Here is a 67,984-nt window from a genome sequence, read left to right as displayed (position 1 = left end):
ATATCGGCACGTGCCGTTTTCCATGTATTAAACAAAACGGGGTTAATTTTATAGATGTTGGTGTTATATACATATATATATATATATCTTGCTTGTCCGTCGAAGTCGACGATGACCAAGTTATCAATCAGTTTGGGGTCGGGGGTTGGTGGGTGCTGAGATGGCTGATGAGGCAAATCCGTGCTCAGCAGACTCTTCCACACTCTGGATACGTGAAAGCGGTATCGGCAGGCTGTGAACCTGCCGCTCTCACCTTCCTCCTCTTGCGCTTCTGCTGGTCGTGTGTCATGCGATGATCCTCTGCCCTGTCGGCTCCTAGGCTGATGGCGCAACGCCAGGCAGAACGTTCCGCAGCGCGAGTCTCCCAAGACTGGGGGCTGATGTCATAGTCTTTGAGGGAGGTTATCAGGCAGTCTTTATATCGTTTCTTTTGGCCTCCTGCAGTCCGCTTTCCCTGGCTGAGTTCCCCATAGAAAAGTTGTTTGGGGATTCGGCTGTCATGCATGCGATAGACATGGCCTGCCCACCGGAGCTGGGTTTTGCAGATTATCGTGGTGATGGTATGGAGCCCCGCGCGCTTCAAGACTTCTGTTTCAGGAATTCTGTCTTGCTAGCGGATGTTGAGAAGATTACGGAGGCATCTGAGGTGGAAGCCATTCAGCTGTTTTTCATGTCTTTTATATGGCGTCCAAGTTTAACAGGCGAAGGGTAGGTTGTCAGGATGACTGCTCGGTATACTTTCAATTTGGTTGCGACTCTAATGGCTCTCCTCTTCCACACATTGTCTCTAAGTCTTCCAAATGCACTGCTCGCTGTGAAGGTCCTATGGTTAACTTCGATGTCAATATTGGCGGTGCGGGAGAGGGTGCTACCAAGGTAGGTGAATTGCTCTACAGAATGGATCTTCTGCCCTTTGACAGTGATGCCGGGCTCATGGTATGCATCTCCTGGGGCGGGTTGGTACATAACTTCTGTCTTCTTTGTACTGATGGTGAGACGAAAGTTGTCACAACTGGTGGAGAATCCGTCCATTTGACGTTGCATCTCTATCTCATTTGGGGAATTAAGAGCTCAGTCATCGGAAAAGAGAAGGTCTCTGATGATGGTTTCCCTCACTCTCGTGACTGCCTGCATTCGCCTGATGTTAAACAATTTCCCGTCACATCTGTACTTGATGTCAATGCCAGAGTGACTGTCTTTGAAAGCGTCCTGGAGCATGGCAGAGAAAACCATGCTGAAGAGCGTCGGGGTTAAGACACATCCCTGCTTTACTCCTTTGGTCACAGGGAAGGGCTCTGAGGGGTCGCTGTCATCCAGGACACAAGCGGACGTGCACTCGTGGAACTGCCTGACGATGGCGATGAACCTGTCTAAACAACCAAATTTTTCCATGATCCGCCAGAGGCCATTTCGGCAAACAGTGTACAAGACCTTGGTCAGGTCGACGAACGTGGTGTAGAGGCCCCGGTGCTGCTGGATACACTTCTCCTGCAGTTGGCGTGCAGTAAAGATTATATCAGTCGTTCCGCGGCCCGCTCGAAAGCCACACTGACTCTCGGCAAGACGACCATCTTCAAGGTGCACCAGCAGGCGGTTGAGAAGGACGCGGGCCAGGATTTTCCCCGCGATGTACAGAAGGGATATCCCGCGGTGGTTGTCACATGACTGACGATTTCCCTTGCGTTTGTAAATGTGAACAATAGTAGCATCACGAAAATCTTGGGGTAGTTCTTCACTCCCACATGGATTGGAAGAGTTCTGTCAGTCTTACAAGCAGTGTAGATTTGTATACTTCTGCTGGAATTGAGTCGGGTCCAGGGGCCTTCCCAGAGGAAAATTGCTTGATGGCTTTGCTTACTTCCTCTGACGAGTGCGGGATGTCGAGCTCCTTGTTGATAGGCTCCTGGCGTAGTCGGTCGATGGCTTCATCGTTGATGGAAAATGGCCGGTTTAGGGGACCGTAGACAGCCCTCAGCGCATCGTAAAACTTCCTCATATCATGGCTATCGGCATGCTTCTGGATCTCATCTGCTTTGGCGCTGAGCCAGGCATCCTGCATGGAGCGGAGTCTGACCTGCACCTTGCTGTGGATGTTGATGAAGGCAGCTATCTTTGCGAAGCACTTGGGGTCACTCTGATGTGCACAGAGAAGTTGGCGTTTCTCCTCCAGGAGGGGTTGAATCTCAGAGTCATTTTCATATAACCAGTCCTGGTGCTTCTTTTTCTTGGGTCCAATGATTTCGAGAGCGATGGAGTAGGTGGAGTCTCTGAAGTGTGCCATTGATCTTCAATAGTGTCCGAGATGGTAAGGGGGACATATAGCTTGTCGTTGATTGCTTACTGTAGCTCATGGATGACATCTGGACTTTTCAGTTTCTCCACGTCAAGGCGCTTTGTGATTTTCTGGCCCTGAGGCCGACTCTTGGGTTGGATGTAGAGGCACATTTTGGATATGATCAGGCGGTGGTCTGTCCAACAGTCGGCACCACACACAACCTGAGTCAACCTTACATCTCTCCTGTCCCTTGCCCTGATGATGACGTAGGCGATCAGATGCCAGTGGTGGAGGCGTGGGTGCATTCACGATGTCTTGCTACGGGTGGGTAGGCGGAACATGGTGTTGGTGATGGAAAGGTCGTGTGCAGCGCAGAGGCTGAGCAGCCGTAGCCCGTTGCTATTGCACTTGCCCACTCCATGGTGGCCAAGGACCCGGTCCCAAGTGGAATGGTTCGTGCCAACGCGGGCATTGAAGTCGCCGAGGACGATGAGCTTCTCTCTCTGCGGAGCAGCGGAGATGAGGCTTTCCAGATCTTCATAGAACTGGTCCTTGGTATCTTTGGGGTTAGTCATGGTTGGTCCGTAGGCGCTGATCAGTGTGGCGGTTCTTCCCTTGCTGAGCGGGAGTTGCATCTTCATCAGCCGGTCATTGATGCCGCCCGGGATGTTGATCAGCTTCCGCACGTGTTCAGTCTTCAGGGGTGATGGTGAAGCAGCTATTTTTAGGGCTCCTTTTATCACCCCGTCCTCATGTCATAGAGGCGAGGTGAGTGATCCTGAAAAGGACTGCTCGGTCGGTCAGCCAGTTGCATGCACCCCCTCGCTGCTTCGGTCGAGTGGAGTACGACCAGTTTCTGGGCCGCCTGTGTGCAGGTTTGCAGCTACAGCTCCCAGTGATTTCCACACCTGCTGCTTTGCCTCTCGCCCATCGCCACAGGGCTTGGTGTTGACGCAATGTTTGACACCCTGACTTGCGCTGGATTAGGATTATAGTAAGGGGCACTTGCGCTGCATCGGCCTCTCTCTCTCGTCCTGGTCCGCCCAATTCCAACGGCAAGACATAGTCGAGGTGGCTGGGGACGAACAAGGGTGCAGGAGGTAGGCAAGTATGCCGTCCAACCGCCTAAGGTGTTCCACTCCGTCGTTTTTGTCGGGGTTGCTCCCCTAGCCTTATCCATTTCAATAGCTTTCAAAAGGCAGTGAAGCCATTTGACCCATGGCTCGGATAGGGATTGGTAATGTGTCAGGGCATGTCCACGTCGGTGGGCCGTAGCACAGTCCCTCTGAGACTCCCTACTGTTCCGAGATCCCCTACTGATTCAGCCTGGAGTCGCATGACAACAAGTTACCGTGTGTGACCACGAGGAGGCAGAGCAGAGGTCTGTGTACTGGCAGGAGAAGACTTACGCACTAGGCTTCTCGTTTCGCGCAAGGCCACCCAGTGGTTGTTGCTGAGAGCGAGATGGTGAGTAAGCCAAGACGCTACATTATAGCTAACACACTTGCGCGTCACATCATCCTGTGTGCATTGCATACACACACATACACACACACACACACATATATATATGTATATATATATATATCTATATATATCTATATATATATATATATATATATATATATCCCTAAAACAGCTGGCCTTATTGGAGAAGAGACTAAAATTGCTGCTATGATTTCAAATAATCCACAATGACAGCAAGTGAGGACTTGATTCCAAATTTTTCTCATGTGTTCCATCTCCCCATTTTTAAATATGGCACGATTATGAATAGCTTCAGTATCAAATAAAGTTTATACACTTTGAAGTTTATTTTATGTATAAAAAATCAAAGAGGGGAGATTAAACATATGAGAAGTATTATGCAAAATTGAAATAAGCAGAACCTTTCTTAACTAGTATCTCATATCTCATATTAATTTGAAAATGATCCTGCTTTTGATCTCTTGATTCCGAATCAGGTTATTTAAATTTGAATAGAACATAGTTCCTTGATTAAATGATATTTCAGGTAAATGGTGTTTTTGATTTGTACTTTAAAATCGGATGATATTCAAGATCATGACATATTTTAGTTTATGTAATTTTAATTTGAACTATATTTTATATGAAGAAACTTTTTTTCGTACTAACAGATTGTGATCATACCGATACATAATTTCGTCTTAAAAGTGTGTTCTTTTTTTCAGGGAACTAAAAAGCCGTTTCTTTCCGCTCAGCGCTTTTTAGTGGTAGGAATGCCTAAGGACCTACGTTTTAAGATTGGAAAGGAATACATTGTTTTTGGTAAATTTCCTCTTACAAAACGCCTTTTCGTTAAAGCCCGGTCGTAAAGTACGGTTCTATAAGATTTTTTTAATTTTTGCAGATTTCGTATATATTATCATAGAGTTCATGTTCTATCGATATTGATATGCTATTAAGTTGCAATTTCAATATATATATATATATATATATATATATATATATATATATATATATATATATATATCCATATGACTTGGGTGCATTAGCTTGAATCGAAACTAAAATAAAAACTTATGAAAAAATGCGTATATATATAACTTAAATAAAAGTATAAAATACAGACGATTACAATGCAATCAGCTATAGTCGAAACCGAAAAAAAAATTTATTAAGAATTCTGGGTAAAATTATGTATAACCAGAAAAAGAACATGACAAGTAAACAACGCGGATGTAAGCGTGACAAAAAAAAGAACACACACGCTATCGTATTAATCTGTAGATGTGATATGGGGGCAGTTTTACGAATGAATGTTATATAGAGCGTGTCTTAATTATATAGGATGAACGGTATATGAGGAGAGGATACGATTTGCTGCAGGATTAAATAAGTTAGGGTTTTACTGGAAAAGGTTATATAGAGAGACAGCAATGTCATGTACGCGATATATTACAGGGGTTACACAATTAAAGTGTAATCATATGTGGGTATTGTGGTATAGAGTTACTGTAGGGTTAGAGTAGCTATTGGAATCAAATAATAGATTGTACAGATCTAGTAAATATATACGGAAGTCAATATGATGTAGGGGAATGTCTACAAGATTGAAATAATACAGAAACATAGCTATTGTATCAAAGCTGAAGTGAGTCTAAAACAAAAATAAACACTCAAATTAATTGTCTAAAGGCATTTTAACCATACTCATATTTTAAAATATGTTTTTAGGACACTATGGAGTGGGACAGCTCTTTACTGATGAATGTACTGGAAATGTACTGTATGCGAATACGACAGAAACCTTTAAAAATCTTATTATATACTATATGGACAATTGTTACTGCATGGTAAGTATTTCTCTATATATTATAAAATTTAATAATTATTATTGCGATGTAACCATTGCATTATCTACATATTGTTAAATTTAATAATTGTTATTGCGAGGTAAGTATTTGATTATATATGATTAAATTTAATAATTGCTATGGCAAGGTAACCATTTAATTATCTATATATCATTAAATTTGATAATTGTTATTGCGAGGTAAGTATTTAATTATATATATACTATTTAATTTAATAGTTGCTACTGCGAAGTAACCATTTAATCATCTTTATATTATTAGATTTAATAATAGGTATTGCAAGGTAAGTATTTATTTATATATATTATTAAATGAAATCATTGTTATAAAGTGGTAACCATTTAAATATCTATATAATATTAGATTTAATAATTGTTATTGCGAGGTAAGTATTTAATTATATATATTATTAAATTTAATAATAATATTGCGTTGTAAACATATAAATATCTATATATTATTAAATTTAATAATTGTTATTACGAGGTAAACATTTAAATATCCATATATTATTAAATTTAATAATTGTTATTACGAGGTAAGTATTTAATTATATATATGCTATTTAATTTAATTATTGGTATTGCGTGGTAGCCATTAAAGTATTTGTATATTATTAATTTAATAATTGTCATTGCGACGTAACCATTTAAATATCTATATATTATTAAATTTGATAATTTTTAGTTCGAGGTAAGTATTTAAATATATATATATTATTAAATGTATTAATTGGTATTGCGCGGTAACCATTTAAATATCTTTCTATTATAAAATTTATTAATTGTTATTGCGAAGTAAACATTTAAATGTCTATATATTATAAAATTTGATAATTTTTATTGCGATGTAAATATTTAATTATATATATTATTAAATCTAATAATACTTATTGCGTGGTAAATATTTAAATATCTATATATTATTAAATTTAATAATTGTTATTGCGAGGTAAGCTTTTAAATATCTATATACTATTAAATTTTATAATTTTTATCGCGAGGTAAGTATTTAATTATATATATATTATTAAATTTAATCATTGGTTTTTCAAGGAAAGTATTTAATTACATTTATTATTAAATTAACATTTAAATATCTATATATTATTACATAAGCAATGTAACATGCCCCAGAGGTTATATGAGGTACGATATAAGAATCGGACTCGGCATTTTGCGAGTGCATGTATTCATATAAATGCATTGTTTCATGCATATTTCATTGTACCAGGCTGTCTTGGGTCATTCAACATTTTTGTTTATTCTGAACTCAAGAACGCTTTTATGGCTTCCATACATAAAAAAAAATTCACAGTGTATATGGCTGTTTATACCCGATATATTTATAATTTTACTCTATTATCAAAATATGGGAGATATAACATATGAGAAATATATGGAATCAAGTCTCTCCTTACTGTACTTGCAGACCATTGAAAACCATAGCAAAGTTTTAGTTTCACCTCTAAAAGGTATGACGATTTTGTATATATATATATATATATATATATATATATATATATATATATATATATATATATATATATTATATATATATAATTTAACTAAATTTCTTGGATTCTGCATCTTTCGATTTTACCGTCATTGGATATTTTACCCTTCGGCAGACTGTCCATTCACGTTAAATCACCTTTTTATTCTCTCCATTATCTCTGCTTCACTTTTTGTTACCAAGGAAAATCTATGACTTACTTGTAGTTTCATTTAATACTTTTGCAAGCAAACTCCGATCCCGCATTTGGCTAAATCTAAACCTCTGATGAGAAAAAAGTATTTCTTCGAAACTTCGCAGATTAAGAACTATCCACGTATTTAGCATTCCCTTTTTAAAATGAAATAGGTTTTTAACACGTTTTCAAAGTGTTTCTAACATGTTTTATTTACTACTCGTTCTTATATATATATATATATATATATATATATATATATATATATATATGTATGTATGTATGTATGTATGTATGGATATCGTATAAAATTCGTACTTATTTCAAATTAGTAAAATTTTAAGTATAACTTGAAAAACGAAATTATAAGATAAAGCACACATATCTGTGCGTTGTATATATACGTGGTACGTGCATATGTTACATACAAAGTGTACATCGCATGCTATACATCATTAAGTAGATAGTTGCCGTATACAGATAAGATTATTCCGAACAGTTAGCCAACATATTGTTTTTTGTATACATTTTTACAAGATTCGTAAATATTTTATAAGTACTTAAATAATGCATGAAATCTTGTTTTACAGTGGAAAATTAGAAAGTTTTCACCGGAGAAGACTTGCTATTGGAAATATAGTTTCATGCTGAATGACGTTGACATCGGTATGTGTCACTGGTACAAAAGCAGGGAATTCAAAAAATGTGAAAGAGACAGAATCCACTGATGTATTTTCATCCGGACCAATGCTTACAACCGAAACACGGATATGTTTACTACCGAATCATGGTCCTGGATATGACCTTAAACTATATCCGATGGTGAGGCCCAAGCTTGCGGGCTTTGGGGAGTGTGGAGCCACCCTTTAATTGCCATTGCTCCCAGGTCCACTCTGACCAAAAAAATTCTTAGAAATCACCGGATTTGGCATTGAATAACATGGAAAGCGTTGATATGCCGTAAAACAAAAACAACAAACCAACTACCGAATCATAATCTATTTGTTACTGTTAATAATTTTGCTCTTTTTTTTTCTCTTTTTTTTCTAGCGCAGAAATTGGAAATATTGAATACTTATTAAATTAGATCAGATTCCCAAACACACGTTCTTCTCTTTATCTTTCATTTTGCATATTCTTATGTTTTCAACCAGGTTATTTTAGATTATACGTTTATATAATTTTGATAATATGATCAATGACTTTGATTGCAAACTGGAAAAAGGTATCTCTGTAACCGTGATTTATATAAACATTTAATCTGGTCCATTCATGGTGTAATTATTGTATCACCTTGCTGATTAAGAAGCATTCTATGGTTAATACAAACCTTATAGTTGTGTTTAGACTTATCTGCAGCCTTTTTTAGATGCACGTAACGTATGTAAAGCAAATTCATCTTTAGCAACAGCAAAATAATTATCGCACCTCGTAGTTTGCTGCTTATATCAACAACTTTAAAATAAATATTACAATTAATAAAAAAAACTGGTTTTTTTCTGTACATTTTTGTCACTTCAAATATTTTTTTATATAAATAAATATGCTTTTCTTTATAAATGTATGAATTCATATATCCATCAGACATGCGAATATGTATGGAGTATCGTTGCCATATCTGGGTTTGAGAATTTCTGTTACATATGAGGATGATTTCAAACTTTATATATAGAGTAGTTTTAATGCGTTTAATTTTGTTTTTAGCTTATAAAAATGCTAAATAATCAAATCTAGGCACCGCCAAAAATGGCCGAAAAATCAAGTTGTTGTTGTTTTTTAAAACGATATTACATTTATTAAAATCCATTATTTCTGAGTAACTTTTTTTCCAGAAAGATAAATCTCTGAATTTTATCATATAGTAAACAGAATGATATAAAACTTTTTCTACTATTTTTAATTAAATTTTAAATGTTAAATTTTCCCAAAAAGTTAACAATTGACATTTTTTGTCTTTCACAAAAAAACGTACATAAATGTTTTAAAAAAAAAGGTTTCTGAAATAATTAATTTATTTATTTGTTGTCTAACTAAGATTTAGGATGATTTTCTATGAGAATATGCAAAAATATTATAATATAAGTACCTGGATTTCAAATAATTCCACTTATTCATATAGACAACCGGTTACTTCGCGTCGATCTAGAGTCTAGATCGACAATGTTTACGTTTGTAGTTGATAAACAGCAAACTATGAAAGACCAAACAGGCCAAAAAAACTTATTTTTCAGTGACGAAAATTTCAATGTATTATTAACGCTGAGGCTCACCAGTACCAGATGGGTGACCATTTTTATGAGTTTGGTTTTTAATGTGTATGTGTGTGGGGGCCAGGCTCCCCAAAATGGTGGGGGGCAATTTAAAACAGAATAAAAAAAATTATTTCAGCGCGTTTGGTCCACCGTAGTCGAAAGGCGGCAAACGTTTTAAAACGGGATCGAAAAAAAAATGATGCTATTTTTAACACAAAGGGCACAATATTTATCGAATTTTCTTTTTTTTTTGTATCGATTCTTCAAAGGATGCCCTGTTTAATAATGGCCATACATTATTCGGCTCGCTAAAAAGAAATTGTTAATTAATTTATCAAAGATTTTTTTCGTATAAATATTAATTTTTTTTTTTTTTTGCTAAACTTAAATTAATTATTTTACTTAACATATTCACTGAATTCCACACTTCAAAACTCAAAAGCGGGATAATTAAACACAATCGAAGTTCTGATATTCAGACGTCAAAATAAGGTATTCAAACAATTTTTTATCTATAATTCTGTCCCTTACAACAAATGTTGTGTTCGGTTTCAGATGATTATTTTAAGCATATTTGTACCCCCTCAAAACAAGGGGGGGTTGTAAGAAAATATATATAATATCGTTTATGAAAAATAAGTACACTGTTAGAAAGTTCATTCTTCTCTTAATAATCGCTGAAAATTTCGTATTGATCGGATAATAATATGATTTTTGGTAGATTTTTAAAAAGACGGTCCGTCAAAAAGTACTTACCTGCCCCCCCCCCCAGTTTGGCGGTGCCTAGTCAAATCTGAAAACATAGTAGACATTGGCTGAAATAAAGCGTAATAAATAATTGTTACTTATTCTGTTACGTAAAATATTCATAGTTTAAAACGCGTAATTTTTCAGCTTTCGTATCCAACTTTCGGTAGCTTAAACGACTAAGGCTGAAACGATAAAATCTTTTGGTTCAATTTAATTTAAAATTGTTTATTATATATTAATTAAGTTTTCAAACCAAAAAGTTCAGTAGACCTCAGAAAAATGCATATTAATATTAACTAGCCGGACCTGTGGAAATTCCACAGCAGCATTTTTCCTATGTAATACATTGTTGCTGCGCATGCTGTGAGCGTTCTGTTCAGCATGAATGAAGGCACAATCATATTATTCTAGTTTTTCATTAAAACTGTACTCCGCCCTTACTAAAATAATAACTTTGATATATTTCCTGGGCTGATTATTTCATTACAAACACATATATCAATTAACTCACATTTTATAATTTCTCATAATTATTGAATAATTTACTATGTTCGACAATAATTTTTCATAATTTCAACCCACATTATCGCCCCTCCCTTTACAAAAATAATAAATTGGATATATTGTATTGGCTGATTATTTTATAAAAAAAAAACACAACTATCAATTAACTCACATTTCATAATTTTTAATAATTCTTGGATATGGTACTAATTTTGACAATAATTTTTAATCATTTAAACTCACCATATCGCATACCTTACTAAAATAATAACTTTTATATATTGTCTAGGCTGATTATTTCATTCCAAATTTCGACAATACTTTTTTATAATTAAAAAAAACGTTGTCGTCCAACTTACTAAAACAATAAATTTGATACATTTTCTGGGCTGATTATTTTGTTACAAACACACTAATACAATTAACCTCCATTTCATCATTTTTTCATAATTCTTGGGTATGTTACTAATTTCGACAATCATTTTTCATAATTTATACCCACATTATAACCCTCTCTTAATAAAATAATAACTTCGAAATATTGTCTGGGATTATTATTTTATTACAAACACACTAATGCATGAAATCACATTTAATCATTTTTCATAATTCTTGGATATGTTAATTATTTCGACAATCATTTTTCATAATTTAAACCCACACTTTCGCCCTTGCCTCTTTACTAAATAATAAATTTGATATATTGTCTAGGCTGATTATTTCCTTACAAACACACCAATCAATTAACTAATATTTATTCATTTTTTCGTAATTCTTGGATATGTTATTAATTTCGACAATATTTTTTCATAATTTAAGCTCTCCTTATCTCCTTCCCCTTTTTTTATATAATAACTTTGATATATTGTCTAAGCTGATTATTAAATTATAAACACACCACTCAATTAAATCACATTTCGCCATTTTTCATAATTATTTAATATATTACTAATTTCGACAATATTTTTTATAATTTAAACCATCCTCGTCACCTTCTCTTACTAAAAAATTGCTTTGATATATATTTTCTGAGCTGATTATTTCATAAAAAAACACAATTATCAATTAACTCACACTTCATCATTTTTCTAAATTCTTGGATATGTTACTCATTTCGACACTTATTTTTGATATTTTTAACCCACATTATACAACCCTTCACTCTAACATAATAACTTTGATATATTATCTGGGATGAGTATTTCATTTCAAATACACCAATCAATTAACTGGATATGTTACTAATGTCGACGATCATTTTTCATCGTTTTAACCCACATCATCGCCCCACTCACTAAAATAATAACTTTGATATATTGCCTGGTCTGATTATTTCATTGCAAACACACTAATGCATTAAATAATATATTATTATTTTTCATAATTCTTGGATATGTTACTAATCTCGACAATTATATTTCATAATTTAAACCATTCTTATCGCCGTCTCTTACTAATATAATTACTTTGATATATGTCATGGGCTGATTATTTTATTATAAACACACAATCGATTAACTCACATTTAATCTGTGTTCATAATCCTGGATATGTTACTAATTTCGACAATAATTTTTATAATTAAAACCCCACATTATGCCTCCCTCTCCTACCTATATAATATATTTGATATATTGTCTGGGCTTATTATATCATTACAAACACACCAATCAAGTAACACACATTTTATCATTTTTCATATTTCTTGGATATGTTACTAATTTCGACAATAATTTTCAGAACTTTAACTCACTATGTCACCCCCCCCTTACTGAAATAATAACTTTGATATATTGCCTGGGCTGATTATTTCATTACAAACAAATCAATCAATTCTGGGTATTCTCATAGTATATATGTTTCACCTATCTTATCCAATCCCGGGTGACACCGCATATGCTGCTAATATATATCGTTCACCTATCTCATTCGATCCCGGGAGACGCTGGGTATTTTGCTACTATATGTTTTCCATCTATCTCATTCAATACTGGGCGACGCTTTCTGATAGTATATATTTGCACATCTCATTCATTCCCGAGACAGAGTTCATGTCCGCCACCCCACTGTTGAAAATATACATTAAATAATGTAATGTTTTAATCGTAAACTGTTTGAGCCATTTCCGGGACTGACTTTATATCCCCAACCCACTGCTAAAAACAAATATGAAATAATGTAATGTCTAAATATTAAACTGTTTCAGCCATTTCCGGGACCGACTTTATATCCCAAACCCACTGGTAAAAATATACATGAAATAATGTAATGTCTATATAGTTAACTGTTTAAGCCATTTCTGGAACTGACTTATAATCCCTACTCCACTGTTGAAATATACATGAAATAAAGTAATCTATGAATCGTAAAGATTTTCAGCCATTTCCGGCACCGACTTCTTATCTCCCATACTACTGTTAAAAATATACATTAAATAAAGTAATGTGTAACGCGTAAATGGTTTAACCCAGTTCCGGGACTGATTTAATATCCCCAACACACTGTTAAAAATATACATGAAATAAAGTAATGTTTAAATCGTAAACGGTTTGAGTAATTTCCGGGACTGACTTCATATCCCGTGACCCACTGCTTAAAATATACTTGAAATAAAGTAATGTTTACATCATAAACTGTTTCAGCAGCTTATCGAAAGTAATACATAAAAACATTAACATGGTTAGAGATTAGGCAACCATTGCTTCAACATGAATTTCTGAGTGTAGTATCAGTTTCAGCATTCCAGTGACTTAAATCCCCCCTTTTTTGGTCTTGGTTAATGGAGAAGAAATCTTTCATTACTGATATAATGTATATTTTTGTTATTGACTAGAGTGCACCTTTTGAGGCGCTAGTTTCCCCCTAAATTTTTAACCGACATCATGTCCAATTCCACCCTTGTTGGGAGGCAAGTACAAAAAAAAAAAAGAATCAGAACAGACATTTTCCATGGTATTTTATAATTAAATCAGAAATAACTTTTTCTTGTTACTGTTTTAATATTAAAACTTAGTTTCATTAAACAGGGCGCCTATTCACAATGCCTCCACACGAGACAGATTTAGACACCAGAGTCGTTTTTTAACGTGGAGAAAAAAACTGTCTTAGTCTTAAAGGCTTTCTCTTCCACTGAGAGAGAAGAAATTGAAATGCAGCACCTCAAGAACAGATACTACACTTTGATCTTAACCAAAGACAAATAAAAAAAATTGTATTAGCTTTGCCTCAACAGCGACAACAATTTTTTTTTCTATTTCAATTTTCCTTTTCAAGGGTTACAAGGTTGATTTGGAATATTCCACTTTCCTTTTTCAGGGATGCACAGTAACGGACAGAGCGTAATAATATAATGATGATTAATATTTATTAATATAATATTTATTAATATTAATATTAAGAAACTGCAACAAAATAAAAAAGTTCAATACAGCCACGATAGGAAATGAAGCTTGTTATAGAAGAATGCAAAAGATATATTGAAATTTCCTTAATCCTTATCATTGTTTAATATCTTGCGTCTGATGAGAGGAACATATTTGTTTGAAACTCCGTGGATTAATGAAATTGCAATGTATGTTATTTGATTATCATGGAGAGCAATATAGCAATGTAAAAGACATACACACGCACACACGCACACACACACATATATATGCGTGTGTAGGTATTTATATGTGTATGAATAGAGGAATATATTCAGCTTACAGAACTACTGTCACTGAACACACTCTGTGTATATTTTACTAGTAGACTGATGTATATCTGTCTACTGATGACTTTAAAAAATATGCGATCACTTGGAAGACTGCAGGGAATAACCAATTAAGCCTGCAATCCATGTATTTAAATTCTTACGCAACAAATAAATCTAAAGCAGAATCACCTCTTGATCAGCAACGGGAATGTACGGTCACAAATGATAAATGTTTTACTCAATATCTTAACATATACGCGAAGGAAAATGCTGTCGAAATACTTTAAAAACTCTGTACTGGCAATTTTAAATTGGAGGAATTTTTATCGTTTCTTCGGAAAACTGCACAAGAACAGGACTATGCTCAGAACAAAATTTATAAATAATGCACACACTCTTCGATAAGTTATTTATTATACAAAGTTTGAACAAAAACGTTATCCGAATTTCGAATTTCACGGTAACAAGTTTTTTCCTTAAGCGTAGCAAGGTGCCCAGATTTTTTTCTGCAAATAGTTATTACTAGAATGACGAGTCAATAATAAACTATGAGTCATTAAGTAATTGATGACTTCCCTATCTGGTATAATGGTTATCCAAACTTGTATATAATTAAAATGTTGTTCCTGGATGTGTACACAGAAATAGATTTATTTTAATAATAAATTTCTATCTTTTTACAGTTTATACTTGTTGCGGATTATTGCTTGTATATATTAATCGATAAAGCCTGGGTATTTGTATTTTTTTAATTTTGTGTTGTGTATATCGAGATAAATATTGAGAAAACATTTTGCAGTCCACTAACATTTTCAATCCAATAGACAACTGCAATCTAACTGGGTTTGAGTCCTTGCTCGAAAAAAAAAAACAATAATATTGTCTTATACTACAACGTTCTGTATGAAATGTATAGAAATGTGTTTTATGTACGTTTATCATCTAGTGGTAATAAACTTACAATAACGGATGAGTTTTAACAACGGACATGCAACAAAAAAGATAAACAAGAGTTTTCTAAGTTGTGACATCAGACCAATCTTATCTTGTTCTATGGATCCTCTGGAAAGCTTCAAAGATAATTCATTTCTAGGAATCAACAAGTTACGGATGGTCTTTTCAGCAACTTTTATTACAAATGTTTCCTATTGGAAAACTGCCGCTGGTCTTTAACTAACGCATTTTGATACCCTCTACATGGCTCCAGCATTGTCTGACTCAATCCGCTATCCTTCTCTCTCTCTCTCTCTCTCTATCTCTCTCTCCCTCTCTAAATTCCGCATCTTAACAAATCAAATCATCGAACGCTTTCCTAAAACTGTACCTAAAGTCGACATCACTTAAAAATGACCTCCACATAAAACTAAATCAAACTCAAATCTATATTTATGTTCCACCTTCTATTAAAGCATCTTAACAAGAATAATTTTCTGCTATGATAACATTTTATTTTGCATGACAACTTTCTATTTTTACAAATATTATAACGATCATAAAATAGTCGACTAGCATATATTTCGCATTGCCCTGCTATATCTAAAAGTTGTATATTATGCTTAACTGCTATATCTAACAGTATTATACACTTGTGTGATTAACTGTAACATAAACACTCAATATTACATGAATTTTTAAATACTATACTGCTATATCCAACAGTATAATACCATTTTATGATTAACTGCTATATCTAACAGTATTATACACTTTTATGATTAATTGGGGCTGTCCAAGATACTGTAAAATGAACACCCAATATCACATGAATTGCAAAATACTATACTGCTATGTATAACAGTATTATACACCTTTATCATTAACTTAAGTTGTACAAGACGGTGTAAAATGAATACTCAATATCACATGAATTATAAAATACTATACTGCTAAATCTAACAGTATTCTACGCTTGTATGTTTAACTGACAACACACTGTAAAATCAATATCACATAAATTATAAATACATTTTAAACTGCATTTGCAATACACGTAGCTGTCATCCAAAAATTACTTGCTCAGTTAATACGGAAAACTTTAAATAGCAAAAACATATTCATGTGATACTAAGTTGTCTATAGCTCGTTAAAAATGCTATTACGGAGACGAAGTATTGTTTGGGTAGAGGTGAAATGGAACTCGCTCTAAAAATACCCTATTTATGGTCCCAAGTGATTTTGGTTTGTCATATAGCGGTTGATGATACTTTTTTATTTGAACATAAGATCTGAGGACAACTTTGTTATAGTCTATAGAGAAATAAACTCACAGTAATGAACTTCACAGATGGGACAGGCTCTCAAAACACCTCATTTCTGGAAATTGAGCTAGACACTGGAATAAAAAAGTATTTTCCATTGTGAACATCTCTGATTATATATATATATATATATATATATATATATATATATATATATATATATATATAACACGGAAATTACATAATTGTCGATGCAATAATTTATTTCAACCTTATGGTATTTTCAAGCATCTAAACTAAACAATTACATTTTTGATACTCAAAAAGTATCAAAAATGTAATTGTCTGATTTAGATGCTTGAAAATACCATAAGGTTGAAATAAATTATTGCATCGACAATTATGTAATTTCCGTGTTATATTTTTATGTTATTGCTCTGTTTACCACATTGAGCTCTCATACCCGGATTTCCTCCAGGAATGATTCCATTATAACACTATATATATATATATATATATATATATATATATATATATATATATATATATATAGTCTGTATGTCGATGACTAAAATATATTTTATAAAGCTCCCCTCTTTGGTAGAGCACTCTCGAAAATTATCTTACTCGCTACTTAATTTAGCTGAAATAATGCGAAGCTCGCGATTTGTTTACAAACAAACGTTTGAGCCCTCTACGAGTAGCGTACCGATGTTTATTTAAATAATCGTTCGGACAGGTTAATTTCGGCCACCGATTCCGTAGTCAAGGGGTAGGACTGCCGACTGTCATCACGACGGTTCTAGGTTCGATCCTCGGCTTGGGAGAGGTGTTAGTCTAGCGGCACTGATGAGTTGTGAAACAACGAAACAGGTCTGTATGTCGATGACTAAAATATATTTTATAAAGCTCCCCTCTTTGGTAGAGCACTCTCGAAAATTATCTTACTCGCTACTTAATTTAGCTGAAATAATGCGAAGCTCGCGATTTGTTTACAAACAAACGTTTGAGCCCTCTACGAGTAGCGTACCGATGTTTATTTAAATAATCGTTCGGACAGGTTAATTTCGGCCACCGATTCCGTAGTCAAGGGGTAGGACTGCCGACTGTCATCACGACGGTTCTAGGTTCGATCCTCGGCTTGGGAGAGGTGTTAGTCTAGCGGCACTGATGAGTTGTGAAACAACGAAACAGGTCTGTATGTCGATGACTAAAATATATTTTATAAAGCTCCCCTCTTTGGTAGAGCACTCTCGAAAATTATCTTACTCGCTACTTAATTTAGCTGAAATAATGCGAAGCTCGCGATTTGTTTACAAACAAACGTTTGAGCCCTCTACGAGTAGCGGACCGATGTTTATTTAAATAATCGTTCGGACAGGTTAATTTCGGCCACCGATTCCGTAGTCAAGGGGTAGGACTGCCGACTGTCATCACGACGGTTCTAGGTTCGATCCTCGGCTTGGGAGAGGTGTTAGTCTAGCGGCACTGATGAGTTGTGAAACAACGAAACAGGTCTGTATGTCGATGACTAAAATATATTTTATAAAGCTCCCCTCTTTGGTAGAGCACTCTCGAAAATTATCTTACTCGCTACTTAATTTAGCTGAAATAATGCGAAGCTCGCGATTTGTTTACAAACAAACGTTTGAGCCCTCTACGAGTAGCGTACCGATGTTTATTTAAATAATCGTTCGGACAGGTTAATTTCGGCCACCGATTCCGTAGTCAAGGGGTAGGACTGCCGACTGTCATCACGACGGTTCTAGGTTCGATCCTCGGCTTGGGAGAGGTGTTAGTCTAGCGGCACTGATGAGTTGTGAAACAACGAAACAGGTCTGTATGTCGATGACTAAAATATATTTTATAAAGCTCCCCTCTTTGGTAGAGCACTCTCGAAAATGATCTTACTCGCTACTTAATTTAGCTGAAATAATGCGAAGCTCGCGATTTGTTTACAAACAAACGTTTGAGCCCTCTACGAGTAGCGTACCGATGTTTATTTAAATAATCGTTCGGACAGGTTAATTTCGGCCACCGATTCCGTAGTCAAGGGGTAGGACTGCCGACTGTCATCACGACGGTTCTAGGTTCGATCCTCGGCTTGGGAGAGGTGTTAGTCTAGCGGCACTGATGAGTTGTGAAACAACGAAACAGGTCTGTATGTCGATGACTAAAATATATTTTATAAAGCTCCCCTCTTTGGTAGAGCACTCTCGAAAATTATCTTACTCGCTACTTAATTTAGCTGAAATAATGCGAAGCTCGCGATTTGTTTACAAACAAACGTTTGAGCCCTCTACGAGTAGCGGACCGATGTTTATTTAAATAATCGTTCGGACAGGTTAATTTCGGCCACCGATTCCGTAGTCAAGGGGTAGGACTGCCGACTGTCATCACGACGGTTCTAGGTTCGATCCTCGGCTTGGGAGAGGTGTTAGTCTAGCGGCACTGATGAGTTGTGAAACAACGAAACATGTCTGTATGTCGATGACTAAAATATATTATATATATATATATATATATATATATATATATATATATAAATGAAACGAGGTAAATTACAAACTTAAAATTAATTTTTTACGTCTGGTATTCCTTCCACAAAGTAAAATCCCATATATTTGCGACTTGTTTGTGATTTGAACGTAAGATAGTTTTTTTCAGGAAAAAAGTAGATTGCACTTGTTAACATAGAAGGTTATATCGGAGTTTGATTATAAAATGTAGCACATACTTACCTTGTATATAGTTCTTAATAACATACGTTGTCGACCTGTTTCTTTTAGTGGCCTCATAATTTCTGCTCTTAATACTGAAAAACAGTAATAGATAAAATGTATTGCATGATATATTAGGATGTAAAAATCGTGTAGCAATTACAGTTGCCGACTGCTATAATTTTCTGCGATTCTCGTCAATTTTGATTCGGAATGTCAAGAACGTATGAACGCTTACTTCTTTTTGAATTGAATAGTGAAACAGACTAGTTTTCTGACTAGAAAAAGACTACGGAATAAAAATAGATTCACTGGTAGCCATATCGGAATTTCCCTTGTTCTAGTTTTCCTGTAGTCCTCATATTCATTTTTACATTACAAAGGTAGAAAAACTTCCATTTTCTGCGTCTAAAATTTTTCGTGATAAAATTATAGGTTGCTATTTTTTTTTACATGGCTGTAGTATTTTGTTGTTAATAATTTGTTCACAGCGACTTTCATGAAATTCGCGTCTAAGTGGTTTTCTCTGTTGCGTAACAAACATTAGATTTGTAGAAATTGATGCTAACATTTAAGAGTTATGGTTGTCTAAAATCTGTACCTCTAATTTATCCATATTTCAATTGAAGCGATACAGTCCCATGAACATACTATTACAAATAAAAGAAAGGCAGACAACAAACGAAGTAAAAAATTTATAGACATAATTAGTTTAGTTTACTTGCCTATGTCGCTCATGCAGTATTATGTCTGCATATGGTTATTTATACATTTTTCATATACTACTTTTATTAATAATAACTCAAGCATTAACAACCTTCAAGCCACTTTAATAAACATTGAGTCGACAAAATATACGCAATGTTTAATAAAACTGGTTATTATTCTGAAAATATATATTTTCTCAATAAGGCAACACGAAACAAGGCGACATCTGTCCTGTTTTATTTTTCTGGATGTGTTTAGCTCATAAACTCGATGTGTATATAATATATGCAAGAAAGGTCGAAATAAATCAATTTAAACTATATATTATTCATAAGACGGGGGGGAATTGCTGATTTGTAAATTAATATAAATATGAATGGGACGTGCGTAAATTTTTTAAATACGTCAAGTGATTAACATTTATGTTTGTCTCAACTTTTATTGATCGTTAATGTAAAAATTATGATTAATTCATGTAAGTGTCAAGATTTGAAGACACTTCTTAGATGTGAACCATATTACAGTATGAGTTTCTATTCCATTTATTACTCTTTTTCATTTTCTTTTTCTCTAATTCTCTAAAATAGTCTCCCTCTCTGTCTCTCTCTCTGTCTCTCTCTCTCTCTCTCTCTATATATATATATATATATATATATATATATATATATATATATATATATATATATATATATATATATATATATATATATATACTAGCCCTGGTTTTTGGAGGAGTGTGTGGAAAAAAAAAGTTAGTAGGCTCCAACCTGTACCCCGACCGAGGAAAATACGTTAAAAAAAACGTGACATATTTGCTGTAGCATCAATATCCAACAAACCTGAACTGATGTAGGTTTAAATTAAGTCCAGTCAATCGAAATGAGCAGGGACTTTCGAAAATATCGGCGAAAAAAGCGACCCGTCCCTGTAAAAAGGTGCCTGATTGAGGGTGAAGAAATTAATGTTTTTAGCCAATTTTTTTATACTAGGCGTTTGAAAAAATATTCTTCTTAATTATACCGATCGCGTGAAAATACGTCGCCTCTGCCGAAAGTTATAGGCAGACATACATACAAACATACATTAAAACAGATAGATGAGATTTATATTATACTAGCCTGGATACCTTGCGGTGCCTGGGTGTTAGGAGGTGTGTGCTGAGCAAAAAATAAAGTGGTAATAGGCAGGCAGGCAGGGACGAACCAGTACGGTGAAGGAGAAAAAGAACGGAAATAAAAAAAACATGACGTTTTTGCTGTTGATATTATAATAATTACGATAATTATTTTGTTATTGCTATTGTTATTGGATATATTAATGTTTTGTGTCTGTTGTCTTGCAAATGGTAAGCTTGTTTCCGATTTCATTCTTGTTTTAATAAATTTTCGTTGCTTTAAAGTTTCAGAATGCTAATTGCTCATTCAACATTTCCTCTCTTAATGTTAGCGATCGTCTACTTTTTCTTTATTTCTTGGTTCGCAAATATTGTTCAGTGTTTGTACTTATTTTTACGAGCACTTCTGTTGTCGAAAACCTGATCATTTTAAAAACATTATTTTGGTATTTTTTCTTTTTATTGTTTTCATTATTTAATATTTCATTATTATGTGTTTTAATTATCATCTCTCAATTGTCACAGCAGCAATATAGCAATTTTGGGGTGTTTTTATTTCGGATCTCTGTAATGAGCATTATTCAGAAAAATATACTCATACAGAATTATTCTATTAGATTTCAGATTTTTTTTTGCAGCGCGTGTTTTTACCATTATGTTATTGGGCAGCGTATTTCAAATTGTATTTAAATTTCACCAGTGTTTACTATTTTTGTATATATCAGCATATTGTATGTATTTTAATGGAACTCGCTTAGGATCCGGCATGGAACCACTTGCTGTTAGGAGATAGGAAGAACGGAAATTGCTCATCTCAATACACGCAGAGGCATATTGACGTTAGTCTTGAAAAAGGTTGTAGGTAAACTCCGGCAGTACTTGCAAAAAAAGAATAGAGAGCTGCATTACAACGAAGTATTAAAACATACTCGATTCAAAAAGCTAGAACAAAGAAAGAGAAGAATACATTAGATAAATAAATAGTATTGACAGAAAATATTGACACTAGAAACATCATGTTTGTTAAAGAAAGGTTCCGGTAAATGAGAAAGTGGCAATCAAATTACAAATAAGTTTCTGCAATTTATTATGAATATTCACGAGCCCAAATGTGAAAACACTATTCCATGCATGTTCTTATAGTAAATTTGCAGAGATTAATGTTATTTATATATATATATATATATATATATATATATATATATATATATATATATATATATATATATATATATATATACTAATAGGACCGTTAACTCTCCCTTTACTCGCCAAAAAGTAAACTACAGTTGTAGATAACCTGCAGTTACCGTTTGAATCTGAAAAAAAAAAAACAAATAAGGGAATGCGTAAATCCGTACGAAATAATAAAATTAGGAATATTTGTCCATGAGAATAAGAATAGAAAGTATATATCGATTTTTTTAGAATGTATGAATTTTCCCTGTATATCGGCAACTATTATGTAAGATTGGCTTTCAGCATAGACACACCCAGAATAGACGTCCCCGACACTCCCATGTAAAGAACGTAGAAGAGCACTCCCCTTTTAGTTCGCAGTGGTAGATAAAAAAAATCCCCCAGATGTAACTGAAAATCGTAGGCAGCATACAAACCGCAAATAATATGGTTGGTAACATGTCGATATGAGAGAAGTGGATGTATGTATCGCTCGCGAGTACACATCAGGTAGGCTTTGAATTACAGTGCAGAATGAATAGATCTATATCCGAAGAAGCACTTGTCGAATGATATTTTCGTAATCAGGATAGAGGAAAACCTGAAAATATGGCTATTGTAATGCAAAATGTGGAGGTGGATGTAAAATAAAAATTTACCAAGCCACCTCCTCCAAAATTAAAACGTGTGCGCGTGTAAAGAAACAAAAATAAGCAAAAGTGAACATGTTTTGGTGATTGTGCAGTTTTGCTACCTCGCCCTTTTTAAATAGTTTAATCAGGTTAAATGTAAGCCTCACTATCTATTTTTTTCATTAAATTGTTAGGTGGAAGGGCGCTGTTTTACAATTGGCCATTATTCTTAGGGTAACAACTCTTTTTTACAAAGTGATCCTTTCATATTTTCATCTCATAATTTAGGACGCTAATACGCTGTCAGTAAGTTTGGTACTTGTGCACTTTTGCCACCGTGTTGAAATAACATTATTATTTGGAAGGCCATTTTTAAAATGCAGGGTGTTATTTTAAATAATCCGTGCTTCCACTTAATAATTTAATAAGAAAAGATGTCGTGAAGCTTGAATTTAACCTGTAAACTAATTTGAAATAACGCGGTGGTAAAAGTGTTCAAACACCGAAAGTTTTTACAACGGGATTACAAAAAACATACTTTTGTTTATCGTTTTTGTTTTTGTTTTTATGGTGGGAGGGTAATCAATTATAGTACTTCTATAGTTTATAACAGGTGCTTATGAAATATAATTAACCGTTTTTACGTAAGTAACACGCCGTCATTTAGCTAGCAGAATGATCGTTTCATATTTGCCAAAAATTCTTTTTACATTGGGGTGGCAACACAACACCCTTCCCTTCTGAGAGAGTGTTTTGTAACTATTATTTTGAAGGCCATTTGTAACATGGGAACTGGAGGGTATTTTGTTATGATTCTGTGCTTTCACCTAACAATTTCATAAAAATGGTAATTCGTGACTCATTTGCCTCCCAATTTTTCATCTGCTAAAATTAAATCACGTGATTACTGTGTAGCATCAATAAAATAAACCCTTCATTCAAGTGATGCTCGTTATGGACTTAGCTGAATACGATATTAAAAAACATTTTCTTGGTACTTATGCACCTATGTTACTAAGCCGGCGGATATTTTCTAACTATTTTGTACTTTTACGTAATAAATTATTAAACAAAAAAGATATCGCAAAACTTGAAGTTTATATATATATATATATATATATATATATATATATATATATATATATATATATATATATATATATATATATAAATGTAACTATTGGTTCGTTCGCAATTAATAGTCTAAATAACCACTGGACGGATGGCTTCCCTGTTTTGGTATAATATATTTACTATACCCATGTGTGTTTTGATATATTTCTTTTTAATTATTACATTATACTTAATTTTTCTTTAATAAATAGGTTGTTTTCTGTGTACCGATAGGCCATTTTTTATTTAGGGACACTTATTTATTACCGCTTCCCGTCACGTGACCAGTGTCTCCAATTTAGCGGTTTTCTTGCTAGATCTGAAGATTTCGTTTGCAATCTCGCGGGAATTCTAGAAAATCTGGAGATATTTGGCACCCACACACCCGCAATTTTAGATTAAAAATAAATGAAAAGCGCTTGAAAAAACTTTAAAACATAAAATAAACTCATTCATATAAGTATAAAAACTAGCATTTATTGCCTTTGGTAACAATTATTTATTGATTATTTTTTTTGTTTTTCACCTTTTATTTTGCTAACCATTCTTAAATCTCGCTATAAAATCGATTTTTCCAAGTACATATTAGGTGGGGGGCATCACAACCTCCAAAGTTTAGTTTAAAATACGGCCTAAGCAACCCCGCTTAATTTAAAAGTATTTAGTCGAAAATTGTATAAAGCAAGAAACAACAGCAAAAAATAAACTTATACCAATACAGTAGAATTTGATTATCTACCAATCTAAATACTTTTAACATGCTAAAACAAAGTTTTTCTGTTTGTTTATTTTTTAATTTCCAAATATGTTGCACCATTATTGTGATCTTTAATTGGAAGTTTATTCTAATTTAACTTTTATTATAAAAAGTTTGAGTTTATGATTTGTTTCTTGCAAAAAAACACCCTCTCTTAAAAAAAAAACAGGAAAAAAATAGCTGATCAAATATGTAAGTCTTCTGGGGAGCTAACCGCTTCAATATAATTCCAGAAACATATAGTGAGAAAACACGGAACATTTTATATATTGAATATACTATATTTATAATATTTTTATGGTAGGAAGTTAAAATATGGAGTTTGGGGGTGGGCGAATTAGCGATTTTTTAAAAATTACAGCCGATAAAAGTTAAAAATCTAGCGATTTTCTGGAGATGTCTTCCTCCTGATCTCGGGGGGTCTTAAATCTCAGTTGTCAACACTGCATGTGATATCACTAAAAGGATATTTTGGTTTCACAGGCTTAATGTAAACAGAATGTGTTTACAATATCTCTAGAAGTGTAAGCCATTTTGAGTTTCAGAACAGTTTCAGATGGTTCGCTGTTACACACAAGTCCTGAGAGGTGACTTGTTTTATTTGTAGCAGACAGTTCCACAGAACAAAATATTCTTACCGTGTCGAAACCCGGGAAAAGAACATGTGAAATTGCTCCAGAAAAGGTTTAATATTTATGAAGCAATTCTGGTTTCTGATTGGGTGGTAGCAGAACGTGAATTAATTTGATTCGTCAGTTCTTAGCAGCATCGTTTATAAATAGAATCGTCCGACTGTGTGGGATCATACCCCATTAAAACACTCTTTTGATGGGATGTGTCTCCTAGCGGCTTCGGCTGCAGGGAGACAGGGTAGTACACGTCAAGGATTCGTCACTTGACACTCAGCCCAACAGGTGAGGGGCCGGGAACCGGCCCAGCACCTGTTGGACTGAGGTACACCGCCTGGGTAATACCTAGGAGGTCGAACCTTCCAGGCCTTGCAACCGGGCTTTCCGGTGGGGCAAGTTTATTGCTGAGGCGCCCCGACCGGGGAATGCCGACGGGGTTACTCAGGCAATTTTTAAAATTGCAGGAGTGCCCCTTCTTTAGGGGAGCCTGCGGGGTCCCCACTTTCCGGCCTTGTGCCACATTTTGCTGATGTGGGCAGCAAATAAATATCTACCCCATTATAAATCTTTTATGATGGGATGTCTCCTAGCGGCTTCGGCTGCATGGAGACAGGGTAGTATATGTCAAGGATTCGTCACTTGACACTCAGCCCAACAGGTGAGGGGCCGGGAACCGGCCCAGCACCTGTTGGGTTGAGGTACACCGCCTGGGTAATACCTAGGAGGTCCACCCTCCCAGGCCATGCCACCGGGCTTTCCGGTGGGGCAAGTTTATTGCTTGCTGCCTGAGGCGCCCCGACCGGGGAATGCCGACGGGGTTACTCAGGCAATTTTTAAAATTGCAGGAGTGCCCCTCCTTTAGGGGAGCCTGCGGGGTTCCCACTTTACAGGCCTTGTGCCAAATATTGCCGATGTGGGCGGCAATATAATATACACCCCATTATAAGCCTCTTATGATGGGATGTGTCTCCTAGCGGCCTTGGCTGCAGAGAGACAGGGTGGTACCAGTCAAGGATTCGTCACTTGACACTCAGCCCAACAGGTGAGGGGCCAGGAACCGGTCCAGCACCTGTTGGACTGAGGTACACCGCCTGGGTAATACCTAGGAGGTCCACCCTCCCAGGCCTTGCCACCGGGCTTTCCGGTGGGGCAAGTTTATTGCTTGCTGCCTGAGGCGCCCCGACCGCGGAATGCCTACGGGGTTACTCAGGCAATTTTTAAAATTGCTGGAGTGCCCCTTCTTTAGGGGAGCCTGCAGGGTTCCCACTTTCAGGCCTTGTGCCACATTTTGCTGAGGTGGGCAGTAAATAAATATCTACCCCATTATAAGCCTCTTATGATGGGATGTGTCTCCTAGCGGCTTCGGCTGCAGAGAGACAGGGTAGTATATGTCAAGGATTCGTCACTTGACACTCAGCCCAATAGGTGAGAGGCCGGGAACCGGCCCAGCACCTGTTGGACTGAGGTACACCGCCTGGGTAATACCTAGAAGGTCCACCCTCCCAGGCCATGCCACCGGGCTTTCTGGTGGGGCAAGTTTATTGCTTGCTGCCTGAGGCGCCCCGACCGGGGAATGCCGACGGGGTTACTCAGGCAATTTTTAAAATTGCAGGAGTGCCCCTCCTTTAAGGGAGCCTGCGCGTATCCCACTTTCAAGGCCTTGTGCCAAATATTGCCGATGTGGGCGGCAATATAATATATACCCCATTATAAGCCTCTTATGATGGGATGTGTCTTCTAGCGGCTTCGTCTGCAGAGAGACAGGGTAGTATATGTCAAGGATTCGTCACTTGACACTCAGCCCAACAGGTGAGGGGCCGGGAACCATCCAGCACCTGTTTGACTGAGGTACACCGCCTGGGTAATACCTAGGAAGTCCACCCTCCCAGGCCTTGCCACCGGGCTTTCCGGTAGGGCAAGTTTATTGCTTGCTGCCTGAGGCGCCCCGACCGGGGAATGCCGACGGGGTTACTCAGGCAATTTTTAAAATTGCAGGAGTGCTCCTCCTTTAGGGGAGCCTGCGGGGTTCCCACTTTACAGGCCTTGTGCCAAATAATGCTGATGTGGGCAGCATTTAAATAAATACCCCATTATAAACCTTTTATGATGGGATGTGTCTCCTAACGGCTTCGACTGCAGGGAGACAGGGAATATAAATTTCACAGTCTTTTGGGGCATTCAAATAAGCATTTTATACGTCCATTTGATGGATGTTTAGGTCATATTGTGATGCGACTTGCAGTAAAATTATGATTGTCGTTACGTTTGTGATCGGCGAAAACGTAGAAAAGTTTATTGCTTGCTGCCTGAGGCGCCCCGACCGGGGAATGCCGACTGGGTTACTCAGGCAATTTGTAGATTTGCAGGAGTACCCCTCCTTTTGGGGAGTCTGCGGGGTTCCCACTTTCCAGGCCTTGTGCCAAATATTGCCGATGTGGGCGGCAATTTAATAACTACCCCATTATAGAACCAAAATATTGCAAAATCCACCCTTTTTTTTTAATGGGGAAGTCCCTTGTGTTTGTTCTGCTCAAAAATAAATATATATTTTTATATTTACTTAGACATAACAAAAATTAGAAATCATTTGGATCTTAGAATTTTAGCATTTAAAAAGACGCCATTTTTAATTGTGTTCAAATGTCAAAAAGGAAAATTACAAAGATTTTTTTTTCTTTTTTTTAAGCAAAAGTATTAATTACGCATTAGTAGGTTAACGTGTTAATACAAATAAAATGGATACATTTTAACGTCTTGTCCAGGACTATTTTTTTTTTTTTTTGATATATAGAAATCTATATATATATTTTTTTTTTAATTACATTTTCACCCCAAACAAGGCACATTGCCACTTTAGTGTAGGGGGCTACTATCAGGGGAAACATCTACTGGGGTAATATGTAGGGATTAGGGCAGCGAGATGTTGGTTCACGTTGCACTTGAACTTATGCATGTCAGTACAGTTGGGGAAGCAGTGACCTGGAATGGAATTCCAAAGTCTAGCAGTTCTGGGGAAGAAACTACTGGAGTAGAAAGATCTTTTACATCTAGGGATCTCTACAGTGTGGGGGTGGGATTTTGCAGCTTGTCGGGTCTGTCGAGGGTGTTCACGTCGTGGGGGCACAAGTGCTCGCAGTTCTTCAGAGAATTCACCATTATAATACTTGTAGAATAGGCAGAGGGATGCAACGTTTCGACGATGGGACAGAGGCTGAAGTTTAGATGCAGTTTAGGGCCTATCAGATTTGCGACTCTCTTTTGAACCCTGTCAAGGAGCGAGAGACTAGTAGCCGATGCACCGGCCCAAATATGACAGCAATACTCCATACATGGGCGAATAGTGGCCTTATAGAGGTACAGGATACTTTCGGGTGTTAGAAGTTTTCTAGCACGGTAGAGAGAGCCCACCTTCCTTGCAGCGGCCTTGGCAATGCATTCGATGTAATTGTTCCAACTCATGTTTCCTGTGAACGTTAGGCCAAGGAGCTTGAGAGACGTACTCTCAGATAAAGAGTCGTTGGCCATTGCTATAGGTGGTAGAGAAGGTTTCTTGTAATTATTGAATGAAACCAGTTTTGTCTTGGTGGCATTGAACGTTACCATCCATTTTTGTCCCCATTCCACTACTGATTGGAGGTCATCCTCTAGTGTTTCTGCCATTACTTTAGATATATGTTAATTTGTTTTCCTGTCGTGCCTGCTATAGAGTGTGGTGTCATCAGCATATATACCCATCTCAGAGGCAATTTTGTCGGGAAGGTAATTTATGATTATCAGGAACAGCAGAGGTCCAAGGATAGATCCCTGGGGCACTCCCGCATTTATATCATATTGTTTAGATGTACGACCGTCGAGGACAACCTGGATTTTTCTCTTATCTAAGAAGGATTTAATTATGTTAAGTATTCTACCAGTGATACCGTAAGATCTAATCTTCCTGAGGAGACCCTCATGCCATACCCTGTCAAAAGCCTTAGATATATCTAGAGCTGCCGCTCTGCCCTCTCCCGCTTTGTCCAGTGAATGGTATATGCGTTCAGAGATTACAGTGAGGATGTCTGCCGTGGAACGGGCTTGTCTAAATTCATATTGATGATCGGTCAGAAGTTTAGCATCTGTAAGGTACTGGACTAGAGCATGGTTTATTAAGGTCTCAAATATTTTGGCAAAAAGTGGGAGGAGGCTAATAGGGCGATAATTTAATGGGTCAGTTCTTTCGCCAGAATTCTTGAATACTGGTACCACAGAAGCAGTTTTCCAACAGCTCGGAAGGCAAGATTCATTAAGGCATTTGTTGTAGAGTTTGGAGAGAACTGGAGCTACTTCGGCTGAGCACTTTTTTAATAGCACAGCTGGGATGAGGTCGGGTCCACATGCTTTGGAAGTGTCAAGGTTTTTTATAATAGCATGCACCTGAGCAGGGGTGATTATCAGATCGTATAGCGTGGCGTTTGTCCGCATAGGAAATTGAGGTAGGGGGTAGTTAAGAGGGTCCAGTGTGGAGTTTGAGGCAAACCGACTGGCAAGCATGTTAGCCTTCTCGGTTGCTGAGCAAAGAACCTCGTGATTGTTGGTTAGTGGGGGAATTGTTGATTGCCCATTATTTACTACACTGTTGTAGATTTTCCATACTCTGAGCATTACCCCTAGGGGTTTCCGCTGATATTCATGCAAAAAAGTAAGAGCCTTCTCATAAGTGGAACTTCGCTGGTCTGTATTTTTAATATATAGAAATCTATATACATACACGGCAGTGAAAGAAAAAAAAATATTCAGGCGAATTCACCAACAAGTTTGGAGAAAAACGTTGTAGCTCTATCCGTGTATATTTTTATTAATATCATTTTCGACCGGTGTAGAGCGTTTCTTGCACTCTCCCATTCCAAATTTTGATAGTATTTTGTCGATGTATCTCGATTGAGTCATCGTAACAAGTCCTTTGCTTTGAGTAAATTCTATCCCCAGAAACCAGGATATTTTGCCAAGATCGGTCAGTTAGAATGTTTTACTTAATTTGTTCTTAACATCAGTAAACATTATGTCACAATTTGATGCGATTAAAATATCATCGACACACAAAACCAAAATCAGTAGTTTATCGTCTTTGTGTTGGGTATATAAACAGGGGTCTACAGCGCATTGTCTAAATTGTTGTTTAATAATATAATCATGGAATGCTGTGTTCCAACACTGAGCACTCTGCTTTAGACCATATAAAGACTTGTTAAGTCGCCACACGCTATTTTTATTTTTCATTATAAATCCCTCTGGAGGGATAATATAAATTTCACAGTCTTTTGGGGCATTCAAATAAGCATTTTTTTACGTCCATTTGATGGATGTTTAGGTCATATTGTGATGCGACTTGCAGTAAAATTATTATTGCCGTTACGTTTGTGGTCGGCGAAAACGTAGAAAAGTATTCTTTACCGTAAATCTGAGAGCACCCCTTAGCAACAAATCTTGCTTTGTACTGTTCTACGCCTGATGCTGTACAATTTTTTGTAAAGACCCATCTGGTAGAAATAACATGTTTATCTCTTGGGAGAGGCACTACCGTATAGGTATCATTTTCGGTTAAGGCATCTATTTCTTTTTTCATGGCAATTTTCCATTCATCACAATGTTCTGAATTAATTGCTTCGTTGAAGCTTTTTGGCGCATCGTCCATTGAATAGTAATAGTCGATTTGATAATCTTTTATATTGTCGACCACAAAAAAATCGGGTCGTCTTCTATTTCTTTTGGAATATCTTTCGACTTTATCATCATCATCATCATCATCATCATGGACACTCTCGTCTCCGTCATTTTTATTGTTTTCGTTTGTTCTAATTATTTGAGGTAATATAATTTCATCCTCTTCATATGACGGGTTTTCGTCTGTAAAATTAAACGTGTCTGTGAATTTTACACACCGGATTCTTTTTATTTTATTTTTTTCGGGAAAAAATACAAAATTGGCTGGACTGTTTTTATCGTATCCAAGAAATATACCTTTGTCGGCTTTGATGGTCAATTTACTCTTTTTCTCTATATATGCGAAACAAGTTGAACCAAATACATGCATTCTGCTTAAATTTGGTTTTCTACCGCAGAAAGATTCATATGGAGTTTTAGATATTGTTTTGTTAAAGCACCTGTTGCGTATATAGGCTGCCGCCATAAGTGCATACGTCCAGAGGTTTTTAGGTAGTTTTGATTCAATAATAGGCATCTTGCCATTTCAAAAAGTGTCCGCCACCCACGTTCAGTAGTCCCGTTTTGGTGTGGCGATCTAGGAGTGATGTTTCATGCCGGATATGATGGTTAATTAGTAAAAGTTCAAAGTCTTTATTGGTAAATTCCGTACGTTGTCAGAGCGAATACACTTGATTTCACAGTAGGGGGCCATGTCGGCTAGATATTTCTTAGTTGCTAGCAGGGTATCAGATTTGTTCTTTAAAAAGTAAACCATTATTAAACCTGAATGGTCATCTACGAAATTCAACACATATCTATAATGTTCTCTGGCCATCGGTTCTACGGGACCGTTCAAGTCACAATGCACCATTGATAGGATTTTTTTGGCCTTTTCGTCTGGTATCTTGTTTTGATCGTTTGCCATTTCCCCTTGCGTACAGACGTCGCAGTTGAAGGTTTTTTATGTTTGTATTTGCATTCGATCAACTACAGTCGGCAACTTTTTGATATCAGGAATATTGCAGTGTCCAAGAATTTTATGCCATGTCTGTAGATCATGGCAGGCGGTTTTTGATGGGACTACGCTATTTAAATAATATAGTCTTCCATTTTCTTTAATGTCGAATACAGTTCCATTCGGGTATACCAGTTTTGATTTATTGGGGCTAAAGTTTATATTTGCACCTTGTTTTGTGGCAGCTTGTACAGAAAATATATTTTGTTTAAATTTTGGGATTAGAAGAGCGTTTTCTAGAATAAAGAAACCCAGTTCACCTTTATTGTTCTTTAGCGAGATTTTCGCATTGCCTCTTTTCAAAACGATATCATTGACTCGACTCCCATCAGCTAGTTCTACAAAATGATTTTGTGGCTTAAAGTTGGGATCAAAATTGATAAAATCAGATTCCTTTGTAATCACATGTGCCGTGGCTCCACAATCGACAAGAAAATTATTATTGTTTCTTGAAGCATCAAATGTACACGAAAATAAAAATGTATGTTCGCTAACAGAGCTCTCTACATTTTTAATGTAGTCGGCATTTTGAGTCCTGTATCTACATTGGAAACTCTTGTGATGAGCTCGTCCAAAATTATAGCAAATAATTTTTGTACTTTTCTTAGGAAAAAAACCTGCTTTTGGCAAAGTTGCGTTTTTTATTCCTGACATGGTTATAATTCGATTTTGGTGTTTTTATGTGTGTATTTTTAAATTTCATGATAATTGTGGATTCGTTTTTTTCTGTGATCATTTTTCAGTTTCTTCGTAACTTCTGAGTGCTACCTTGAATTGGCTAAAAGTCATGGGTTTTCTTTCTGGGTTATCACGGTGGTAAATGGCTTGAAATCACTCGGTAATCCCTTAAGGACCATGGAAATTAAGAGACTGTCACTTATAACTTCACCAGACATTTTTAAAGAATTTGCAGTTGTCTCGGCTCTTATAATATAATCAGTAATAGTTTCGGCTTCCATTCGTTTTAGAGAGGTCAGTTCAGTGTATAAAGAAATAATTTTGGGTTTTCCTTTCGATAAATAATTCTCTCTCAATATGTTTAATGCTTTGCAGCCGTCGTCCAGGGCTTCTCTCATTACCAGTGATAGACTTCGGTCATCTAAACACTGTATTAATTCCGCAAAGACAGTTGCGTTCTTTTCAATGAAGTCGGGGTCGTTTCTGTTTTCAGGTTGTGTTTGTAGTACTTTGTGTAGCTTTTGGATTCGTAGATATCCCAGAAATTTAACTTGCCACAATTCAAATTTTGATTCGGATCCATCGAAATAAAGACACACACTGGGCCCATAACCTCTAGAAGTGTAAGCCATTTTGAGTTTCAGAACAGTTTCAGATGGTTCGCTGTTACACACAAGTCCTGGGAGGTGACTTGTTTGTAGTAGACAGTTCCACAGAACAAAATATTCTTACTGTATCGAAACCCGGGAAAAGAACATGTGAAATTGCTCCAGAAAAGGTTTAATATTTATGAAGCAATTCTGGTTTCTGATTAGTTGGTAGCAGAACGTGAATTAATTTGATTCGTCAGTTCTTAGCAGCATCGTTTATAAATAGAATCGTTCGACTGTGTGGGATCATACCCCATTATAGAACCAAAATATTGCAACAATATCGGTAAATTTTCAATGGGTTTAATCACATGATTATTGATAATGTAACCAGGTGATTGAAATTTAATTTAAATTAACCCCACGTGGTCGCTTTCCTATCAAATATTCATCGAAAAATGGTAGGTACAGACAAAATGAATGCCAACGCTAAAAGTGTATAAACATTTTGAGCCCTTCCTTTTACTTAAAAATTCACAAAAAATCAGTAAATTAACCAATTTTAATTAAAATTTCAGTATTTATCAAATAATGATCGGAGAATATAATGAACTTATGATTTGTACTTAACTCTCGGTGAAAATGTTTTATTTTGTTTAAACAATGTTAAAACAAAGTTATGGCTTTCAGTAGTAAATAAAAAACGCAAGAATTTATGTTTGCTTTCTTTTATAGAAATAAAGCATCGTAATTTGTAACAATAAAAAATAATTTTTACAGGAACATTACGAAAAAAGCCCCTAAAGTCCGTATTAATGAATTTGATATAACTCGAAGAAAAATGAATTTTTCGCATACTATTCAGGAAATTAAAGATTCAATTAGATTCCTATTTCAGTCACCTAAATTATTTAGGGTGAAATAAGTTTAGGAATTTATAGCCAAACCTTAGCACATTTTTTTGCTTAGAAAAGATAGCAGTAATACAGTAAGTTAGGTAAAATTTGCGTAGAATATTCTGCTTTACGGTTGTTGTAAAAATGGAACGGAAATTTGAATTTCGTTCCCTTTTAAATTCGGTACATTTTTACATTACATCAAACACATCGTTCACATTCGATACGTCAACCTTTGTAGCTTTTCGGGTATGCTGACAATGTTAGGGGTGTCTATACTGAAAGCCGTTCTTGACATGCGTAGATTGGAGTGTTTATTCGTTGTAAACGTACCCGAAAACCTATAAATGTCGACATTTCCAATGTGAATGAATGGTAAGCTGGACTTAAGTAAAAAATACCAAACTGACTTTTTCGTTTAAAAATGGAATTATTTCCCTTTCGCTATTTACTTTTTTTTTCAATATTTAGTGTTTTATATACATGAAGTTCAATTATTGAATGTTACTGTTTTGATTATATTCGTTTGGGGGCACAATTAAAAAAGAAAGAAAGATTAAAACAAAGCGAAATTTAAGTGTCTGTTCCATTTTTACAACAACCGTAAAACAGCGCATACTCAGCAAGTTTTATCGTAATTTATAAGCATAATGTTGAAACACTAAATCAACATTTTATTTATTTTTTTGCATAAGTAATGATGAAAGTATTTTTCTGTTTATTTTCCGAACATCTGTTAAAAACAATAATTTGTTCATTCTCTTGAAAAAAAGAATCACACTTTTCTCTACTTTTACATAACTATTTACAGTGTTCATGCAAAACATTCATCTGTTCTTTTTATTATAAAAATTCCGTTTTCATAGAGAAACATTTACTGCCAATTTTTTTTTTTTAAACAAGTGCACGTTTTCCGGAAAAAGAAATTTTACCTAACAATTTATGGTAAAAAATTAATCTTTTTTGGGAGAAAAATAACTTTTATTGATTAAAAAATTGCAAAAAATAATAAGAGTAAATAAACGAACAAATGCAATTTTTCTTGAGGAATGTGTTGTATTTTATCAAACTGAGCCACAGCAACGCGTGGCCGGATACAGCTAGTATATATACATATATATATATATATATATTGAGGGGGATTGACTTAACGACATAAAGGAGCATTTAAAATAAATTCATGATGATTTAAATTTTATTAATAAAAACAAAAAGAACAGCTTATTTTCAATTACGCGCACTTAAGTTACGGAACTGGGTGTGTATTGTAACTATTATGTACTTTCCCCTAACAATTTTATAAACGAAAAGGTATTGTAAAACTTTAATTTTACTGGAAAATACTATTTAAACAGTAAGATAAGTGAATAAGCCATACTTTATTTAACATATTTCTTTACCAAAGGAACGTTTTCTTTGGAGTTAATCATGGAGTGTGTATAGTTTTAGAGGTACTTCCGTTTAATTAACCGTTTATCCATAAGTAACACGTCGACATTAGGCGTGCAGAAGAACTGTTCAATATTTAACAAAAAATCTTTTTACATTCTTGGGGGCTAAGACCCTCCTGTCTCTTAAATGTAAATAGACTTTAATGTGTGTAAGTTTATTTCGAGAATATGGCAATCAGTAGGCAAGTGTGCGTATATGAGCGGCTCCTCGCTGTAAGTTTCTTTTTAGTAATCGCTAGGGTTACCTGTTAGCATATTTAGTTGCAGAACAGTTTCCGATGGTTCGTTGTTCTACCTAGGAGGTGACTGGTTTCCAGTAGACAGTTCTAGAGTTAGAATCCACAGTGCAAAAGATTCTTCCCGTGTTGACATGAGGAAGAAAAGCATATACAAAATTGATACAGAAAGGTTTAATATTTATGGAGCAATTCTGGTTTCTGATTGGTTGGTAACAGGACGTGAATTAATTCGATTGGTCAGTTCCTAGCAGAATCGTTTTTAAATAGAATCTCTCGACTGTGCGAGATCATACCCTATTATTCTCCTGGATGATGGGATGTGTCTCCTAGCGGCTTCGGTCCAGCACCTGTTGGACTGAGGTACGCCGCCTGGGTAATACCTAGGAGGTCCACCCTCCCAGGCCTTACCATTGGGCTTTCCGGTGGAGTAAGTTTATAGCTTACTGCCTGAGGCGCCCCTACCGGGGAATGCCGACGGGGTTACTCAGGTAATTTGTAAAAATTGCAGGAGTGCCCCTCCTTTAGGGGAGCCTGATGGATCCCCACTTTTCGGCCTTGTGCCACATTTTGCCGAGGTGGGCGGCAAATAAATAACTACCCCATTACCCTCCTGAATAATGGGATGTGTCTCCTAGCGGCTTCGGCTACAGTGAGACAGTTTAATCGTACTCGTCAATGATCCGTTCGTGACACTCAGCCCGACAGGGGCCAGGAACCGGCCCATCACCTGTCGTACTGAAGTACACCGTCTGGGTACTGCCTAGGAGGTCCACCCTCCCAGGCCTTACCACCGGGCTTTCCGGTGGGGCAAGTTAATTGCTTGTCGTCTGAGGCGTCCCTACCGGGGAATGCCGGCGGGGGTGCACAGGCAATTTTTGAGAGGCAAGAATGCCCCTCCTTTAGGGGAGCTTGCTTATTTCCCCCTTCCAGCCTTGCGCCACATGTTGATGTGGTGGACACCAAATAAATAGCTACCCCATTATCCTCCTGGATGTTGGGATGTGTCTCCTAGCGGCTTCGGCTGCAGGGAGATAGGGTAGTCGTACTCGTCAAGGATTCGTTCTTGACACTCAGCCCGACAGGGGAGGGGCCAAGAACAGACTCAGCACCTGTCGGACTGAGGTACACCGCTTGGGTACTACCTAGGCCTTGTCACCGGGCTTTCCGTAGGGGCAAGGGCAGGTTAATTGCTTGTCGCCTGAGGTGCCCTTAACGGGGAATACTGACGGGTTGACCAGGCAATTTTTGTTGAGGCGACAGTTTCCCTTCTTTAGGGGATCTCGCCTGTTCTCCACCTTCCAGCCTTGTTCCACATTTTGCTGTGGTGGGCAGCAAATAAATAACTACCCCATTATCGTTAATAATATTGTAACATCTACCCTATTTTTTATAATGGAGAAGTCCCTCTGGTTCATTCTGTCCCAAAATAAATATACATTTTTATATTCAATTATACATAAAAAAAGTAGAAATCATTTTGATCTTAAAATTTTAAGCATGTAAAAATACGCTTTTTTATTCGTGTTCAAATGTCACACAGATATATATATATATGTGTGTGTGTGTGTGTGTATGTTTGTGTGTGTGTGTGTGTGTGTGTACAGAGAAGATAAATAAAAGAAAAATGGAATGTATTTTTACCGTAAAAGGAGATGGAACCTTTTCTTAAATTAGATTATGCAGTTTTGTTTGTAAAATACATACATATATACATATAAATAAATATACATATAAATAGACATAGATACAATATCTACCCGTTTAAAAAGAGAGTTTTTTTGTTGATTAAAACGATGCAAAAATAATACATTTTTGATAAAAAAAAGAAAGAAAACGAACGTGTACAAAAAAGTCAATTGTAATTTATGCGCACCTTAAAATACGCACGCAACACATATTTGTCGAAAAGAAGATTCGCACAGAAAATGTTTGCAAAAAAAAAGTTAATTTTTTTATTTCAGTAAAAGTATTAGTTACACATTAGTAGGTTAAAGTGTTAATACAAACAAAATGGATGCAGTTTAACGTCTTGCCCCGGACTATTGTTTAATATATAGAAATTTATATGCATACAGGCCCGTTAACAAATTATTCAGTCGAATCACCCAACAACTTTGGAAGCAAAACGCTTTTTTTTTTCTTGTTGGTGGTTTCGTGAATACATCAGCGATATTTTGTTCTGATGATGTGTAATTCAAAATAATGGATTCCTTTTTCACTTCGTTTTTATGTAATGGTATTTTATATCTATATGCTTGATATTTGGTAGATTATCGTTTTCTCTGCTAAGACTATACTAGCTTGATTATCACAGTTTATTACTACGGGTTTTTTTTAGTAAATTCTGGCTCTAAAATAGTCTTTAGGTATTTGTATGAAGAGTGCTTTCTGGTCTTGTGTGTGCTCGCAATAAATCCTGCTTCACACGTAGAGAGAGATACTATATGTTGCGTTTTAGATTTCCATGACATAATAGGACGATTTTCTCATAGTCTGAAACAATATCGAGATATACTTTTTGTGATCTCCGTTTTTCCCCAATCCGAATCTTAAAATCCTTCCAATTCTGGGCGATCTTTTGATTTTCGAAATATTAACTTATCTTCTTTAGTTCCTTGTAAATAACGAAGGACTTGTTTAGCTCTGTTTAAATCCTCTATTGTCGGTCTTGTTTACTTTTGTGAAATTTTTGTTACTGTATAGCATATATCAGGTCTCGTTTCAGTCATTAAATTTACAAGAATTTCTATCATTTCTCGGTATAATTTATCGTCTATTATTTCAGATTCTATGTGTATATTTTTATTAATATCATTTTCGACTGAAGTAGAGCCTTTCTAGCACTCTACCATTCTAAATTTTAATAGTATTTTGTCAATGTATCTTGATTGATTCATCGTAATAAGTCCTTTTCCATTGAGTAAATTCTACCCCCAAAACCCAGGATAATTAGCCAAGATCCGTCATTTTGAATATTTACTTAATTTGTTCTTAGCATCGGTAAATATTATGTCACAATTTGATGCGATGAAAATATCATCGACTCATAAAACCCAAATCAGTAGTTTATTGTCTTTGTGTGGAGTATTTAAACAGGGGTCTGCAGCGCATTATCTAAATTGTTGTTTAATCATATAATCATGAAATACTGTATTCCAACACGGAGCACTTTGCTTTAGAGCGTAACTGGGAGACTTCTTGTAACTCAGTTTCCAGGAGACACCACAGGCTGTTTTAATGAGATATTTGATATATATATATATGCATATATATGCATATATATGGAAAAAGATATGATAAATAAGAGCAAAGAAAAAACAGTTCATTTGTTTTAATTGTGAATTTATTCAAACACAGGATTCAGGAATGCGATTTTTTACATTTCCGAAACTGAGGACTTTCTAACCAAACGCATTGACGACCCTTTCTTATTAAAGTGGAATATGTATATTCGCAATACATATTCACATGAAATTTTTTGATATAGTTCTGCAAAACAAAAATAATAGATGAGTAAAATAACCATTAGAAGAACCTTACGCGGTTTTCTAAATATTTGATGATTACAAATGACTACACGTTATTTAGTTTGCGTTAGTTTTTCTGATGGTCCTGTATTTTTAGGATGTTCATATAATTTTATTCATAATAGCTCTAGTATGTATTGATCACTGACGTTACATTACATAACCTTAGGCGCACACACACGCTCAAACTCATGCAGACACATCCGACCACCCACAAAAAAAAATAATATAATATATACAACTATACTATTCTTTCGTTCTTGCATGACAATACTTTTTTCGAATCTGTTAAGCTTTTAATCAAAATATTTTAGTCTTGGGAATTTGTTTACTCTTATTGTAAACAATACAATGCAATTATTGATAAAACTTTTTTAGTGTAACTAAGTTATTAAGTGTTTTCTGGATAAGCAAATACTGTTTTCAGAATTCGAGTCGTGTCTGTTCTATTATATGATTCTCACACTAATTTAATTATATTAAGGCTTAACTATTTACGCAAGAAAATAAAGTGAGGTTAATTAATATAAACGATTAAAAAATTTATTTTAGAAATAATTGCGAGAAAAATATGAGGCAGTTAGTCATGGATGGTTATCTGTGAGTTTTTGTCTTTGTATATCTGCTAAAAAGTAAATACAAGAATTGTTAACAGAATTGCTTAATCAGCGCCATAGACCAGTTGATTAGGATGTTGCCTCATAACCAATAGTTTTGAGGTTCCCATAGACCTATCGCTTGTCGTTTAATTTGTTGCTTATTTTGTAATTTAAGTGGGTAATTTTATTAAAACAAATAGAAAAGAAGAATAGAAAACAGTTACCAAATCAGTGTATTTAACTTTTGGAAAACGCTGATTCATTTCATCGGTAATGCATAAAAATCGATACGGAATATATTTCGTCCTTATATGTCCTATTACAAAAATAAGGGAACAAGTGTCCTTTTTTGTTTTTACAAAGTAATCTCCCGAGCATTATCTCGTGCGTTTGTGTTTAGTATTAGTGAAAATGTAATATAAATGTGTTTCATTTCTATGGAGTGATGTGGTCGCTGAAATGCTGAGAACAGATACTACACTTAGACCTTTCCAAAAAGCTAACTAGTTTCCTCCCATACATTAGCTCCATTTTTACTTAGTATTAATGAAAAGTAAGTATATATTGTCAAAACAATTTCCTGATTAGTCTATAGTTAAGCAAGGGTTGTCCAATCACTAACTGCACTTTGAAATATGTATTTGTCGAGTAGTATACTTTTGTACATTAGGTGCTCCCACAGTATATACTATGCATATAAAAAGTATTAATTTTATATTTAAATTATAAATAAGGTTTAAAAACATATATTCGACTAGTATTATATATATATATATATATATATATATATATATATATATATATATATATATATATATATTAAGAAATAAGATGCCTCTTCACAATACCACACAGATTAAAAACAAATAAACTCTTACCCGTGACATAAAGAAAAGTTAGCACAACAAAAGATTATATAAAATCATGTTGTAGTTTCATTTTCAAATAGGAAACGTTATTCTATCCAAGAAATTAAGTAATTGTACAGTGTAGTACTCATATAATAAAGCAAATAAAATCTTATCGGTGATGTGCATACAAGTTAGTAAAACAGAAAATAATAGTGTAGTATGACTTTAACGTAAGAAATAAGGTGCTTATTCACTATAGCACCGAGTTGAAAAAAAAAACAAATTCTTTCCCTGGCGTACGAAAAAGTTTGCCCAACAGAAATTTATGTAAAATCACGTACATTGATCAAGTAATGTTTCATATTTTATTGTCATCTTCTTCAATTAGTGCTTATTTGTCAGATTCCAAAAATCACGGTATTGATAAGGTAATTTTCAGTGCTTAGGTGTAATATTCCAAAAATCATATGCATTAATCCTAAATTTTTTATGTTAATTTTCATATTCCCAAAACATTATTAATTTATCAACAAATTCCAACGTACTCTACATGGAATGATAATGCCATATTCCAAATATAAGGTGCATTTATAATTAGCGTTTAGTACTTATTTATAATATTCTAAAAATTACGGAAATTGATCAGTTAATTTTTATGTAATCGACACAGAACAAAAATGTTTAACTCGAAAAATAATTTATCAGTAGAGCTAAATGTTTTAAATCATATTTTTATTTACGAAATTCTCCTCTGGACCAACATACCGTAGGTTCGAAACGTCAGATGCCACACACAAATTTATTATGCCTTGACAATTAGCCATTACCTTATGTAACTTTAGAACGCTATATTAGACACATTTAGTTGTTATAATAAAAATCCTACATTTAATTCTAGAAGCAACATCATCACAAATGCAACCATCTTTAAAAGAAGTAATTACTATTTTTCCTCTAAATTCCAAGTATTCCTGCCGTCCCCGGTCTTAACCGGGGGGAATTCTGCATTATCGACAGATATGGGGTTTCGCCCTTCATAACTTAATCATAAACTCATACACATAACATAATCTTTCCGTTTTCTTATTCCCCTTTCTGATTGGCTAAGCTCTCACCATACCTATATTTCAATGTACCATGACTGCTAACTCCTCTGAAGATTTTGAAAAAAAGCATGTTTCCAAATGAAGACACTCTTTTTTTTAAAATGCAATATTCTTCATATGCAGATTTATAGTTTCTTTGCATTATAAAGATTAATTCTTTCAAATTCCCGTGTTATTTACGCATATATTTCAACATATATAGTACATTTACACCAACTCCAGAAAATGATTGAGTTGAGCCAGTTGAGATTATAAAACTGTTAAAACAATGTTTTTGCTATAATTCTATACAGTAATAGAAACGTAAAAAAAGCGTGATATCAAAAATGCATAAGCACAAAAATGTGGTTTAATTTTACAGGAAATATTGTCCCCGGGTGCATACGATGACAGATGGCAAAATACTATGTGTACATATATTTTTTTAAATATCTAATAAATCTAAGGTGGAAAAAACGAATAGTTAGAAAACACCCTCACCTACTCCGTAAGAATGGTTTTCCAAACAATAACGATATATTTAAGCACGGCACCAAAAGTACATAAGAACCGAAAATGTCATTTTTATTGACCAATGTTTGCCTTTCTAAATATAATGAAAGATATGTAATCATTTCAACACTTCATCTTGCAGTTTATCTTTTTTAATTTGTTAAGCACATGATCAAATTTTCAATAATTATGTTATTATATATTACACATTTAAAGGTTGTAAATAATGTAAACAAACTTTTGCTCGATACGGGAGACGACTTTTAAGAGCCCCTTTTAGTGATTACCTGGCGTGAGGATATATGTACAACTAAACAGCCAATCTACCCCAAAAAACCGGTATCATTTTAATTTAAGGCCTGATTCACATTCGTGTATAAGAAAATAATGCTTTGTATATTTATTTTGGTGTGCCGAAAACGAATCTGCAAACCGTTTCCGTCGCAAAGAAAGATTCTGAAGAATCTGTAGGGGAAATATTTAAAATTATTATAATAATATCATTGCACCTGCCTTTCGAAACACATAATGCCAAAAGCCGACATTTTGTCGTGTTGAAAAAAATAAATGCTAAGATGAACAACATATTGGAATTTAGAATATACTTGTCTTCTCATCTTTTTTATGAGCTGTCTTGTTACATTTAACACACATTGAGCTTCATGAATAAAGAGAATTAAAAAAACAAATATATATATATATATATATATATATATATATATATATATATATATATATATATATATATATATATATATATATACTAGAATTTCAGGTGTCCGGGTGTTTGAAGCTGTGTGTTTGAGCAAAAAGAAAACCGAGGTAGTAAGAAGGCAGGCTCGAACCCGGGGGAATCGAACGGGAAAAATGACCTCATTGTGTTACGACCACCGCAAAACTGGAAGTGACGTAGGGCTAAGAAAAGCCTGGACATCCGAAAAGAGGGGATGACTTTTGAAAATATTGGCGAAAAAAGCGACCCCTCACTTTTGAAAAGTGCCCATTTGAGGGTGAAGAAATTTTTTTTTTCGGTATTTGTCGTCTGAAGGGTCGAGCTTCAAAACGATACTGATCTTGTGAAAGTCTGTCGCCTCTATCTAAAGTTTTAAGCAGACATGCAAACATACATATATACATTTATATATTGGTAGCTCAAATTTTCGGCCCAAACAGATTAAAATGCTTGCCCTGTCTCTGAATACCCTTTATATAAAATTTCAAATCTTTAGATCAGCAATTGTCAGAGTAATTTGGTTGAGACTGCAAAGGTCAATTTTTTTTTAAATTTGTACCAAATTATGAATCCTTAATATTTATTCTTTTTGGCTCAAATCAAGTTATTAAGTTAGACACATGTCCAAGGAAACTATATCTAAAAGTTCAATTGTTTATACCCAAAATTTGCGGAAGAGTTTGGTAGAGTTCTCAAAGGTCAAATCGTTGAATATTGACCTATTGTCAGCCAAATTTCTGTCCGAAAACTGATTATAAAGATTTATCCCAATCTCATTACCCTGTATATTAAATTTTGAGTCTATAGACTGAAAATTGACGTAGTCAATGTGTAGGAAAATCTACACAGACAGACACACAGACAGACAGATACTTACACTTTTATAAATATATATATATATATATATATATATATATATATATATATACAGAGATAGAGCGAGATACAGAGAAGGAGAGAGAAATGGGAAGAAAGTGTGATACTTACAATACAATCACAACCACGTCCGTAATCATAATGCAAAGCATATTCCATGTATGGTTTTATAAATTTAGTCGCTACCATTGGTACACAGGTGTTAGTAAAAATATGTTTTTCTTTTAGCGAACCTGACAAAGAGTCATAAAAGTTGGAAATCAATAAAGAAAATCGTTTCTTGCCAAACAGTAAAATCTATCTGTGAAAAATACAAATAACTTTTGAATAAACATTTAAATTAAAATGGCTACCGATATTGTACTTTTCTGGATACAAGTTTGATGTTTTTGAATGCTTTACGCCATATTTGCTTTCATGATTCATTTTAAATTAAATTATAATACATATTAATAACAATTAATTAAGCAATCAATGCACAATTGAACGTATCTTTATGTTTAGGAATTAACTCTAGACAAGGTGATAAATAAATTCATAAAAAGAGATTACAAAACAAAAAAAAAATGTCCTAAACTTTGAAACGAACAAGACTGTAGGAATGAAGTACTGAACGGGTTTTGATTGGAGATATATAGAACGGATATTATCAACAAGCCCTACGAATGAAGTGCAGGATTGATGATTTCAACCTGGCATGTGTAAGACAAACTCTAACGGAGAACGTCAGAAAGACTTCTAGTTACCTACGGAAAGCATAATGTTTGTCTCTTTTTTCCTATTCAACGAAGACCGTATATAAAACAAAACCACAAAACGTACTTATTCAATTTTTACAGAAATTGTCAACTTTCCCCAATTTTATTGTTTGTACTAAAAAACATATTGTCTACAAAATTTTGAATAATATTTTCGCTCAAGGATACGTTAAAAACGGAAGGGACTAGCGTGAGTTAAATTGCATCAAGTAACTTTACAGCAATAATACTAGCAACAATAATTCAAGCAACGACAACAATTTCAAAAAGCGAAAGAATTTTTAAAAATATTTACACAGCAGGCAAAAGAAAAGCCACTTTTAGAAGGATCACACAATCATAATGTTCGAGGACTTTAAAACTTTATGAATCTCACATGTATTCGCTGAATTAAACTACAACATTTGTTCAGTCTTCCTTGCAACTTCTCGTAAGTGTGAAACAATATTCGAAAACGCTGCAAACAAAGAAACAAGGATTCTATTGTAACAAAGGTGGGGCACAAAGGAATATGTTTGATACACAGATTAATACGCCCTAACGCACATAATTTCGTTAACCTATAGGAATTTTGTCGAAAACATTCCATGAAAGCGACATCCTGTTTCTATTGCGATGTATGTGTTTAAATGTGGTAAAACATGAGGTCGACTATTTTCTCACTCATGCTAGTATAATGAGCGTACAGCGTAAAGCCATTAAATTAATGGAATCTTGGATGTAAATGTTTGATTTTCGATTAAAATTTAACCACGCAGGAAACCATAGGAATTCGATCAAATATTAAGAAACAAGACCCAATTGTTACGGTACAAAAGGTAACGGACATATGTCACCTTCTAATAAATATTAAATAAGATAATATGCATATAAAAAATTGTTTCTTATATATTAAATATGCTTTGATTGTAGGCGCGTTGGCCAAAAAGTTATCATTCTTTAACGCAACAGAAACTAATAAAAACAAAACAGCAATTGTAGATTTTTCAAAATTCGAAAGAGATTAGGGTCAAATAAAAAAATCTAAATATAAAATAATTGCATGGATTATAAAATTTTTACTCGATTTTATATGTATATCGGTTATAAACGGAAAATATTTGGGGAGTAATTTTACCATTATTATCAAACACTGAAATGATTGAGATAGATTTATCAGGTACAACATGAATGTTCAAAGGAGAACTAACTTGCAGCAGTTTGGTCCTAGCAAAACTCCAAAAGTGCGTACAAATATTTTTTAAGTTTGTTTTATTTTTTACTGTAAAAATATTAGAGACAAGTAAGCTAAAGCAAGCAGAAAAAAATATTACAAATTACCTCGCGTTTTTTTTTTCAGAAAGACTTGATCTCTGCGTAAGAACAGAAGTCCACTTCAAATTAAAAGACAATGTTTAAACAATTTATTAACTCAACAGGAAATTAAAAATACGCAGAAAATTGAGGGATTATATAATTTAAAAAAAACATGGCGTGATTTCCAAAGACGATTACCTAGATAAGACATCGCCAACTGTATATATATATATATATATATATATATATATATATATATATATATATATATATATATATATGACAAAGACGACAAATAAGGATATGACTTAATATTTAAATGGGGTTGAATGACCGCTTAAAAGATCACACATGTCACCTAATAATTTCAGAACATATATTCATAAAATTAAACCGTAGTAGAATATCTTCTATTTACAGTCTGTTTGATGTCGGTAAAGAATGTTCAAAATGTTCGACAATAAACACACGCAGAACAGAATTTATAAACTCAATTGGCTGTTTTTATAAAAGGTAGTGCCAAGTCTATTCCAGCAGATAATGAACTCAATATTGAAAAATATCGCATATTTAAATGATTTTCTGATTAAAACGGAAACGGAACTGAACAAAAAAAACAATGGTATACTAAATGAAGACTAAACATGGTGGTTTTATTTGTTATTGTGTTATTTTTTCAATAGTTTAATTTTGTTTAAGTTTGAAATAAAGGTTGCTTTTTATATTTACCAAAAAAGATGTATTCATCTCCATATGAGAACATTTGATTCTTAAATTCATAATCAAAGTCCTCATCCATATAAAAGATGTTTCCACCATGAATATGCAACAATTTTCTATTACCCTGAAAATATAAAGAAAAGCTCATTTCTAAGAGAATATGTTTTAAAGATGACGTACATTTACATTCAAACTTTTTTTACGTTCCTACAGCCAATGAAGCAGGAAACGAGGGAGGGAATTCACGTCGGACGGTAAAAAAAAACCGTAATAGTAGAATACTTCCCGTATCTATAGACCTCGACAGTGAAGAAGTATGAGTTTTAGAGCGACAGACTAGTAGCAGATGTACCAACCCTTATGAGACAAAAATACTTCATACATTAAGCAAATAGTGGTTTCGACGTTAGCGATTACTCAAGCAGTGTTTGCGACGGTTTCTCATAATTATTAGTTGATTTTATAAAATTATTTTTATAAAGAATGGCTTTAAAGCGCAAAAGCCAAGTATCCTGCTTCAATTGTACTCTAAGCAGAAACATTCATTTCAAGCGCGCCCTTGTCATATGACAGAACCTACTGTTTATTTAATATGACATGCGTTACGGCTTGTGAGGTGATAATAGCTTGAATGAAATGTAAAATGTAAAAATCGAGGATTATTGTGCAATTGCGCTTAAAACATTCATTTCGGACGCTCTCAGTAAAATAAGAGAAACTACTGTTAATATTATATGTTGGTCATTTCGGCTTGTGTGGTAATAATGCTTCTTGAATGAACTTGTGATGTTAGGCTATATTAAGGCTTAAGTTTTGGTTAATATTTTCTGGATATATTTTATAAATTTAACGAAGTTTGTACAAAAATGTTCAATCCCAAGAAAGAGGTAAATATATATTTTATTTATTTTTACATGAAAATTTATGTATAGCTACACATCTATATTTTTTTCAGTCAATTATTTATATATAAAAATGCTATTGACTTATTCAAAGGATATTGCTTTTACACAAGTCTTTAATGGAAATTCAAAAAAAGTTTACATATGTCTTTTTGCAATCATGTGGTATTAAACTTATAAAAAATGAACCAATTAAAAGTAAAAAAAAATAGACAAAATGTAAACAAAACGGCAAAAGAAGAAAAGAAAAGAAAAATCTAATTAGATAACAAACAAAACTTAAACAAAACACAAAATCATTAAACACAGAAGAAAAGAGAGCATTTTAAATAACGAGTAACGCTTTAATTTTAAAGTGTATTTTACGTACAACAAAACATCTGAATATTGAACGTTTGATTACGATAATCATAAATGATGATAACTTATTATTAAACTATAGATATTTGTATCAGAAGGAGGAAAACACAAATAAACCCTGATCTTGCGACATCTTGTGATTTGTTTAGTTTCACATTTCAGATAGATGGCTTTTCTTCACTTTACTATAAAAAACACATACCCACCTTGTATATAGTTCTAAGTCGCAGCCTGTGTGTAGTTGTGTTTGTTAGTGGCCTTTGAACGTTCGCCCTTATTACTGAAAAAGAAGTAATTTATAGTAATTTATAGTAATTTATATTATATACTAGCAAAAATACCCGTCGTTGACTGGGTGCAAAAACAGTCTACAGAAAATGGACTTTTATTTATGAAAGTATGATAAGTTATAAAAAGGAAGGGTTGTAAAGAGATAGCTTCGAATTTGGGGATATCAAAACGAAACAAAATATGATGAAAGTAAAAATAAAATAAATAAACCCCATAATTTATTATACCATACATGTTCACACTGAAACACTTATCACAATATTCTGTGGATCTATATTAAAAAACCTGGTTAAACTTTGTGACATATTTCTATTCTATGGAGGTCAGGCGCGAACGAACACCCCATAATTTTATTATACCATATATCTTCAAACTGAAACATAATTATCAAAGTATACTTACGCATATAGATATTAAACGTCTTTATTAAAGTTTCTGGCTATTTCCGTTCTATGAAGGGCAGGCGTGTACGCAGATCCCACAAGTTTTATGAATCATCATTATGCCAGATCAAACATACCCATTTCTGTGTCTCGATATATCTTCTATCCTTATATGGGATCAGTTTTCTATAATAGTCAACCATAAAGGATCATATTCGTGTCCAGACACACACACAGACGTTCAGCTTTATATTATAGCTTTAATAGTGCATATTGGTGTGAAAATTTTACAACAAGCTCTCTGCACATACTCCGTGATTTTATTTTTTTCATTTGGGAAAGTATACGTTTATAATACCTGAAAGTGAGACAATGTCCAAAGAGCGAGGTCGGAGATGCGCCGCTATCTATCGTTAACACTTATGGCAACAGGACTATTGCCAGCACTGTGAAAATGCATCGCTTTATCGTCCCGAATAATAATAAAAATGTAGTGGTGAAAACAAAGTTCCCGGATATAACTATGGTCATGGTTTGGTTTCAAGTTAGAGCTACATCATCCCACGCCACGTCTTCGAAGTTGGCTTGAAAGTAAACTCCAAAGTGTACCTGGATATGTTGAAAAGTGTGGACATCCCCTTGTGCAATCAGGTGGCAATAGGCAAACCTTGGGTGTAGCCGCAGGACTCGGCACTGGCCCACAAGTCCAAATATACCCAGGTTATGCTTCGGAAAGTGTGCTACAGTTTGTGCCCTTCTGTTAATTTCCCTCTCCTCCTCGACCTTGCCGACTTCATTTTGTCATAGTCGGGCAATCACCAACTTGACCTATCACATAACTAAATCCAATCATATCGTCGCCATCCGCCTAGCATTCGCCGAGCTCCCGTCTGTGGTTGTGGAAAAGGCAGGGTCCCAGTTTCAGCCATTTATCAAGCAGTGATTAAGGCTGAAGTCGGTTATATTGAATAGATGTTAGCTCTACCACATAATCAAGTAACCTGAATTAATGTTTTCAATAAAAGTCTTAAAATAACGCTGTAGTGCTGTTTTATTGTCATGGGGTACAAATCAGCCCTATTTGAGAACGAAGTGGAATCAACAACTCCTGTGAATACCACTGGTTTCAAAGACAAAATGGAGACATCCTTATCATGCTTAACCCCATGCTACGAAAACGTTCCTCTCATACCACTTTAGTGGCTCCTGTATTGTTTATGATAAATACATATTATATTTTATACACTTTACACTACCTGTAACGTCTAACACGGGTCTACAACATTTATTCGGGACAATACTTTTATCGTTTTATACTTTAGTCTGAAAGTTCTAAGAGAAAAATAACGCGAAAAGACTCTGAGATAAAATTAAATTTACATTCATTAAACTTGGTATTTGTTATATTTAAAGTTTTTAAAACAAAGGTAAAAGTATGACTATTTTCGGTGTCACTATTTATCAATCTAAACTGTTTGCTACGTTGATGTACTATTCTTAGTTGCTTACGTACAGTGTTTTCATAACTTGTCTGAAGCGACTCTCATAATATCCAAGTTAAATTATGAGCCGGAGTAATGGAATAATTTTCTGCTATTATTTTTAGTGTAGAGAGTGGGGTTATTCCATATAATATCTACTTTTCACTGCTATGATCGGTTTATAATTCTGCATACAAAGGTCGTTCAACATCTAACCTCTCCTATATTTTAACGGTCCAGGATATGACCTTAAACTTTATCTAGTGATGAGGCTCCAGCCTACGGGTTTGCGGAGTGTGGACCCTCCCTTTAATTTCCATTGCTCCCAGGTCCACTCTGACCCGGAGGGGTAGTACTTGTTAAGGTCCCATCTATGAATTAAATAGAAACCGACTTGAAAGCAACAAATATATTCTAATTAAAAAAAATGTCTTCAAAATCTTTCGATTTAGCATTACATAACACGAAAAGGGTTGATATGCCGTAAAACAAAAACACCCAACCAACCGACTTGATTTGAAGAGCTTTAAAGATGGGAGTAGCAGTACTAAAAGGAACCACCTTATATCATACGAAAGTGTTTTGTCTACATAGTAACCACTATTCCTAATTATACTTTTGCCAGCGATGAACGAACGCGTGCAATCTGAAATAAAGGAACGTGTAACGTTACTGACATCAACTGCATTGGTTCCTTTAATGTTCAACAGATGCCGGTGAATGGTGATCGTTACAATTTTTTCTGCAAGGATTAATTTAATGAGTGATCTCTTTGTGATGCACCTCTATAGCAGGGGTTGCTTTCTTATTCTTTGTACAATATCAGTAGCTGCAAATAGAACTTAAATTAAAGGTGATGAATGCATAAGTTAGATACCATAGCAATACAATTATCATTCCTCTTACATCCATTTGGCTTGAATAAAATAATAGGAGACATTGCTTTTGGAATTACCCTTGTACGAGGTACGTTCAATAAATTTTCATACGTTTTACATATAGGCACATTTATTTATAGTACACTTATTGTACAATTCCAATAACTTCTGTAAGACCCCGGGAGCGTCCTCTTGTGTGAGCAGATTAATGACCCTCATCACAGTGTATTTCCTTATTTTTATCACGAGGGCCTCTAAGGCTTTGCTTGAGTATATGGAATAATCAAAAGTTACAGGGAGCCAGGTCTAGACTATAGAGAGGGTTACGAACTATCTTGATGCCTACGTAACGTCTTTCTTTCTGATCTTTTCTGAGCACCCTTGTGACAAACTTCAAGCGAATCCTCCCCATCGTTAGTTCTTAGCGATTAATTGTGTGTATAATTCCTCTAATGACATATACACTCTACAATTAATGGCTTAATATGCACACATTCTTTATTTGGCCAAACAACTCTGGTTTTCTGATTATCTTTATTCCTCCTTCACCTCTCATCATCCCTCACAAATACTCTGCCTTCCCTGAATCTCTGATGCCACTCAAGACCTAATGCTCGAGTCATGCAAGATGATCCAAAAGCAGTGAAGCATTCCATACGAGTCTGAGTGATTTTCTTTAAGTTTAAAACAGAATTTTATTGTGTATCCTTCTTCTAAAGTGTCCCCATATCCAGATTACATCTTTGAAATTCGCCAGCTGTGGCAATCAGGCTATGGTAGGGTGTATTCCAATTCCTGCTGTAGCTGTTTTAATCGAAATCATACGATGTATAGCAAGAAAATACTTAATTTTCAGAAGTTTACAATAAGTTAAAATGCATGTACAAAAAATGTTTGAAAATTTCTTTAAGCACTTGGTATATGATAAAATGTGAGAGACTAGGAAACTAATATTCAATTAAATGTAAAGTCCAATAGAAGGAAAACAAACATCGCCGCTGAAAGACCACGTGATAGGCATGCTTTGATTTTTGTTTACTTACCAAGATCGCTCATACAGTATTGTGTCTGTAGGTGTTCATTTTTACAGTCTTCACATAAAACTCTCATTAAAAGAATTTCAAACATCAGGTATCGCAAAATGACTTTACTGAACATATTTTGTCACTTTATATTTGCAAAAATCTATTAAACGAACAACTTTTAAGAAAAACATATTCATAGGCCACACGAAACAAAGCGAATTCTGTTCCGTTTTTTCCTTGATGTGTTTCGTCTACAAAACCAATGTGTTTCTCATGTGAGTTGAAATTAAATTAATTACGTCCCTGATCCGTCAGATGGAGTTAAAATAAGAAAGAGCTGATTGTTATATTAATATTAATATGAATAAGACGTGAGTAAATTTATCAATATCAATAATTAATTGACATTAATGATTGCCACGACAATTTTATAAGGAGTGAATGTTAAAATAACGATTAAAGTCTCAGGAATAAAAGTAAATTAATGCTAGTTTGAAATTTATGTATGACTTTTCTTCATCTCTTTTACTCCAATTCTGTCCCTTTCTCTCTCACTTTCTTTACGTCTCTCCCCCTCTCTCTCCCTCTCTCTCTCTCTCTCTCTCTCTCTCTCTCTCTATATATATATATATATATATATATATATATATATATATATATATATACTTCAGAACAACAATTGGTATGGAAACCTGAGATTATAAGATTTAGAAAATATTACTAGCGGTAATATTCTATAAGTTATCCCATCTAAATAAGAATTGCTCACTATGTAAGATAGAGCAAATAAATTAAATTGTGATTCAATGTATGTCAAAAACTCTTATTGAAATAATTATTTTGATTTTGACTTTTCATGTCTCACTGACTTTAGCAAATAGGGTACATACCTTTATAAATATTTGCTAATATCTTCTCTCCTTTGATGAGATGGTAGACATCGAAACCCTATAGGTTAAGGAGATTAATTTTCTAAAGTATTCTTTGTCTTGCTTAGAATAATAAACATCTTTGATATGAAATTCTACTATTTCAATAAGGGTTTTTGAAATTCACTGAATCACAAGTTAATATATATATACATATATGTATGTATATATATGTATGTATGTATGTATATATATATGTATATATATGTATATATATATATATATATATATATATATATATATATATAAGTGCTGGGACGGTTAATTGGATCGCTATCGCGAGTAAAGAATTATCTGAACTTTAAGCGTATCACAATCGGTATTGGAATCGATAACGGAATGCAAAGTATATTGTCCTCATTTCCGATGACCAAAATTATTTTTTAATACTGGCATTTTTTATATTTATTTTATTTAAATTTCCTTTACATTAGTTAAAAAATATCCTATTCCATCCAGCGTCTTAATTTTTAAAAATTAACATTAGTGTTAAGCAATATGTTTTATATGCAATAAGACTTTAAAATTTACGGTTTAACTAAGAAACAACGACAATATGAATGTATTTATTTTATTAATTCTTTCAGTTATAAATATAAGTCCTTAATTTTTTTATATCTTATCGGAAAATTCTATAAAATCAATTTTTCATACTTATTTGTACCTCATTTATAGCTAATTTCTCCCTTAGAAAAAGTCCACCCAAGCATAAAATCAAAGATGTAATTAGTTTTCTCCATCACATAATCGACCAATTAAACATCATTAATTTTATTGTATTACCTTTCTTATCTTCTATATGAATAAAACAGTACATATATGTGTGTATAAATATCTAATATGGAAACTCTTAAACTACTGGTCACATAACTGACATTTTCAGGAAATAATAATAATTAACCAAGGATGGTTTATAACGAATAATATGTTTGTTTACATGCATGGAACCCATAACCTCAGAAAAGGCTATCGTAGCCACCCTCCTTTAGGCTAAGAAGCTTGTAGCGTTCTTTTCTCGATCGCTAAACCCATCTGAAATAGGACTTCCCATAGTCGAAAAAGAGGCTTTTGCCATAGTCGATTACGTCCGAAAATGGAGGGATCTCCTTGCCGTATCTTTTTTGTTTTAACCTGCAAACCGGGGTAAAATTTAATATGATAAAATTATACGGTGGAAAATGGAAATTCTCCCGTTGTCATACGACATAAAACACAGTCCCGGAAGTGAAGACATTGTTTCCAATGCATTATCACCAGTATGTGGTGCTGCTGCTTCTTCCTCAGAGGAACTAAAGTTACTACACAATTCATTAATGCATTCTTGAGTACAGCGCTTTTGACATTTTGTAAGATGACGAAATATGCCATATTCAATTGATGAAGTCCGGCGTGTGACATCTGAATGTACGACTTGTGCCAAAATAAAGCCTCGATTCTCCAATTCTACTAATAATACACTGATCCGTTCTACTGCTCCCTTTCAGCGCCTCTCCATAGACTACAAATGACCTGTCCCGGCATCTTCGACGGGATATCGTTACATATTTACTGGCGTCTATGAATACAGTCGATTTCCTTTTGCTTTCTCTTGTCGCGATTGTTCTTCGCAAACTGCAATCCAGTGCCTGACAAATATTTTCTCCATATTCGGACGCCTTTCATTTATCCATTCCGATTGAGTAACTTCGTTTATGTCGGAAGAATTAAAAAAAATATATTGCGACTTGGAATTGCAGCAAGACTACTGCATACAACCCAAGAGGCAACAGTCAATGCGAACACTCCAACGGCATTATTTGGAACACCTTGTTATTAGCTCTGGAATCTAGACGATTACCACTTAGCGCATGTGCAACTTTGAAAGGCGCTCTTCTACTCGTACCGCTTTACCTGTTTATGTCAGTGAGCCTGTGGAGTTATTATTAAAACGGTTTGGTAACCGGAGCAAATATGACAATATTGTCGATGTAGTGGAACTCCTCGAAGCTAACCGTACACATGCAAGAATAAGACATAATGAGGACCGGGAAAATTCAGTAGAAACATACGCCACGTTTAATATATAAACTAGAAGGGCACCCGGCGTTTGCCGTGTGTTTGTAGGTGGGTGTGTATAAAGGGGAGGGGGGTAAAGTAAAGAAATTAATATCCCTGTTTCAATAATAATAAAAAAAACGATGTAAAACTTCCAAAAATTTCGGAAAAACCAAAACAGAAAAAAAACCCATCGAACAAAACGAAATTAAACGGAAATGATGTGTTATATGTTTATTTTAAACAAATAGAATAAATCTTTGTTTTGTTTTTTATGTGTATAAATGTTAGGAAATAAATTGCCATTCCATTGTTTTTAAGCAACTACGAAGTACAGAAATTCGAAACCGGTGTTCGTTCGTAACTGTCCCTTGTGAAAGATCAGGCAACGGTGTCAATGAGTGGCGGGGAAATGAGGAATTTATTAGAGAGAAAAGATTTCACTACTTGCATTGATCTTAATCGATTTTGGCAGTGAACTCTCAACAGAAAAAATGTAGGAATCTACGATTAACGAGGAAGTGGAGAGGTAATATGCCTATAACCCACCTCAGATATTGTGCTGAAGTTTGTGCATATTACATTTGCATGAAATGTCTTTATTTTTAATCCTATTAAGGTCAAAAGCGGAGTGGGAAAATGAGTTCATTTTATATATATATATATATATATATATATATATATATATATATATATATATATGTGTGTGTGTGTGTGTGTGTGTGTGTGTGTGTAGATAGGAATTATCAAAAAGCAACTATCAACTTGAAATGTTAGTTCATATTCATGAAATTATCTTCAGTGATCATAATAATTTATCAAAATTCAAATGTCAAGCCAGAATCGTGATATTGATAAATACATTTTTAAAAATCCTAAAGAGAATAATTTAATATTCTCCTAAGATTGATCGTTTCATCCTAACCTCCATGTTCGCAAATATCCACGTTTTAAGAATAATTTATTACTTTCTATTGCACACGGCAATTTAAACGAAACAAAGGATTGGATATTTTCTAAGTAGAAACAGAGTAGAACTTGTTGAGTTTAGTTTCTGCTTTTCGAGAAAATATTTATTATTTTCTCAGTAAAAGTTGAAATCACTCGTCTATAATAAAAGAAATATACATATATATTAGCGACACAATGTTTACTGACATATTTTGGTCATCTATGTTTATTCTAACATCCTTAATTGGAATTTCGTTTTCACAATGTCAGTATCTACATCCTCAGCATTATTTTTGTTCAAAGGACATCGGTAAGAAATACAACACTTTCTTCATTTTTCACGTTATATGATAAGTTATTTCTGATGTTTGTCCTTGAACTGCGCACATTTTCATTTCTTTTTCAATTAGAATCTTTCAATCATTCTCTCAGTTAAGATCAAAACCGAAAATAATGTCTTATTCTGTTATGCAGTGAATCGATACAAAATAGCTTTAACTCACTCCCATCTAAAATGCCTCTGCTTTCTTTGTTTTCGTTCATTTGCCGATGCTTGCAAAAAAATGTGCCTTTTATATAATCTGACCAAACTGATTGGTTAACCGAATGTATATTTAGGTACGCATTTTCACTAATTATTCTAACAGAAATAAAACTGTCTGGTATAAAATTTCTCGCCAATATTGCACAAGAGAAAAGTATTTCCATTGCTTTAAACTAATATTATGTTCTGGAACTAAACCCGCTTTCAGGTTTGTCAGTGAACACGACAAAATGTTATACAAATTGAGAGAAAGTAATATGCCCTGTCTCTAAAGTATAAAGTAGCTAATTAGAGGCTTTTTCTCCACCGACTTTTTTGAGACTTAATTAACATATGCGCGACTTTAAATCGGTCTTAAGATGTATTTCGCAGCATTTGACAAAGATTGCTTAAAAGAGAAAATGCTTCTCTATTCCTTGAAAAACTTATTCAGTCTTATAGTATTTAAAAAATATTAAGATCAGTGTCTATCTGATTGCCAAAGGGAATAACAACATTCTTCAGCGCACCTTGCCGTCGAATTTCAATCCGACTTCGCAGATGTACAGTGGCATGATGTGGCCCTCACTTGAAACCATACCAAAAACTATTACTATGGCCGGAAACTTTCTTTTTATACGCTGGACACATCCCTTTAGTGATTATGAAAGTGGTGGAATGGCCCTGCTGTCGTAACTTTGATCTGTAAAGAGCATGAGTAGTATAGTGGCGCATCGCCGGTATCGCTTGTTGACAATTGTGTCACTTTAAGACATGATAGAAGGTTCCTATCGCTCTTAGGATTTGTGCATAACTGACTAACAAAAAATGAAAACCGGATTTCCTCAAACGGAAATGAATTATGTCGTATTTTCTAGAGCGAAAATTTTATCGTTCCATATGGTAAATTACTGTGAAGCCACTTCGTCAAATAAACTATAATTTCGCTTATTTTCTAGTGAGATAAACTTAGACTAAAAGGAATTCTATTTCCTCTTATTATTTCATTAATTTAAAATTTCAGTATGAATCATATCATATCCTAATCTATTGTGATTTAGTTATAATATTAAACCCTCAAAGTCAAGAATTTAATTTTGTTTCTAGAAAAAACCTTTATCTAAAATATAAACTGATTTTTTTGTCAGATTGATAAAAATAAGTGCTAACATAGTAATAACATTAGAATTATATTTGCACTAGCTTATGTTTGTTACATTAATTTTATTCCCAATTTCTACTACTTTATATACAGGGCGTTTGTATATTCCCCACAATTTCTGAGCTCCAATATCTGTCCCCTCTCGCCAATCTTTCACTAAAAACACCGGTCTAGATGAAACCACTGTCAGTAATTTTCCTCACTCTTTATCTGTTCCAAAATCAAAACGTAGATTCCATGAACAAAGCTTCTTTCTTAGAAGTGCACGCCTGTGGAACTCTCTTCCATTTGCCTGTTCCCACCTGACTACAACTTGGATGTCTTCAAGTCCAACATAAACACATTACTGTGGATCCGCCCCCTTTAAGTAAGACACATCATCAGATCTCCATTACTAGCGATTCCTACGACATTATCCCATTGATTACTGTACACACAATAACCCTTATCCCCGAGTGTAGACCATATATTCAATGAAAACACTGTTTCTTTTATTATATTCACCATTTGTAAAGGTCCAACAACACAGTGATGCTTGCTTACGAGAGGAAAAGTTTGGCATTTATTTAAGAGGATATGGCGTAGAGACACATAGTTGAGGCCATAGGAAAGTCTATATATACAGGGTTCGCCAAAATAAAGGTCCTATCTTTAGATTTGAATAACTTCCACAAAATAAAAGTTAAACTCACCAAACTTTATGTGTGTGTAGACTGACCCTTCCGAGATTTTTTTGAAATAAACAAAACAAATTTTGCCCGAAAAACACTTCCTCAAACATACATGTATTTATGATTTTTTAAAAATAGGATCCTTATTTTGGCCCACCCTGTATATATATATATATATATATATATATATATATATATATATATATATATATATATAGAGAGAGAGAGAGAGAGAGAGAGAGAGAGAGAGCGAGAGAGAGAGGAGATATAAATATATAGATAGATAGATAGATAGATAGATAGATAGATAGATATAGAGAGGGAAAGATAGAAAGAGAGAGAGAGAGAGAGAGAGGAAAGAGCGAGAGGGAAAGATAACCATAAGGAGTTTCAACATTTTTACTGAGTTTATCACATTTAAATATACTGTTATTTTTTTGGGGGGGTAGAAATATTTCACGTGAATGAAAATTATTTAATTTAAAAACTATAATGGAGATGAGGACCTTCTGTGAAAAACAAATGCCGATGATGGTAATGATACTGATGCTGCTGATGACGGTAATGGTGGTAGCAGTTTGGCAGAATCCGATTATTTAAGAGGGCTGCTCAACAAAAAATTATCCAGAGTGAACTTGAAAACGGAAAGCCTGTGATCAGCTGGAAAACAGCCCGTGTTATTTTCGTCCACAGTCGAGTAAACTTGGAAAGGAACCTTTGCTCACGGGAGTTCTATTTCGTATTAATTACACAGAAATGACTATCACTCCTGCTGGGAACGTTGCCTCAGATATGATTGGAGGCAAATATCAAACGAGAAGCGCAACGAAGAATGCTCATATTTTACGTACAGCAATCACATGGTGCTGGGGATGTGGTGTTTGTTTTTAACTCAACTACGATAGAAAGATTTTCATACAATGAGATTAGAATATGTATCCACTAAAGTGAAGAAATATTGCCACATCTGGGGAGCGCAGATTAGAGCAGGCTTTTCTGCGTACACAGAATATAAGATCGACTTCGAAATCAAGTGGGTGATGTCCTTTTATCTATCTTGCTACCTTTGTTTGATAGCCTTTCTCTACTCAATTTGTATTTTTATGGCAAGTAATGAACTAACCTCACTCTATTATAGAAGAAAGGCAAACTACTGATAAGCTTTATACAGGATGAAAGCCATAACATATCCTGATACGGTAAATATAGATTAGAAATATTTTTCTTTAAGAAGAAAAGATGGCGTAGCCTTCTAGATTACGAGGTTGATGTGTAACGGTGAGAAATATTTAAATAATGTAAAAGATATGAAAAATTAATGATTAAATAATGTAAATTAAATATTGAAATGAAAAAATGATTTTTTGACTGATTTTCTATTACGTGTTTTTCAGTGTTAGGGTTAAGATTCCTAACAAGGGTGAAATATGCATCAGGCATAAAATATTTGGCAATAATCACGCATGTATACAAAGTAAGTATTATTTTGTGTTCTATGATACTTTTCATATAGATCCTTCTATATGAGACCTAAAGACTATTCAAAGGGTAGAGTAAGACCCAGAAGATTAAAACAATCCTATTATGTTATATATTATATATATATATATATATATATATATATATATATATATATATATATATATATATCTATGGAGAGTAGATTAAATGTTTTATACAAGTGTAAGACTGTGCCAGGAGATATAGTCGCTTGATCAAAAATATTTCTAAGGTTTCATTTTTAAAACATTATTTTCACCCAAAAGTACCGAAATTATAAGCGATTATATTCTTCAAGTGTGATTAAAAATAAAATCCTATCATGAGCCTATTTGTAAGAGTTTATAATGTGTTTCTAGGCAAGCATATAATTGAGTAAATGTGGTAATCCATGTGGCTGATTCTGAACACGAAAGGGTATATACTGCTTATTATGTGTGTGTGCGTGCGTGTATGTGTGTAAAGGATGATTGGCTCGTAAAATAATTATTCGAGCAATTGAAATTGTTTGTTTTTTTTGTCGTACTTACAGACTGCAATTTTTTGTTCGTACTAACAGACTGTAATCATACCGATACACAATTTCGTCTTAAAAGTGTGTTTGTTTTTTTTCAGGGTGAAAAAAAGGGGTTTCTTTCCGCTGAAGACAATATACTTGTAGGAATGCCGGAGGACCTACATTTTAAGATTGGAAGGCAATACATTGTTTTTGGTAAATTTCCTCTTACTAAACGCTTTTTTTTTTTAGTCGTATCAGACATTTTCAGATTAATAGAAGGTAACAGTGTATACATTCTGATCGGTTACAATACAAAGAAATCGACCCAATCATATCATCATACAAATGATTAGAAGCGTACAGGAGTAAGATACGGTAATAAGTTTACTAGCGGGACCTGTGGAAATTCCACAGGGGACACATTCGTATGCAATATATTGATATTGACATTCTGTAGATGTTTAGTGTAAATGGAGATGCTCTGATATCATTGTAGCTTTTTGTGAGAACTGCAAAATTATTTATCTAAGCTATCACGAACGTACGTTAAAGCTTGGTCGTAAAGTACGCTTTTAGAAGATATTTTAATTTTTGCAGATTTCGTATATATTATTATAGAGTTCATGTTCTATCGATATTGATATGCTATTAAGTTGCGATTTCAATATATATATATATATATATATATATATATATATATATATCCATATGACTTGGGTGCATTAGCTTGAATCGAAACTAAAATAAAAACTTATGAAAAAAATGTGTGTATATATAGATAGATATATATATATAGCTTAAAAAAAGTATAAAATACAGACGATTACAGTGCAATCAGCTAGTAGTCGAAACCGAAACAACAACTTATGAAGAATTCTGGGAAAAATTATATATAACAAGAAAAAGAACATAACAACTAAACAACGCGGATGTAAGCGTAACACCCAAAAGACCACACACGCTATCGTATTAATATGTAGATCATATATAGGGAAAATTTTACGAATGAATGTTATATAGGGGTGTGTCTGAAGTTATATAGGATGACCGTTGCATGAAGAGAGGATACGATTACCTGCAGGATTAAATAAGGTAGGGTGGTACGGGGAAAGGTGATATAGAGAGAAAGCAATGTGATGTACGTGATGTATTACAGGGGTTACACAATTAAAGTGTTATCATATGTGGGTATTGTGGTATAGAGTTACTGTACGGTCAGAGTAGCTATTGGAATCAAATAATAGACTGTACGGATATAGTAAATATGTACAGAAGTCAATATGATGTAGAGGAATGTCTACGAGATTGAAATAATACAGAAACGAAGCTATTGTATCAAAGCTGAAGCGAGTCTAAAACAAAAATAAACACTCAAATTAAATGTCTAAAGGCATTTTAACGATACTCATATTTTAAAATATGTTTTTAGGACACTATGGAGTGGGACAGCTCTTTACTGATGAATGTAGTGGAAATGTAATGTACGCGAATACGACAGAAACCTTTAAAAATCTTATCATATACTATCTGGACAATTGTTACTGCATGGTAAGTATGTGAGTCTCTATATATTATAACATTTAATAATTGTTATTGCGAGGTAAGTATTTAATTATATATATATATATATATATATATATATATATATATATATATCATTAAATTTAATAATTGCTATGGCGAGGTAAACATTTAATTATCTATATAGCATTGTATTTGATAATTGTTATTGCGAGGTAAGTATTAAATCATCTATATATTATTAAATTTAATAATTGTTACTACAAGGAGAGTGTTTAATTATATATATTATTAAATTAAATCATTGTTACTGCGTGGTAACTATTTAAATTTCTATATATTATTAGATTTAATAATTGTTATTGCGAGGTAACCATTTAAATGTCTATATATTAAAAAATTTAATATTTTTTATTGCTAGGTAAGACTATCCATTCACCGTAAATCATTTTTTATTCACCCTATTCCCTCCGGTTCACTTTTTTCTTATCAAGTAAGATCTATGACGTACTTATAGTTTCATTTAATACTTTTGCAAGCAAAATCTGATCCCGCAGTTTGCTTTATCCTACCCTCTGATGAGAAAGAATGTGTTACTTCGAAACTCCGCGGATTAAGGACTATCCACTTATTTAGTGTTCCCTTTTTAAAATTAAATATGTTTATAACTCTTTTTCAAAGTGTTTTTTTACATGTTTTATTAACTACTTGTTCTTATATATAAATATATATGTATATATATATATATATATATATATATATATATATATATATATATATATATGGATATCGTATAAAATACGTACTTATTTACAAATTAGTAAAGTTTTAAGTATAAGATAAGATTATTCGGAACACTTAGCCAACATATTGTTTTTTGTATGAATTTTTACAAGATTCTAAAATAATTTATAATTACTTAAATAATGCATGATATCTTGTTTTACAGTGGAAAATTAGAGGGTTTTCACCGGAGAAGACTTGCTATTGGAAATATAGTTTCATGCTGAATGACGTTGACATCGGTATGTGCCACTGGTACAAAAGCAGGGAATTCAAAAAATGTGAAAGAGACAGAATCCACTGATGTATTTTCATCTGGACCAATGCTTACAACCGAAACAAGGATCTTGTTTACTACCGAATCATGATCCTGGATATGAACTTAAACTATGTCCGATGGTGAGAAACCAGCTTGCAAAAAACAAATATATTCAATTAAAAAAATTTCTTCAAAATCACCGGATTCGGCATTAAATAACCTGTTAAGGGATTACATGCTGTAAAACAAAAACAACAAACCAACTACCGAATCATAATCTATTTTTTAATAATTTTGCTGGCCTTTTTTCTTTTTTTTCTGCCGCAGAAATTGGAAATATTGAATACTTGTTAAATTAGATCAGAGTCCCAAACACACTTTCTTCTTCTCTTTCTCTTTCATTTTGCATATTCTTATGTTTTCAACCAGGTTATTTTAGATTATACGTTTATATAATTATGATAATATGATCAATTACTTTGATTGCAAACGGGAAAAAGGTATCTCTGTAACCGTGATTTATATGAACATTTAATCTGGTCCATTCATGGTGTAATTATTGTATCACCTTACTGATTAAGAAGCATTCTATGGTTAATACAAACCTTATAGTTGTGTTTAGACTTATCTACAGCCTTCTTTAGATGCACGTAACGTATGTAAAGCAAATTCATCTTTACTTAAAAATAAATGTTACAATTAATAAGAAAAAGTTTTTTTTCCGTACATTTTTGTCACTTCAAATATTCTTTTTATATGAAGAAATATGTTTTTCTTTACAAATGTATGAATTCATATATCCATCATACATGGGAATATGTATGGAGTATCGTTGCCATATCTGAGTTTGAGAATTTCTGTTACATATGAGGATGATTTAAAACATGATATATAGAGTAGTTGTGATGCGTTTAACTTTGTTTTTAGCTTGTAAAAATGCTAAATAGTCAACTTACTGATTAAGAAGCATTCTATGGTTAATAAAAATCTTATAGTAGTGTTTAGACGTATCTACAGCCTTCTTTATATAACGTATGTACAGCAAATTCATCTTTAGCAACAGCAACATAATTATCGCACCCCGTAGGTTGCCGCTCATATCAACAACTTAAAAATAAATGTTACGATAAAAAAAAATCAGTTTTTTTTTCTGTAAATTTTTGGCACTTCAAATATTCTTTTTATATAAATAAATATTTTTTCTTTATAAATGTATGAATCTATATATCCGTCATACATGGGCATATGTATGGAGTATCGTTGCCATATCTGGATTTGAGAATTTCTGTCACATTTGAGGATGATTTAAATCTTGACATACAGAAGAGTTGGAATGCGTTTAAATTTGTAAAAACGCTAAGTAATAAAATCTGAAAAAAATTGTAAACATTGGCTGAAATAAAGCGTTATAAATAATTGTTCCTTATTCTGTTACGTAAAATATTCATTGTTTTAATCGCGTAATTTTTCAGCTTTCGTATCCAACTCTCGGTAGCTTAAACGGTACCGACGCTGCATAAATAACGACTACGGCTGGAGCGATAAAACTTTTTAGTTGAATTTAATTTTAAACTTTTTATTATATATTAATTAAGTTTTCCAACCAAAAAGTTCAGTAGACCTCAGAAAAATACATATTAATATTAATTAATATTTGATAACATTAATATTAAGAAACTGCAACAAAATTTTAAAAAAAGTTCAATACAGCCACGATAGGAAATGAAGCTTGTTATAGAAGAATGCAAAAGATATATTGAAATTTCCTTAATCCTTATCATTGTCTAATATTTTGTGTCTGATGAGAGGAACGTATTGTTTGAAACTCCGTGAATTAATGAAATTGCATTATATGTTATTTGATCATCATGAAGAACAATATATTTATGTAAAAGACATACACACACACACACATATATATATATATATATGTGTGTGTGTGTGTAGGTATGTGTATGGGTATGAATAGAAGACTATATTCAGCTTACAGAACTACTGTCACTGAACACACTCTGTGTTTATTTTACTAGGAGACTGATGTATATCTGTCCACTGATGACTTTAAAGAAGATTGCAGGGAATAACCAATTAAGCCTGCAATCTACATATTTAAATTCGTACGCAACAAATAAAGCTAAAGCAGGATCATCTTTTGATCACCAACAGGGAATATACTGTCACAAATGATAAATGTTTTACTTTATATCCTAACATATAATTGAAGGAAATTTTAAATTGGAGGAATTTGTATCGTTTATTGGGAAAGCTGCAAAAGAACAGGATTATGATGTGAAGAAAATTTATAAATAATGCACAAACCATTTAATAGGTTATTTATTATACAAAGTTTGAACAAAAACGTTCTCCGTGAGGAGCACATCGTTTGTCGAATTTCACGGTAACAGCCGGTTTTTTTCCTTAAACGTAGCAAGGTGCCCATATGTTTTTCTATAAAGAGTTATGACTAGAATGACGAGTCAACAATAAACTATGAGTCCTTCAGTAATTGATGATCTGTCTATTTTTTTTAAACAGTGGTCACCACTTATCAAGGCTCGGAAGCCACTCAGGGATAAGGGTTATTGCAAGTACATAACGTTTGTGTGGAGATTTGATGAAGTGTTTACTTAAGGGGGCGGTTCATTAGGAATTTGTTAACGTTGGACTTAGTCAGGTGGGACCAGGCAGACGGAACAGAGTTCCACAGGCGTGCAGTTCTAAGAAAGAAGCTTTGTTCATGGAATCCACGTTTTGATTTAGACACAGATAAAGAGTGGGGGAAATTTTTCACAGTGGATTCGGCCAGACGGGTGTTTTTCGTGAAAGATTAGAGTTCAGACGAGCACCTGCATGGAAATAACGATAAAACAAAGACAGGCGTTCAACGTCTCTTCTGTGAGAGAGAGGTTTCAGGGTAGAGAAAAGGGCATCCCCCACTAAGCCACGAAGTCTATTTTGTACTCTGTCAAGGCAGGATAGGCTGTTTTTAGCAGCTCCTGTCCAGATATGGCAGCAGTATTCCATCCTTGGACGTACTTGGCTTTTATATAGATAGAGAATTGCATCAGTAGTGAGATATCTTCTGGAGCGGTAGAAGAATCCCACCATCTTTCCAGCGACCTTGGCAACAGACTTGATGTACGTGTTCCATTTCAGATCAGGAGTAAAAGTCAAACCCAGAAGCTTGTCAAAACACGGAGCCTCTCTCAGACGAGAGCCATCCATCCCAATTGATGCCAGATGGGGATCAGAGCGTTGATGATGTAAGAATAGGAGTTTGATTTTAGATGCATTAAAGGTAACCAGCCACGTCTTCCCCCACTGAACCACGCGCTTGAGATCAGAGGAGAGAGAATCAGAGAACTTTGTCATTTACAGCCTTTGATATGTTGCCGTAGATGGTCGTGTCATCAGCATAGATGTCAACGAATGATTTAAGTATGTGTTTAGGGAGGTCCTTGATGTAGATCAAGAAGAGAGTTTGGCCCAGGATTGACCCCTGAGGGACTCCAGCATTAATATTGCAGGCCTCTGACTTTTGTCCATCGACCACTACTCTTATGAGCCTATCGGAGAGAAATGATTTAATGATTGAGTAAAACATTTCCAGTTATAACGTAGCTGGAAATCTTGTGATGTAGACCCTTATGGCATACCTTGTCGAAGGCTTTTGATATGTCAAGAGCAATTTCCCTAGAAAGGAAGCCTTTGCCAAGAGATTCACTAATCCTGTGAGATATAACCGTCAACACATCTGCGGTAGATCTTGCAGAGCGGTAACCATATTGTGTGTCACTAAGAAGGTTGTTTCTGCTGAGGTGGTTGACTATTTCTCTATTTAATATGGATTCCAGCAACTTACTCTATCTGGTAAAATGGTTATCCAAATTTATATATAATTAAAATGTTGTTCCTGGATGTTTACACAGAAATAGATTTATTTAAATAATGAATTTCTATCTTTTTACAGTTTATACTTGTTACGTATTATTGCTTGTATCTATTAATCGATAAACCCTGGGTATTCGTATTTTTTTTTAATTTGCGTGGTGTATATCGACATAAATATTGAGAAAACATTTTGCACTTCACTAACAGTTTCAATCCAGCAGACAACTGCAATCTAACTGTGTTTGGGTTCTTGCCCGGAAGAAACGATAATATTGTCTTATACTACAACATTCCGTATGAAATGTATAGAAATGTGGTTTATGTACATTTATCATTTAGTGGAAATAATCTTACAACAACAGATGAATTGTAACAACGGACATGCAAAAAGATTAATAAGAGTTTTCTAAGTTGTGACATCAGTCGAATCTGATCTTGTTCTAGGGATCCTCTGAAAAGCTGCAAAGATAATTAATTTCTAGGAATCAACAAGTTACGGGTTGTCTTTTCAGCAACTTTTATTACAAATGTTTCCCCACTGAAAAAACTGCCGCGGGTCTTTAACTAACGCATTTTGATACCCTGTACTTGGCGCCAGCATTGTCCGACTCCATCCGATCTCTCTCTCTCTCTCTCTCTCTCTCTCTCTCTCTCAATTACGCATCTTGACAAATCAAATCATCGAATGTTTTCCTAAAACTGTACGTAAAGTCCACATCACTTAAAAATGGCCTTCACATAAGACTAAATCAAACTCTAATTGATATTATTTATGTTGTACTTTCTATTAAAGCATCTTAACAAAAATACGGTTCTGGTATGATAACATTCTATTTTGCATGATAACTTTCTATGTTGCAATTATTATGACGATCATAG

At 34.3% G+C, this 67,984-nt stretch overlaps 4 protein-coding genes across 16 annotated transcripts in view; 2 read left to right on the top strand and 2 right to left on the bottom strand.

Annotated features, from left to right (window-relative positions):
• Positions 1 to 8,404, top strand: part of LOC145256527 (uncharacterized) — a 17,362-nt gene extending 8,958 nt beyond the window's left edge. The window contains exons 3-5 of one of the 2 annotated variants that reach the window (XM_080115552.1): positions 4,468 to 4,564; positions 5,474 to 5,592; positions 7,894 to 8,404. In XM_080115552.1, coding sequence (XP_079971678.1) covers positions 4,468 to 4,564; positions 5,474 to 5,592; positions 7,894 to 8,031 — 354 coding nt within the window. In that variant the 3' untranslated portion in view covers positions 8,032 to 8,404. The remainder of the gene's footprint in view (positions 1 to 4,467; positions 4,565 to 5,473; positions 5,593 to 7,893) is intronic. The other variant, XM_080115553.1, reaches the window with a different exon arrangement.
• The window catches only part of LOC145256522 (uncharacterized), a 104,461-nt gene extending 78,858 nt beyond the window's left edge, over positions 1 to 25,603 (bottom strand). For 4 of the 12 annotated variants that reach the window (XM_080115539.1, XM_080115542.1, XM_080115541.1 and 1 more), the window contains exons 1-2: positions 20,147 to 20,387; positions 19,443 to 19,516 (exon numbers count right to left, since the gene is read on the bottom strand). Coding sequence is in view for 3 of the 12 variants with exons in the window: in XM_080115518.1 (XP_079971644.1) it covers positions 19,443 to 19,516; positions 25,563 to 25,588 (100 nt within the window). In the remaining 9 variants the exon portion in view is untranslated. Of the gene's footprint in view, positions 1 to 16,770; positions 16,836 to 19,442; positions 19,517 to 20,146; positions 20,396 to 22,859; positions 22,985 to 25,562 lie in introns of those variants that run through there. The other 8 variants (XM_080115518.1, XM_080115530.1, XM_080115517.1 and 5 more) reach the window with 4 other exon arrangements.
• A 13,826-nt stretch (positions 25,604 to 39,429) lies between these two features.
• LOC145256526 (uncharacterized) lies at positions 39,430 to 52,716 on the bottom strand. The gene is made up of 5 exons (XM_080115551.1): positions 52,401 to 52,716; positions 48,531 to 48,604; positions 47,072 to 47,186; positions 44,400 to 44,521; positions 39,430 to 39,593 (listed from the first exon to the last, which is right to left on the bottom strand). The coding sequence occupies exons 1-5, from the start codon at positions 52,513 to 52,515 to the stop codon at positions 39,465 to 39,467; spliced, it is 555 nt and encodes a 184-aa protein (XP_079971677.1). The 5' UTR covers positions 52,516 to 52,716; the 3' UTR covers positions 39,430 to 39,464.
• Positions 52,717 to 56,292: 3,576 nt separating this feature from the next.
• On the top strand, positions 56,293 to 63,926 carry LOC145256521 (uncharacterized). Its single transcript, XM_080115515.1, has 5 exons — positions 56,293 to 56,606; positions 60,047 to 60,126; positions 60,768 to 60,864; positions 62,081 to 62,199; positions 63,122 to 63,926. Exons 1-5 carry the CDS (start codon positions 56,492 to 56,494, stop codon positions 63,257 to 63,259), a joined length of 549 nt encoding a protein of 182 aa, XP_079971641.1. The 5' UTR covers positions 56,293 to 56,491; the 3' UTR covers positions 63,260 to 63,926.
• Positions 63,927 to 67,984: the final 4,058 nt, after the last annotated feature.

Source organism: Euprymna scolopes, chromosome 32 (assembly GCF_053919585.1).
Source record: "Euprymna scolopes isolate OS-2025 chromosome 32, ASM5391958v1, whole genome shotgun sequence".
Classification (NCBI taxonomy): Eukaryota; Metazoa; Mollusca; class Cephalopoda; order Sepiida; family Sepiolidae; genus Euprymna; species Euprymna scolopes.
This window is presented reverse-complemented; position numbering and strand designations above follow the sequence as displayed.

Excerpts from the sequence above, each read along its gene's own strand:
- LOC145256521 (XM_080115515.1), top strand. The coding sequence starts at position 56,492 with ATGTTTACTGACATATTTTGGTCATCTATGTTTATTCTAACATCCTTA. Across the intron at positions 56,607-60,046 it reads TTTTTGTTCAAAGGACATCG|TGTTAGGGTTAAGATTCCTA; the intron begins GTAAGAAATACA and ends CGTGTTTTTCAG. Across the intron at positions 60,127-60,767 it reads TAATCACGCATGTATACAAA|GGTGAAAAAAAGGGGTTTCT; the intron begins GTAAGTATTATT and ends GTTTTTTTTCAG.
- LOC145256526 (XM_080115551.1), bottom strand. The coding sequence starts at position 52,515 with ATGTTCAGTAAAGTCATTTTGCGATACCTGATGTTTGAAATTCTTTTA. Across the intron at positions 44,522-47,071 it reads AGATGAATACATCTTTTTTG|GTTCGCTAAAAGAAAAACAT; the intron begins GTAAATATAAAA and ends ACTCTTTGTCAG. Across the intron at positions 39,594-44,399 it reads GACGTGGTTGTGATTGTATT|AACTATATCAAAAAATTTCA; the intron begins GTAAGTATCACA and ends TTTGTTTTGCAG.